Source organism: Ursus americanus, chromosome 12 (assembly GCF_024610735.1).
Source record: "Ursus americanus isolate L20-20 chromosome 12, mUrsAme1.1.p, whole genome shotgun sequence".
In the NCBI taxonomy this organism is placed as follows: Eukaryota; Metazoa; Chordata; class Mammalia; order Carnivora; family Ursidae; genus Ursus; species Ursus americanus.
This window is the reverse complement of record NC_142138.1, coordinates 69,352,587-69,422,812: the sequence shown is the minus strand read 5'-3', so window position 1 is coordinate 69,422,812 and position 70,226 is coordinate 69,352,587. Positions and strand designations below refer to the sequence as shown.

The window sequence follows — 70,226 nt, the reverse complement described above, 5'->3', positions numbered from 1 at the left end:
AAAATTGGGGCGGGGGAAATGGTATCAAGTTAAGATTTTATTTGCTAGATTTTATTTAAAGTATCCAACTGGAATGCGATCACTCATTTCATCTCCTTTCCTTTTGGATCTAAAAAGGCCCCCCGCTGATGTTTGAAATATCTCAACCAGAAAAATGGCTGTAGCCTCACCATTCATTTTTAGAAAGATCAATACGCGGTGGCACCTCCCTCACCTCCTTCAGCATTTCCAGTCGACTGTGGCTCAAGCGTGCACGGTGGGGTTTCCCCTTTCCTCAGCGCAGAGCTCGGGAGTCACGGGCACCGTGCTCTCCAGCCGCTCTGGCAAGGGGCGCAGCTCCTGCAGGTTTGTAACCCTCGCCACAGCCTGACGAGATACTGCTTTGAGGCGGATTGGAACCGAGGGCAACGCAGACTACTAAGCACTACCCAGCGACGGAGAGCCACGGACCGGCTGGCAACCGCTGTGCTCGACGTCCCTCTGACCAACAGCCTTCATAATAGTTTGCTGTCTTTTTTTTTTTTTTTTTTTTTTGAGAGCGAGCGCTATAGGTCTACGCGGTTGTCGTTCTTGCAGGTTCTCTTTCCTCTTCCTTCCTCCTCCTTCAGCAACGATACAAGAACCGTACTCCTCTCTCCAGGATCTGGCGCTTACCGCTGCGCACGGCGCGGGGAGGTCTTGTTGCCCCGGGACCCGCCTCCGCAGCTTCCCGGCCTCGCGGCGCCTCCCTCTGCTCCCGGTGCCTTCGCGCGGCCTGCGCCCCCGGCCGCCCCCACGGAGCGCGCGGAGCTCGCGCGTGCATGGCCCGCGGGAGGCCTTTCCTGTTGCCCCCGCTGGGGATGCTGCGCAGTGAATGCTTAGAAGTTTGAGAAGTTCGAAAACAGAAATTTCCATTTGAAAAGCTTTTCATTATTTCCATTGACGGGGCTCCTCAGTTCGTCAAGGGCCTAAAAGCTAAGACGGCCACGGAATTTAACAAGTCCCAGTAGAGCGTCCTGGTGAATATGTGACCCTGTGCTTGGCGTGGGGACACAAGAGCCACCATCACCACAACGACTGCCCTCGTAGAGCTTCCCTGCTCGGCAAGGGAAGCCAGGAAGGCAGCGGAAGTACCCCACCGGCCCCGAAGGCAACCCCAATCGGCGGACACATGCTCTCCTTCCGACCGCTTATCTCTTTCCCACCCCCTCCAGGCCGCACATTCGTCCTGGGCAGGAGAAGTGGCGACCAGCGGCGGTCCGGTGAAGGCGGGAAACGGGAAGGGCCCTCAGGCGAGCCCACCAACTTGCAGCTTCCCGTGCAGCCCGCGCGCCTCAGACCGCGAGGACCCAGCACTGAAGGCGGGTGGGGAGCAAACCCGGCGAGGCCGTGGGCTGCCCTTTTGTCTTCAGAATCGCCCAACACAGCGGTTTCACGTGATGAACGAGCTGCGTCGATTCCGGTCCCGGTCCCGGGTTTTCCAAGGCTTTAGAACTTCTGTCGTCTAGTGGGCGGCGCGTCCCCGAGGTGAGTAGGTCCTTCCTACTTGAGAAGGCCAGGGCGGGTAGGGGACCTGTGTCTCTGTGGCGCAATCGGTTAGCGCGTTCGGCTGTTAACCGAAAGGTTGGTGGTTCGAGCCCACCCAGGGACGGAGCCCCAGACTTTTAACTTAATTCCTCTTTCCTGCTGGGTGCTGGGTCCTGTCCACCTCACAGAAGCTAACTCATATGTAAGACCCGTCCCCCCATCCCCGACCTGGTTCTCTTACATAGCTGCTCGGCTATCAGCTTCGTACCTCTAAACGGGAACTCTTCAGACAGATATAAGGAACCAGGTATGGTCGAGTAAAATTTCTTTTTCTGCCCTTAAAGATGGGAAGAATAAGTTAAACTTTTGTGTCTCAATTTAAAAAAACGTCTAAATTTCTTTGCATTCATTGTTCAAAATTGCTTACTTTTGGAAGATTCTTCTTAAAGGTGCTTCCTTTTTTTTTTTTTTTTAATTAAGATTTATTTTTTGGAGCAGTTTTAGATTCACAGCAAATTGAGGGGAAGGTACAGAGATGTCCCACATACTTCCCGCCCTCCACCCCCACATGAATAGCCTCCCTCATTGTCAACATCCCCCACTGGAGTGCTGCATTTCTTACAACTGATGAACCTACATTAACACATCATCATCACCCAAAGGCCATAGTTTACCTTGGGGTTCACTCTTGGTATTCTCCTCTCTCTGGGTTTGGACAAATGTATCCTGAAAGTATCCGCCATTATAGGATCACACAAAGTATTTCCACTACCCTAAAAATCCTCTGTGCCCCCTATCTGGCAACCACGGATCCTTTTACTGTTTCCACAGTTTTGCCTTTTCCAGAATGTCATATAGTGGGAATCCTACTATGCAAGCCTTTTCAAATCGGCTTCTTTCACGTATAATAGGCATTTAAGATTCCTCGATGTCTTGTCAAGGATTGGCAGCTCATTTCTTTGAAGTGCTGAGTATTACTACCTTGTCTGTAAGTACCACAGTTCATTTATCCCTTCACCTACTAAAGGACGCCTTGGTTGCTTCTAAGTTTTGGCAGTTGTGACCAAAGCTGCTGTAGGCATCGTTTCCACTCCTCTGGCTAATAGCAGGGAGCCCGACTGCAGGCCTCTCCAGTAAGAAGATATTTTTAGTTTTGTAGGAAATGGCCAAACTGTCTTCCAAAGTGGCTGTATGTTTTTGCATTCCCATCAGCAATAAATGAGAGTTCCTGTTGCTCCGCGTGTTCGCCAGCGTTTGGTGTCGATGTGCCTCAGTGTTTTTCATCTGTGGCATGAGGCCAACAGTGGTAACCTGTCCCCAGGAAGTGCGTGGATTTGTAATTGCTCTATCAATAAGGTCCTGATCAGTAGAATCTTCGTCATAATTATCCTCTGCATTTTTTTTGGACAGAGGCATTTCTTCCATAGTATACGTGTAGTCTCTATTTAACCTCTTTCGTATTGCTTTTGCGATTAAGTCGGCTTTATGGTTTTATGATTATGAATAGGCTGCAACCATCATTCTTGTACACATGCCTTTGGCCCCCTGTGCAGGTATTTCTATAGTGCACAGAGCTGGAAGAGCAAGTACTATATTACAATATTCATAGGCTTCTAATTTTAGGAAATCCTGCAAATTTGTCTTCCACAGGAACAGTACCAAATATATTCCCATTTATTTCCCAACCTATCCATGTCCCTTTCTTCGTTTCCTTGTCAAGGGAACCATCTCTCTGAACCTCTCTCTATGATATTCTGATAAGGGAAATGGTGCCCTCCTGACTTAACTAAAGGGCAGGTACAACAGAGGGACATCGTGAACAGTACACAGAGACATTCTGCTGCATATGTTGGACAGCTAACCTTTCAGCATGCAGTCATTGAATACAGAGTCCTCCAATCACTGTCATTGTTTTCTGTAGTCAGCTGAGTCCGGGGCAGCCTGCTCAGAGTGATGGCTTTGCTTCCAGCCAAGTAGCTTACCCAAGGGGAGAAAAATCTCTCTGGCTCTAGATGGTTTTTCTCTTTTTGAAAAATAAATCTTGGGTGCACCTGGCTGGCTCAGTTGGAACAGCATGCGACTCTTGATCTCAGGATCATGAGTTTGAGCCCCATGTTGGCTGTAGAGACTGCTTAATGAAGTAAAATAAAAAAAAAAATAAAATAAACGTTGGTTTTGCTTTTATTTGATGAAAACAATCTGTAATGCTTATTCTCCTTGCCATGCAATGGTGAGTTGGCATGCAGATAACTGACCGTTTTGGTTTTTGCTATGTCCACACAAATTAGCCCTTCTGAGACCTCTCATTGGTGCCAATAGAATCCTGCCCTCTGCCGGCTCCTCCTGCACACCTGGACCGTTAATGCTATTGGCTCAGTTCTTCTTTTGAATCTCGTGAGCAGAAAGTGAACTCTTTGCCTTTTCCCCAGTAAGTAGGGTGATTGGAAAACTCTTTTCTCTCTCTCTCTCTCTCACTGTGCATCGCTATTTTCTCCTATCAGCAGGCATCGGTGTGTAATTGTGGTTTAATTTTATGAAGGAAATTCCTGGGGCTAATCTCTGATGAGTGGTAGTTGACAGGGACCTCTTCCCTGTTAGGTCATAGATGACAACGAATCTAGCGTGTGAGATTTTTTGATTGTCTGTTGTCCTGAGGACTCCGGTCGGTATTTTCAGGTTTTTACTTGGGGAATGCTATTGCTTGCTGGGTTCACGTATATATTCTGTATATTGTGGGTATGTGGGTGGTGCTGTGCATATTCTTACATGTTCTCTTGACTCTCTGCTAAAGTTCAACAGAGCAGTTTGTTGTTTTCCGTGTTCTGATATTTCAAAATCATATGTCTTCCTGTTGTGCACTGCATGGCTTCTCAGATCTTCTCACACTTCATTCCTAGTCACACATTGATTTGTTTTGTTTTGCGTGGTGCTCGCTTTTCATCACAGCAACCACCAACATCCAGCTTTGTGAAGAAACAATACCATGTAAAGAATGTAACATAATCTAATGTTCATGAATTTTACTGTATGTAAATTACATCTCTATAAACCTGACTTAAAAAAAAATTAAAAAGACTGACAACCCCAAATGCTGATGGGATGAGGAGCTCTGGAGATGCTTAATTCTGGAAAGAGTAAAAATAAATTCCAAAACTGTTGGAAAAAAATTTGGCAGTGTCAACTGAGGGTCATGCATTCATGGTTATATACTGTGGCCCAGAAATTCTACTTTTAGCTACGTACCTTAGTCCTGTGCTGTCCAAATGAGAATTCAAGCCCCATGCAACTCCTGAACACCTGAAATGTTGTTCGTATCACATGTTGCAATGATAATAGTTGTGATAAAGTAGGTCTAGTACAATATTAAAATAGATTTCATCTCTTTCATTTTACTTTTAAAAATGTATCTACTATGGGGAACCTGGGTGGCTCAGTGATTTGTCTGCCTTCAGCTCAGGTCACGATCCCAGAGTCCTGGGATGAAGCCCTACGTCAGAGCCTACTTCTCCTTCTCCCCCACTTGTGCTCTCTAGCTCTCTGTCTCTCAAATAAATAAATAAATAAATAAATAAAATCATTTAAAAAATGTATCTCCTAGAAAAATTAGAATTATATGTGACTGGCATTTATTTCCATTAAAACGGGCTGTCCTAGAGAAATGTGTATGTCCACTAAAAGACATATAAAAGAATGTTCCTATCCATTCAAAACATCCTAAGCTGGAACCAACTCAAATGCCCAAGAGCAGAATAAATATATTGAGACATAATTCATGCAAGGAATATGGAAACAAGAACGGCATGGAAAACATGGATAAATTTCACAGACATGATGTTGAGTGAAAGAAATCAGACGAATACCTCTCTCCCCACCCCAAAATACCAGTATATGCTTTATGATTCAACGTATGTGAAAGTAAAGGCCAAGAAAAATTAACATATATTGATAGAAGTGGGGGGGTTGCTGTGGGATGGAGATGACTCTGTGAGCTCTTGGGTGGGAAAAGTCATGGGGAAGATTTCTGTGGCAGGTAAAGTTCGGTACTTCAGTTGGTCCTGCATCAGGTCTTATTCAGGTTGGCTTACATTGGTAAAGGTTTTTAATGGTTCACATTTTGTACTTTATATTTAGTAGGCCTTGGTTTGAAAAAGTTTAAAGCCACTTGGCTATGGTTGAGTGGAGAAGTTGATACTTCTTCTGGTTTGGCCGAGGCAGGAAGGCAAAGTAAGTTGACGCTATTACTGTGATATTTTGCCGTCCTCGGATTTTTGGCTTTCCTCTGCTATGTAATTACTTCTGTGTTGCTCACAACCGGCACCTTAGGCTGATATCCAGCTGTTAAAGTGTGTCAAGGAGAGAGCAAAGTGCGCATTGTCAAGTCTGCTCGCTTCAGAATAATTATGACTCAACAGTGGTGGTGGTGAAGTTGAGAAATGCTGATGGAGAAAGTAGTTCAGTTAGGCTTAATTAAGAGATGCCAAAGGAAGGGCCTTGGCAGGTATCACACAAAGAAAGTTGGGGTGTGGGCGGGGAGTCACCACATTCATCCCACAACTAAACTTTCAAGAACTTTTGGGAGCATTCACAAATAGCCTAAACTATTGACCTGGTGAGGTAGGCAGCTTCACCAGAATGAAGTGTCCAGACTGGCTGTTTACTGGCTTCCAGCTCATCCGTTTACCAAGGAAAGGAAAAACAAAAACAAAAACAAAATATTCTCAAGCCTTCTGTGGGTTTTTTCTTTCTCCTGTCTTTTCTGTCTCTTTTATAAATCCTGTTTTTCTCTTTGTTTAATGACAACATTCTTATAACTGTTCCCATTTCTATAAGTCGACAGTGAGTGAGATACCTCATTCAGAATCTCTTTACTACTGATATTGAAATATGATTTTCATATTAACCTCTGTTTACACATCGTAGCTAGCTTGGAAATATGTTTGGGCGTGGAGGGGCCTCTGTGGAAAATGGAGCCCTTGGACCATCTGAAGACAGGTCCTTTCTAGTCCTTAAATAAAGCCAATTCCCAGTTAGTGTTCAGTCAGCCCACCCACCCGTTGTCCTTTGCTCTGTGTCACTCTCCACTCTGGTCCTTTGTGTCCCACCCTCAGCTTCTGGTGGATCTAGGCGAATTGTTGTGTTTTCCCTTTGTTCTAGGATGCTCTTTCACTCTGGACAGACTTGGGGAATGAAGGGTATTGGCATCCAGAGTCAAAGCCCCTAAGGGGCCAGGGTTTTGCTGGGCTTGGCCTTCTGGCTCCCATGAAAGGTCAAAGCCTCGCCATCACCATTTAAGTCCTACCTCAGAACTTTGTCTTTACTCTTGAATGACCAGAAAGGCCATTGCTTCTGTGACTTCTATTCTTGTTCCGCAGTCTTGTCTGTGCTATAGAAAAATTAGCTTTGCAAAATTCAGTAAAAACACTGCTCTTGGGAATCAAATGTAGTGTCCTGGGGGATGGGAAAAAAATCCTACCAGAGACCCACAGTGGCTGACACGACTCTCTCACTCCTGCATCACCTAATCCACACAGAGACTGTGGGGCTCTATGTGGCCTCCTGCCAGCCAGAGCCTGGAGTCATGCTCTTGTCCTAGGAAGTTCAAAAAGAAGGAAACTTCTACAATGTACAACATTGGGCCAACAGAGTGCTTCAGCAACTCTGGGGGAAAGACGTGAAGCCACCACCTGTGTAGAGCCCCATGACCAGCCAAGGGACTGAGATCCTTTCTGTGAGAGCAGGACTGGCTGAGGCTCCCATTCGTTCGCTTGGGGAAGGTGTGTGGATCCGAGGAGGAAGCAGAGGCAGCAGGAGAGATGGCCCCTGGGGTTGAACTGACACTCAGCAGTATCTAGGCAGCTGAAGAAAGCCATTCAGAATTGTTATTAGGGGCGCCTGGGTGGCACAGTGGGTTAAGCATCAGACTCTTGGTTTTGGCTCATAATCTCATAATCTCTTTTGGTCATAATCTCAGGGTCGTGAATTGTTGGGCTCTGCACTCAGCACAGTCCGCTTAAGATTCTCCTTCCCTCTCCCTCTGCCCCTCCCCCGCCACGCTCCTGTGTGTGCACTCTCTCTCTCTCAGATAAATCTTAGAAAAAAGAATTGTTATTAAAAGTGAGGTGTCATTAATCTGTTTACTGCTACAGAGAAATAAAGCAGACGATGAGTTAGTCAGCTTCACCAGACGTGGGGTGATGGTTGTTCTCTGCCCTGCGCTATCCTGTACTGGGGCCACTGGCCACGTGTAGCCGTTTGAACTTAATTATGGAGTACAAGAAACAAATGTGAAAATTCAGTTTCTCAGCACTAGCCACATTTCAAGCACTCAATTGCCATACATGCCCAGTGGCCTCTGCGTCTGAAACACATTTGGCTCATTCATCTGGCACATCAGTTACACATAAGATGTGTTTATTTCAAGGTTCTGATTCTTCAGCATTAGATTCGTTTTAGTCCTTCTAGTACATCCCTGGCACCAGTAGCTCCTGTGTCTGTACTGATCTCCCGGCTTTCCCTGAGCTTTAAAGGAGAGGAGGACGTTCCTGTTTTCCCTTGGTTGGTAAAGAGGAACCATTCCATGCCCTGGCTACTGCAGGGCAGTGGTAAACCGGGCATGACCAGGGTTTTCTTGCGCCGATCATTCTAGCCCCAGCCTTGCTCTAGGTTACTCTAAAGGCGGCTCCTGCCCACGCCTCACAGGATCGCTTGGGGAGGCTCCCCGCCCCTGCTTGTTGTTATTAACTATAACAACACAACTTTTTCCTTTTATGTAATTTTAGAGTTACATCCTGTTTGTGGCAGTTCCTACCGGTATTTCCGTTGGAATGCTGATATACAATCAATTTTTAAAATAAATTGACTGTGGAAAAGTTGTAAATCAAAGGATGGAAAATATTAGCTAATGGATGATAAAGGCACATGGATGTGGCCAAATATGGAAGTGCTGTGTTCATTAATGAACTTTGAGAAGCATGATTCTGTCTCATTTTTATGGGCTAGCCTCCCTTCCCCTTGTCACTCCAGGAGCACTCCCTTTTGCCCTAGGTCAGGTAGGCAAGAATACTCAGCTGTCTGTCTCCTCTGCACTTTGAACACAAAAGGCACAGTCAACCTTTTTTCTTTTCCTTTCTTTTTTCTCCTCTCTTCCCTTCCCTTTCCTTTCCATTTCTTTTCTTCTTTCATTCTCTCTTTCTAGCCTCTCTGGGGAACTTCCTTGTTCAGACCATTAAGAAGAATCAAAACTTCATAAATACTTCTGGTTGGGAGATGGGGCTGCATGATCCCTGAAGCCATGAAGACTGTTTCTGGGGAGACTAAATCGTTTCGTGTGCTCTTTCTCCTTTATTTCATCAGTTAGTTCTCAATGTTTTGTAGGCTTTACTTTGAATCTTCTCTCTCTCTCTCTTTTCAAATCATTGAGGTTGAGCAAGAAGGAGGAGACGGAAATTTTGGCGAAGTCTTCTCAGTTAGCACCGGCATGATGGCCAAGCGCAGGGGCTCGGGAGGCAGACGGCCTGGCTGAGTGCTGGCTCTCACCACCGCCGGGCTGGGGCCCTTGGCAAGTCAGCTCAGCCTTTCAGCGCCCGAGTGTTCTCATCTGCAACAAGGGTGGTCATAACCTACAGTATCTCGGGGTGGTTATGTGGACTAGAGGCGCTATACACGGTACAGCACCGAGGAACTGTGTGCCGGTCACACACCGAAGCTCTGAGAAAGCTGTTAGTAGTATGATAATTAAGACTTTGGTTTCCGCTTCTAGCTGTACCACTGCTGGCTTTCGACGTTCCTCAGAATAAAGGAGGAGTGTTAACTGGTTTGTTTGTCCTCTTCTCCGTATTAGTGACCAGCACCTGGAAAACTGGTTACTTGTTAATTTTTGTGGTGATTTCACTGAGTGGAGATAGCGCAGCAGGGGACTGGATCCAACTTCATTAAATCCTTGCACCTTGGACGGGCATGATGATTGTTCAGCTCATGGTAGACAGTCTTTTGCACATGCTTCTAGCAAGAGCTTTTAATATCCAGTCAGACTTACTCCAAGTATTGTAAGAAAACGCAAGTATGCACTAGTGATCCCCCCCCCCGTTTTTAAGGAAAGAAAAGTAAACATAATTTATCTGGAAGTTGTAGATTTCATCTTTCAGTGATGATGGAGTATTTGTAGTAAACCAGCATTCACCCTAAAAAGAAAATCTGAACTGAAGAATTCTGTTGGAAGTCTTTGGAGAGCTATCAGTTCAGCTGGAGAGAAGAGAAGAGGGAAGAGAATGAATGAATGGAATGAAACTAATTTTCTACCTTTTCCCCCTCGGGGCATTTGCCAGTTCTTGGCAGGAACAGGAGATTGAGAAGCTGGAGAGCAGACTCTGACAAGAGTCAGAGAAAACAGCAACACATTAAGACATGTCATAGGCCTGGACAGAGAAAGAGGAGGAGGAGGTACGACGTGTGGAGCTGTCCAAGGATTCAGACTTGAGGAGCCAGGATCCTGGAGTGGGGTAAGTGACCTGGTTGCTTGGGACAGAATTTCCCCTCGATACATTTGCAAATTAAGCTATGTGCACATAAGAGGCTATGAAGGCAAGCCGAGTGTGGCTGAAAGAGAGGGGACTTTTCAGCCCTACCATGGTGCTGAGGAGATACAAACTGAAGTTCAGGATTCACCGAAGAGGAGGGGCCCGAGGCAACATGCCAAGGTCTCAGGTGGGAGCCCAGCCCTCTACAGCGCAGCAGTGTGAGCAAACTAGCTGTGGACGGAGGCTTCCCATGAGCGCACACAAACTGCAAAGCAGCTTAGTCAGGGATTGGACGTGGTCTGTTCCTCTGCTGCCTGCTGGGGGAGAGGGTGAATAATCTTCAGAGAAACATCATCCAAACAGGCTGTCATTCTTCACACAACAGGTTCATCATTCAATCACAATATTCCAGGAATGTCAGGGAAGAGAGAAAAGAGATAGGGGAAAAAAAGCAAAGCATTGAAATTGATTCACGGGTGATTGAGATATTGAGTTATGAGATGGGAACTTAAAGTGCTAGGTCTTAGGAGCATCTGCCTGGCTCAGCCAGTAGAACATGTGACTCTTGATCTTGGGCTTGTGAGTTCAAGGCCCATGTTGGGTGTAGAGGTGACTTAAATTACTTAAAAGTTACTCACAATTACTTTAAGAAGATAAAGTGGTATGATTCAGCTGTCCAGAAAATAGATGAGAAGATAAAAGTTTTCATCAGAGAAATAGAATCAATTTTAAAAATCAGATGAAAATTGTAGAAATAAATTATATAATAGTTGGCATTTTAAAAAGCCAGCAGGAGAGTTTCATAGTAGTTTGGAAGAGAGAGTATTAACCTGGAAATATGTAAGTAGAAAGAAACTCTCCAGACTTAAGCATAGAGAGCTAAAACCAAGAGAAATTGAGAAAAGAGTGTAACAAAGATATGGGCTGTGTCCTGAAGGCCTAACACACGTGTAATTAAAGTCTCAGAGGTTGGAGGAGCCAGAGAGCGGGGCAGAAACTCTATTGAAAGATATTACAGTTAAGGAAAAATCGTGGTGATCTATCCAACCACATGTGCAAGAAGGTCAATGAACTTCAAGCCAGATAAGGACAAAAAAGGCACACCCCCAAACTGCTGAACACCAAAGACAAATGAAAACAATCATAGTGGCACCCAGATTGGGGGGGGGGGGCGAATTCCCATTACGTTGTCCAAAGATTGGGAGCTGAATTCTCAGCAAAAACAATGAAAAAGAAGACCTCAGGGAAGGACTAGAGCAAGATCATTTCCAACCTACTAGGTGCTGCTAATCCCTGGCCAAATATCTTTCAAGAGGAAGGGAAGACCTTACCATGTAAGCAGCTGACCCTAACTAAAGGAAATGCAAAAGGTAACTCTTCAGGCGGAAGTTAAATGGCCACAAGGGAAATGTGGAAAATGAAGGTAGGAATGAAGAGCAGTGATGTCTAGGTTAAATATGTGGCCAAGTCAAATAAATATCACTATCCAGACAATAATGTCTATGAATTCAAAATGTATGTTCAAATAAAATTAATGCCACACACTCGATGATAGAAGGCAGGTAAATGGGAGTGAGAGGTTCCAGACTTCTAGCATTGTCTAGGACATGTAAAAGGTTCTAATGTATCAGCTTTTTGCATAGGTTTTATAGAATACATGAAAGTAATTTATTTGTGTACATATGAAGCAAATATTGAACTAAATATTTAGTGTAATGTTTATTGAATTGAACAGAACTAAAATAAGTAATCTTTTTGAGAATTCTCAGGTTTTAAAAACTAACTTTACTTTTGCATGGAATATTCTGTATGTATGTGTTAGGTTCACCCGGTCTGATCTGTCATTCAAAGACACTGTTAATTTATGTTTGATGTTAAGGTCGTAGATCTAGAAAGCAGACAGCGAAAATGTGATAAAGGTATAAACCTTTGTGACTATCAGCCAGACCAATGTATTTCCATCAACCCAGGAAGTTTCCTGGCAAAAGATTTCTGAGAGGGAACCACTCTTCTCTGCTAGATACATTGAAATACATGTGTTTTAGGTGTTCAAAAAAGTCTTTATGGTGGGCATCTTTCCCTGAACACACTGCTTGAGGGGGTTATCCGTGTTATTGCCTTATCCGTCGTGTGGACGTTTTGACTAGAGTACCAATCCATTCTAAAAATATACAAGGGTTTGTGTAGCACCTCTGTTGATGGGCATGTGGGTTTTATCCAGCTTTGCCTGGAGAATGACATCGCACCTGGGTTTGTGCAGAAGCCTCTTTTGGATGTAGGCATTCATTTTCCTCAGCAAGTAAATAGCAATATTACCAGGTACCAATGTAGGTATACTTTTTACCTTTATGAGAAACTGCCAAATATCAGGAAAGTAGTTGTCCTTTAATAACGGAGCAGTCAATATCACACGGTAACGTCGTCCACACTCGAATGGGGGAGGGAGAGAGAAAACAACTTTAAAAATCTAGTTTTCTAGGCTTTTCGTCTTCACTTTGTTCCAAATACTTAAGGCCTCCGTGAAGGTGGCTGTGGCCACAGCAAATGTCACCACCAGCCTATTCAGGTCTGGCTGCGGAGCCACAGGGAGACTCCAAGGCAGCCCACCCAAGAATCATCCATAAACGCCAGGCAGGAATAGACCTTCCCTCCCAGTCATGGCTATGTCACTCGTGGGCTCTGCGCCACTAAAAACGGTTTCTTGCGCTTCCTTTTCAGCCCTCCGTCCCATGGCCGGGGTTTCACTGGACACTGTTGGATGGTCAAGGCCACAGGCTTCTTGTCAGTGGCTTTAAAGCAGCCCAGGCAGGAACCGGAGGGACCACTTTTGCCCAGAGAATACCAAAGAGACTCCCTTTTGGCGAGAGGACCCGGGAGGAGGGAGAAGCGCAGAGCCAAAGGGCCTGCGAGGGAAGAGCGCGCAGGGCAGGCGCCGCGGGGCAGCCGGGAGGCCGGGGAGAGCGCGTCCTCGGGGTCCTGGGAGGATTCCAGGCGCCGAGCGGCGGCCGCGAGCCGAAAGCCCTGACCGCCCCCGCAGCGAGAGGGGCCGCCGTGGGCCCAGGAGGGCGGGTGACCCCACGGCCGGGCGGCGGGGCGCCTGGGCTCAGACGCACCTGACCCGCCCCCTTCGGGAGCTGGGGAGTCGGCGGGGCGCCTTCCGCACCGGGGCCCGTCGCTCCGGATCTGCAAAGGCTGCGTTTGATGCGGATCCGAAGCCAGACCGCCCAGGATCCCCGGGGCCTTCGCTTCCCGGGATGGGGAGACGCGGAATCCTAAGCCGGCGCCGCTGGGGCCCCCTTGCCTGCAGGGTCGCGGGTGCTTCCAGGGGCCTTTCGCACTTAGGAAAGCAGTTGGCGGGCACCGCAGCAGCGGCAGGACGCAAGCTTTTCAGGGTTCCGGCAGGAAATCCCGCCGGCTGTCTCGTTTCCGTAGTGTAGTGGTTATCACGTTCGCCTCACACGCGAAAGGTCCCCGGTTCGAAACCGGGCGGAAACAGCTTCCCTTTTACTCCCAAGGGCTGCTGTTCTGAACCCACACAGGAGCGCGCTTTCTGTCAAGGCGGCCTCAGCGTGCGCAGCCCCAGTTTCCATTCAGAAAAGCGAACACAAAGCAAGGCTGGAGTCCCCTTGCTTCCTGAAAGCCTGCTCGGCGCTTAACAACGCGGCGGGGGTCGTCGGCTCCGAGTCTCGGTGGAGCGCAGGCCGCAGCCAGGTCGTCAGGCCAAGAGCGCACGCGGGACAAGGTCCCCTTCAGGTTTCCTCTGCATCCAGAAACCCCCTAACCTGCTCCTCTGGCGCCTCCATCGGCTCTGCTGGCTGACCGGGGCCCCACGGCTCTGAAAACCAACCAGTTCTTCCCTGGGGAGCACACTTGGCTTTCCCCGACCCCCGCACGCTTGCCCCGCACGTGGATTTGCCCGAGGGAACGAAAGAAAACGAAGCGCCCCTGGGACTCGTCGAGTAAGAGCTTCCGGCTCCACCTCCTGAGCCCGCGGGCACACCAGAGGAGCCCTTCCGGTGCCATCATCAGGAGAGCCCTTGAGCTAGTTGGGAGGTCACGAAGTCCAGGGACTCTCTGCTCCCCACCCGCTGAGAGCCAAGTCCGCACCTTAACTCGCCAGGAAACCGAGGCTCAGAAAGAGAGCGTGGCCTTGGCGCGGCCACACACCGGGCTAAAGCTAGACTGGAATGCAGCACAGGCCAGTTACCCGGTGGTGGGACCTCAGAACCCAAAGCACCGCTGAGGCTGGGAGAGGTGATGAGCAGCGGGGGGTGGGGGGGGTGGGGGGGGTGGGGGGGGTGGGGTGGGCAGGAGATGGGGGCTGGGAGCTTTGGGCGGCTGGGAATCGCCCCCACTTTTGCTCTCTCTGTCTGGGAAATCCAACCTTTACTTGTCGGGTGTTCATCTGCAAGGGCCAAAGCAGGGGTTCTGTGTGGATTCCTGGTGATCATGGGATAGGATTTAGAGTTTTCAACGCTATTGCTCAAATTCGATTCCCAATCAGGGAGACCTTTTGGCCCTGTGGCCTTACTTAGGATTTTCCTTTTCATTTCAGTAAGTGTGGTGTGCACCAACGGACATGTGCAGAAGGGCCTCTGCACTGAGTCCCTAAATACCAGAGGTCCAGACTCAGGGTCCTTGTCGTCTCCTGGGTAGGAGAGCAGAGCTGGGATGAGCAGCCAGGGCAGCGGCTCACCTCCATTTACCATAGAAACCCAACGCCTCGCTTCAAGGGTTTTCATCTAAAGAGAACCTGAGACTTGACTTTATCACTCCTTTAAGACAAACCAACAGGGGCGCCTGGGTGGCTCAGTCAGTTGGGCGTCTGCCTTTGGCTCATGTCGGGATCCCAGGATCCCGGGGTCAAGCCCCACATCAGGATCCCTGCTCAGTGGGGAGTCTGCTGCTCCCTCTGCCTCTCCCCCTGCCTGTGTCGTGCGCTCTCTCTGTGTCAAATATATAAATAGAATCTTGAAAAATAAATAAAAATAAAACAAACACACTTTGAAACGTACAAAACAAGTTGCAGGAGCGGTAACGTCCTGGATCCCTCACCTAAGTACACCAGTTAGCATTTTCCCACATTTACTTTCTCACTCTCTCTCTCTACCGATTGGACACCGTTTGAAAGTACCTTGCAGACATCTCAAGATAATTGGTTGGGCCACTGTTGCTCCTTTCCTTGGGCAATGTCCCTCAAAAGCAGCCTCTGCAGGACCTTTCCTCCAAGGCCACGGGAGGGCACTGTCCTCTGGAGGAGGCCCCTCCTGTCCCTTCAGGAACCAGACACCTGTTGCCTTCAGGCTGTAGAGAAGCTTCAGGCAGGCCCAGTGTTCTTTGTCTCTCCCAGATTTTGCGGGCTAGGTGGGCCCTGTGCTTGTAGGAATACGATTAGGTTGTCATGCCCCCAGCACCGACCGCCTGCCCTCTGGACTCCTTCTGGTGGCTTTGGTGGGCAGTGGGTCTAGGGTCAGCCTGAGCTCTAGAAGCCCCCACCCAAGGGAGAGACTCTTCAGGGAAGTGCAGCTGCCCCTTGGCTCCTGCCCTCCTGGCTCTCTGTGTCCTGCAGGGATCTTAAAGGGTCCTGGCCCAACAAAAAGGTGAAGAATCCTTTCCTGTGGTGGCAGGATGAGGGGCACCAGAAAAGAAACACTTCAAAGGCAAGGGGAAAGTTTTCAAGAGCTTTCCAGAATTGTCTGCCTTGGTGCCATCAGGGAGGTGGCTGCCCTGTGATGATGGTGCTTAGTCTTATCTTCTTCTGGCTTTGAGCTGGTCCTGGCTCCAGTCTGAGTCCAAGCAAACACAGGCAACTTAATTTGTGGCGTGTGTTCAATTGTGCTTCTTCCCCAAGTGGGGTAATGAGTGAGCTGCTATTTCCAGGACCCCGGTGGGGGTCCAAGGATGCTACTGATGGGGTTTTCTTCCTTCATCCTTTTTTGCCTTTTCCTTCTTGCCTCCCTCCCTCCTCCCTCCCTCCCTTTCTTCCTTTCTTTCCCTCTCTCTCTCTTTCTCTCTCTCTCTCACTCACTTTCTTTCTCTCTCTCTCTTGCTTTCTTTCTCTCTCTCTCTTTCCTTTTCTTTTCATCTTAGTTTTAGGTCATCACTACACCCAAGGTGTGTCAGCTGGAACTCAACAATCCTGAGATCAAGAGACACATGCTCTTCCAACTGAGCCAGCCAGGCTCCCATCCCACTTCCTTTCTTGCTGAATCTGTAACTCAGGGGAAACAATAAAAACAAACAAACAAAACAAAAACAAAAACAGTTTCGCTGTTTTTATAGATTAGTGGTCTCAGTGCTAGCTACAAGAAAAAAAATCAAGTGGAATCTCGAGTCCTTTTAAACACTTTAAAGGACTTAAATAATTTATATATAATGGCATAGAAGATGTTTATATCATGTCCTATTTCTAAAGAGGACTCCTTGTGTGCATCTGACTGGTTTCATAACGTTAATCTAAAAACTGCTTTATGTTGTCCTCTAGATTTTCTAATACTGTAGCAAATATTGGTAGGTAGCATTCCAGTTTACACAAGTCTTGGGTTTATTTTCTCTTCAAAATCCTAGTGACCCTTAGCTGCCTAAATTTCCTATACTGGTTTTGCTGGCCCAACGAACACCCTTTGATTGCAACACTTTTTAAGAATTTATACAAGATGAGGGGGGCGCCTGGGTGGCACAGCGGTTAATCGTCTGCCTTCAGCTCAGGGCGTGATCCCGGCGTTCCGGGATCGAGTCCCACATCAGGCTCTTTCGCTATGAGCCTGCTTCTTCCTCTCCCACTCCCCCTGCTAGTGTTCCCTCTCTTGCTGGCTGTCTCTCTCTGTCGAATAAATAAATAAAATCTTTAAAAAAAGAAAAAAGAATTTATACAAGATGAAATTATGTGTTTCAATAAGATAAATACATCATATAATTTTTTTAATGGAGATTAAGTCTTATAACTCTGGAAATCGTAGTGACTTAATTATTCTTACACTTTGGGGGGGGGGTAAACCTTTTTAGGTATCATGTCTGATCCCAACACGCATTTCTCCATTATGTGTCAGGTCAATTTGCAATTTTAATATCTATTGTGATCTTTAAGTTCCTCCGATGATATTCGACTTAATTAATGTATCATCTTCGCCTAGAGCATGTCTCATTAAGAGATAAATCACAAAACACTTTTACTATAGTGCTGCTGCACATTTTCAGGCATTAGGTAGAGTGGCCGAATGAACAGATGAAGAGGAGCTGTGTGAACCTTTAGGAGGTATCGGGGAGTGGAAAAAACACATGCGATGTCTGCGCCAGCAAGGAAAGGGCTGCCAGTGAATGGCAGGGCAACTTTAAAAGATATGAGTGATTGGGGAAGGAAAAAAAAAAAAGTATGAGTGATTGGAGTCCCTGAAAAGACTGGGGAGAACGAAGCATTTTTTGAGGAAACAACGACAGAAGAATTTTCAATCATAATAAAAATCATAAACCCACCAATCCGAGGAGCCAGACGAACACAATGGATGAGCACAAGCCACATGAGAAAACCGTATCTAGTCACGTCCTAATTATATTGCTCAAATCCATGGAAAAAGAAAACAAAATCTGCAAAGCGGCCAGAGGAGAAAGGCGTGGCAGGTATAGGACACAGAAATAAAGATGATGTCAGTTTTCTCGTGGGAAGCAGTGTGAGAAGGCACTGAGCTACCTCAAAGGCCACAAGGAAGTCTATGCCTCCCCTCCAAAACAGCCTTTCAAAAATGAAGGTGAGTGACATTGACAGACACAGAAATGCTGAAAGATTACATCACCAGCCGACCCACACTACAAGAAATGTTAAAGGAGTCCTCCAGGAAGAAGGACACCCACACCAGATGGGAATCTGCATGTAGCCAGCGGGATGAAGGACACAGAATGGTAACCGCATGGGAAACTAGACAAGATTTCTTTCTCATTATTTAAATCTCCTTAAAAACACGAGGCACATGAAACCAAAGTAGTGGGGATGGGACTTGGGGTTTCTAACATGCAAAGGAAAAAGCACCATAGCTAGCGCATAAAGGCGGGCAGGGAAGAAACGTGAAGACGTAGGAGATCCCTTGGAGGGAGGGAGGCTGGTAAGTTACAGATGTATGCAGCTATGAAGCCCAAAGCAGGCGCTGAAATAACAAGAGAGAGAGTTACAGCTAACAAGCCAACAAGGGAAAGAACTGGATCATATAAAAACCATGGAAACACTACGTCAGAGCAATTGCTCTTCCGGGACTCTCCCCTGTCGAAATATTTGTCAAGTACGAGAACAATGAAGACAGCAGTATCTGAAACCATAAGACCCTAGAATCAACTTAACCTAAAGAGTACGACGAAAGCGTTAAATAAATACTGGCGCAAACACACACACATTGGCAGAAGCTGCGTTGTTAAGAGGCATTCGGAGGGTTGTACTCTTTCGAGGACTTCGGATTCCCAGCGACCTGTTTTCCCAGAGCTCTCCCTCTCTAGGATCCGAGGTGGCTTTCTGATCTTGGCTACGGTCCTCCTGGTGTGCACATGCCAAAGGACACTTCCTACCTCCTAAAAATACCGCCGCGTCCCTGGGTGGGCTCGAACCACCAACCTTTCGGTTAACAGCCGAACGCGCTAACCGATTGCGCCACAGAGACCTTCGGGGAGCTCCCGCCCACATCCCGGTAGAGAGCAAGCACGCACTCAACGCTAGGGGGAGCCACCCGCCTCCTATCTGAGGCGAGTAGGGCCGGAGGGAAGCTGAAGGCCGGTGGGGTCCCGGGACCGTTCTTCGCGTTTGTTCCGCCGGCGCCCGTCCTTCGGCGCCGCTGGCGCTCCGCTCGCTCCACTAGGCTGCGGTCGGTGTGGGGGAAGCTGGAGAGAGGGTGGGGCGGGGGTGGTCAAAAGGGCGCAAACGCCAAGAGGCGGCAAGGAAAAGCCCGGGAGGCGTTCCCAGGGGCAAGGGACAAGGAGACTTCCCAGGACGCCTGTGCAGAGGCACCAGCCGGATTGTGGGACCGGAGCATGCTTTTTGTGGTTGGTTCGTCTTCATGGCGAAGGAGAGTCGAGAGGAAGGGAAGGAAAACCTGAGAGCGGCTAGGAAAGGGACCGCAGCGCCAGTACCTGCAGTTTGTCCGAAAAGAAGACGGCGCAGTAACTGGAATGACTTTGCGTCAAAAGTCCTAGAGCGACAGCAGAGCCTGCCGCCGGGAGGGTGGCGCGCCGTGATCGTATAGTGGTTAGTACTCTGCGTTGTGGCCGCAGCAACCTCGGTTCGAATCCGAGTCACGGCAGTCCTCCCAGCTGCTCGCTGCCCCTCCCTTTTACTTTGCGTTTAAACCCGCCCGGCCCGTCCCTTACCTGGGGGCCAGGGAGCCCTGCTTCCCGCCGGCCACCGGCCGCCGCGCCAGGAGGTCTTCTTCACCCGAAGGAAGGGAAAACTCCACTCGGCGCTAACCTCGGACCTTCTCCGCTCCGACTCTGAGCGCAAGGAAACTGAACTAAAGGGCTTATCTTCAGCGCGGCTCCAAATGAGGACAAGTCCCCGCGTCCCCAACTGTCCAGCCAGGAGCCCCGTGGGCTGTCGTTGCTGGGAAACGGCGTCTCTGTGTTCCTCAAAAAACCCTAAGGATCTTCAAAGACCAGAGACGACTTTCCATCTGATAAGTGTCACCTCCTCCGCAGACCTGTTGAGCGCCTCGAACCTTGGCTGCTGGGAATCTCTGCTTCAGGGGACTTTCTCAGCCCGTGGCTATTGTCCCCCTTGTGGTCATCACAGCAACCTCTCTAGTCAGTCGTGGCGTAGCCTCAAGGATTTGAAAATGCCTGTCGGCAGCCCCTTCCACGCCACATGGTATTCATCGGGATACCGCTGAGAGTGTGCTTGTTCCGCATCTTTGCCAAGATTGGGCGTTTCCCACCCTTATAATTTTAGTCGTGCTGCTGGGAGCAGTGCTATCTCAGTGCGATTTTAATATCCATTTCTCTGGCGGCTAAAAATATTGAGCACTCTTCCGTGCTTTGCAGGCCTCGTGTGTCTTCTTGCCCGAAGGCTCTGTTCCTGTCTCTTACCCATCTAAAAAACTTGACTTGTCGGATCTGTTTTAATGATCAGTTTGAAGGAGCTCATTTACCTTATAGTTACAGGTTTGCGGGCTTGCTTGCTTGCTTGTTTTGTCAGATATATTTTGTGAACGTTTTCTTCCTGTCCGCGCCTTGCTGTTTTCACTGTCTTGGTGGCGTCTTTGGATGAGAAGATGCTGTTAATGTTGATGAAGTCCAACTTGAAATGTCTTTTTTTTATATATACATTTCCCCCCCTGGTTCTTGTTTAGTAAATCTCTGCCTACCACCAAGTCACAAAGTATCCTCAAAAAATGCTTTATGCCTTTAACTATTATGTTTCGCGAGGCACCTCCCATTAATTTTTGTGTGTAGCATGAGGTAGAAATAAAGCTGTTTCCCGCCCCCGTTGATTGAACCTATTTCCTTTCCCCGTTGAACTCTCTATTGAAAACGAATTCACCAGGTCAGCTGTGGGTCAGTTTCCGGTCTCCCAGCTCAGCCCCTTTCCCTATTTGTGTCTCCTGGTGCCACTGGCACATTGCACGGTCTATAGGGGCTCCGAGGAAGTCTTCAGGTGCGGTAGCGTAAGCTGCGGGGGCAGCAGGTTGTAGGCGGGTGGGGGGCATAAATCCGGAATCCAGTTCCCGGCCGCCGAGCCCTCCTTGAAAGCGGTCCGTACGCGCGGCCTCGGTTGCTGCGTCCCCCGGAGTCCACCGGGTGATGTTGGGGAGGCCGGGGTCTCACGCCGGGCGCCTCCCCTCCCGCGCCCTCGCGGCTACCTCGTGTCCGCACGCGGCCTCGCGAAGGCGCGTCTCCAGGGCCGCTCTGAGGGGCGGCCGGGGCGGGCCGGGGCGACTCGCTGTGGGCCTTGCGGACCTGGCCGCCCTCGGGGCATCTCCTGCGGGCTCTTGTTTTGGCGAGAGCTGGGAGGGAACGTCCTTAGTGAAAGCGCGCTCCTGGGAGGACGGGTGACCTCCCTGAAGGCCCAAGGCCTTCCACAGCTCAGGGGGAAAATGTCACTCCCGTGGGCAGCCAGAGGAGCTGTCCCCCACCGGCTCCCTGGTGGTCTAGTGGCTAGGATTCGGCGCTTTCACCGCCGCGGCCCGGGTTCGATTCCCGGTCAGGGAATCACTTTTTACGCAGAAATCTGCCTTTCAGTCCAGCAGGTGAGGTGCGGTGTCCGCCCCGCACCACGCGGACTCTTCAACTCCCAGGCCGGGACGTGGGGATGGGGGTGGTGGACGGCCGGTCCTTCTTCGGGGCGCACCGGGCTTGCTGGTCCCCAGGTCCGTCGACCGCAGAAGTGACTTCCGGGGGCCACTAAGGAGCGGGCTCGTGTTTACGCTACGCGACAGAGGTTCCCAACCCTGTGGGGTCGCCCCAGGGGCGCAGATCAGGCTGAGCTCCGAAAAACCCATCTCTGGAGGCCAAGCCACGTCGCGGTGTTCGTGTGTACGCCCGACACCGCCCGGTGGGCCCAGCCTCGTCAGCTCAGTTCGCGCAGAAAAGGCTTACTCCGCGTTCGGAAGACGTGCCTGGACCCGATACCCGCGAGGACTGAGAGGCAGGGGAGCGCCGGGAGGCGAGCGGGTCCTCCTCGAAGGCTGTCCCATTCGCAGACGAAGCGGTGTAGGGAGGCGCTGTTAACTGACCCCACGAAGGTAGCAAGGGAAGTGTGCACCAAATGGGAAGCTCTTACTGCTTCCGTAAGCCGAAGCCCGCAGGAGTCAAACTCAACCCTAGGATGCCAGAACGACGGTGCCACAGTCAAAGCCCACTGTTTCTCCAGGGAGTGCCGCACTTAAACCCTGCACACTCTACCAGGCACGGGGCACATTTCCTTTTTTCCCTTCGACACTGGCTCCCAAGGCCTTTGGGGGTCAACGCGACGTCTACTGGAAGGCACGAAGAGAGCGAGCCGGGGCCGGGGGAGGCGCTGCGGCCCCAGAGCGCAGAGGCAGCAGGCGCGGTGTGGAGCTGAGGCCGCGCAGGGGCTGCCGGGCGCTGGGTGTGGAGCCGCTGCCGCAAGGCGGAAGGTCGAAGGGGCGAACTCGTGGGTTCCCGTGAGGCGCGTGATGTGGGGGGACGGGGCGTCGCTTGAACTCCTTTCGGGAGCGTTGGGAAGAATGGCGGCGGTCGGGTGGAGGGGAAGGTGGTGACCCTGAGTGTACCGTGGAGGGATGGAAGGCTGCAGGTGGGGGCGCGAGCCCGCTGGGCAAGGTTTCTATGGTTCTGTTGGTGGTTGTCTCACAGGGAGTTTTGTCCGTTTCGGCCTGGGTGCTCTTGACCCCCTGGTTGTCTTTTTTAGTCCCCACGTGTGTTTTTCCTCCTAGGGTTGTCGATAAATGCAGAGTTTTCGAAGTCGGAGAATACAGTCTATTTCATTTCCGATTACGAGCGTTTTTTGGTGTTCGTTTGTTTCTTTTTCCTTGAGCTTGATCGGTACCGTGCTTTAAAAAAAAGAGTCTAAAGGTAGATGGCAAGCTTGCCACGTAACATTTGCAGGTGCTCGTGCAAAAAGTAAAAACAGAGGCATCAAAGCTTCTGCTCCTAGGTGGATTGCCAGACTAGCTTATTTTGTCTTCTGTTCGGGGACCTTGAGGGCTAGGAACACAGAAATCGACATTTTCAGTCCCAAGCTCACTTGAGAAGGAGATCCTCACTACATTAAGGTGGGACCCTAAAGTCTTAAGCCCTTGGGGGGAAGAGTGACCCTAGTCCTTCCCCTTCAAATCCCAGGGCTCTTTGGACAAGGCAGCCTTGGCACAGAAATCGACACTTTCAGTCCCAGGCTCACTTGAGAAGGAGATCCTCACTACATTAAGGTGGGACCCTAAAGTCTTAAGCCCTTGGGGGGAAGGGTGACCCTAGTCCTTCCCCTTCAAATCCCAGGGCTCTTTGGACAAGGCAGCCTTGGCACAGAAATCGACACTTTCAGTCCCAGGCTCACTTGAGAAGGAGATCCTCACTACATTAAGGTGGGACCCTAAAGTCTTAAGCCCTTGGGGGGAAGGGTGACCCTAGTCCTTCCCCTTCAAATCTCAGGGCTCTTTGGACAAGGCAGCCTTGGCACTACAAGCAGTATAAGGTAAAGGAAAGTTTAAAAAGCCCATGAGAATAAACAGATTGAGTAAGCAGGCACACAAGCAAGCAGGTGCCTGGCTGGCTCACTCCGGTAGAGCGTGCCACACTGGATCCCCCTCCGCGTTGTAAATTCCAGCCCCAGGTTGGATGTAGAGATTACTTGACAGTAAAATCTTTAAACATTAAGTAAAAAGGCCCCTGAGGAAATTGTGGCCACGGGCTTGACCTCTAGTGGATGTAGCCTTGAGGGTACATAGCCTGGGTAGTCCGGGAGACCCCAGGCCATCAACTTGGTGTGGTATGTTTCCCAGCGGGTAACAAACTCTAAGAGCCTGCCAGAGGAGAGCGTATTCAAAGGAGAACACACTCATCGTAGGGCTGTAGAAGTGCCCTCCAATAACATTTCCAGAGACTCAGCTAGCATCTAGAATTCAGTCATAAGACATAAGATGAAACCTCAGGTATCTGGAATTTCAGAGATACTTCCCTCAATGCTTGTATCAGAGTAGACATGCAGATGGAAATTAGGGAATAATTCTGAAGCAAACAAAACTGAAAAGACTGCAGCTACTGCACAAGGTGTGGTGAAACCAGTCTTCAGAGGATCATACACGGCTTTAAATGTAATTCATGACAATTAGGGCTGATCACTAACCAGCTAAACCTCCATCTCAGAGAGTAACCAAAAAAAATAACAAGAACAACCAAAGCAGTTAGGACCAGAAACTAAATATAAAAGCAGGAATTTGAAAATTAGAAATTAAAGAAGAAAGGAAAGTAAGAGAGAAAATTAGAAATAGATATACAAAAGAGAAAAGTCAATGGTTGGATCTTTGAAAAGACCGCTCAGATAAAACTGGGAAGAGGGAAGCAGGAAGTCACTGCTACTGAATGGGCAGACGTAAGGAAACAATAAATGAGTATCACAAACACGCATACGTCAACCAATTAAAAGTTTTAGAGGGCATGTAGGTATATGGCAATAGTGAATTGGGCAGGGGTGGGGAGGAGGACTAGTCCTACAAGCATTAATTTTTTTTTTTTAATTAGAACTCAAAGTCTTCCTGCAAAGAAAGCTCAAGGACCAAAAAAGTTCATTAGAAGAAATGACTCCAAAAACAAAGAAATTCTAAAAGCATCAAAAGATGGCAGAATTCCCCAACTTATGTTTATGAGTTTGGGTTGAAACCAAAAACCAAAAAGGCAATGTGAAAAACAGAAATCACAGGCCTCACTTATTGCTGAGTATACATAGCTGCAAAAATTCTTTAAAAGACTGGATCAAAATATCCATTGCAAGATATGTCATGACAAAATTGGTCCTACGCTGGGGAAACATTTGATTATCATTAGAAGATACATGAATTCATCACACTAACAACTTATGGGAGGAAAATCAGAATCACTAAAGCACAGAAAAGGTGTTTGAAAAAATTCATTATCAGTTTATGATTGTTCAAAACCTCTTAGCATAAGAGGAAGAGAAGAGAACAGTCCTAATCTGCTAAAGGGTAGCTTCCAAACCAAACACAAACAAATAAAAACCTTCAGCACACATGACAGTTGATGATAAAATACTGACAGTTTCCCCCTACCCTTACCAGTTAGGAACCAGCAAGAAGCAGACACAGAGGCCCACCGCAACCACTTCTCTTCACCACTGTGATGGAGAACTTAGCCGGTGAGAAAAGGCAAGAAAAAGTATGAGAAGTGAAAATGGAAAAAAGAGTACTATAATTATTTATACATATGAAATAACTTACTAGAACTATTAAGAGAATCGAGTTTCTTTGGTATATACACAAATAGAGAAAGCAGGCTAAATTGAAGATTCAAAAACCGGAGGTATTAAAAACATTATAAATGTTCAATGATTATAGCATATAAGAATTCAATCCCATGTACTGGGGGGGGGGGCAGGGGAAGGATGACATATGATCCCTACCTCCACCACGACCAAAGTCACTTCCATGTGGATTAGGCACCAAAATGTGAAATGAAGCCGCAAATTATTTTGGTTGGTATTAATGAGCAGGGTATTCCCATGATCTCAAGGGTAAGCAAGGATTTTAAAAATAAGACAAAAAGACTAATTCTTAATGAAGAGGCTGATTAAGCCAACTACTTCAAGGATCTCTGTTCATCACAGCACAGAATCAAGGGTAAAAAGTCAAGGCACAGTTTGGGCCAACGTATCTGCAGTCAGCATAATCAACTGGTACGGAAAAAAGACAGACCTATAGGAAAATCACCAAGGTTGGGGGGGAAAACATAGGAGAAAATTCAAGCGGCTAACAAACAGGTAATGGTGCTCAAATTCACCACCAAGAAGGGCTTTCCAAACGGGACCCTAATGAGAGAACATTACAGATAGGCAAAATAACAACAGCACCGCTAACAATTAAATGGGAGTAGGGGGTGAGGCAGAAGGTTATGACCGGGTAAAGCACGGGCATGGTGCAGGAAAGGGCCGATACTAGCTTACGCCGTCATCTGTGTGTAGCTTACACAGCTGCGTGCATTACAGTCACTTGTTGTACGATACATACAGGTTCCGTGCATTCTACCTTATGTATGTCACAATTTTTCAACAACCACCCCCTCCCCCCACCACCACCCCCAGTCCTCCCCACACACCCCCCCGCCACCCCAATGAATCTATGACAGAGAGAATGCTGTAGAGATTCCAAGATTTTGTTTCAAAAGAAAGGTGTGGACATTACTCTTTATTATACACCTCCAAAGACAATCCTATGCAGACCAGGCCCATGAAGTTGAGTTTTGGGTTGATGTGAGCCCAAAGACTATTTATTCTCCAAGAACCAACCCTAACTGAAGATACCTGTAGGGGCGCCTGGGTGGCTCAGTCAGCTGGGCCCTTGCCTTAGGCTGGGATCATGATCCCGGGCTCCTGGGATGGAGCCCTGCCTCGTGGGATCCAGCCCCACCTCGGGCTCCCTGTTCCCCGGGGAGCCCGCTTCCCCCTCTTCCGCTCCCCCTGCTTGTGCTCTCTCTCTGTCAGATAAATAAATAAAATCTTTATTTAAGAAAAGAAGAGAAAATACCTGTAAAGGCTAAACTCCTTTAGTCCTATTATTTGAATACCCTGAAAAGGCTGTAGGCGGGAGCCATAACCGTTCAGATCTCTTCTTTGCTTTCTCATTGCTTGTTTCACAAGCCACAGCTCCTTTTTCCTCCTCTCCTCTAAGCTCTCCAAAAATTCTCCTGCAGTCCTGTCCTTGTGGTCTCCTCCCTCTCCTGCAACTTTCCTCCTGCTTCCTTACTGAAGATGAGGAAGGAAGAGGGGGAGGAAGGGGAGACCGCCTGAATATAGAGCAAGCTTCTCACAGGCCAGGAGAGGGTAAGGAAGGGAGGCAAAGACAATTCTCCCCCCCGCCCAGCAACCAGGAAAGGGGAAATTGGGGGGATGTTATGGTCCTTAAAACCTGTACTCCATCGAGTGAGTAATCCATGACGTAAATCAGAACTCCTCCTCCCTCCCCGGACGGACCGCCACGGCCTAAATCCTGATTCCTGTTTACGGAGAAAATTGTATATCACAGTTCAGAATTTATTCATTAAAATTTCAGATTTCCAAAAAAAAAAATTTTAATCCCCCCCCCCAGATTTCCAAGAGTTTAAAAATAAGTTCATGACTAAAACAACTTCGGTGGTTCCAAGATAGTATCGCATCGTTTACGCTCAAAAGTAGAAAGACAGTCTCCGAATAACAAAACTCTTGGGATTGAATAAATCAAGTTAATTTTTTAAGATTTTAGAAGATTTTGCCTATTTTTTTTTCTTTTTTTATTCGACAGGATAGAGACAGCCAGCGAGAGAGGGAACACAAGCAGGGGGAGTGGGAGAGGAAGAAGCAGGCTCATAATGGAGGAACCTGATGTGGGGCTCGATCCCATAACGCCGGGATCACGCCCTGAGCCGAAAGCAGAGGCTTAACCGCTGTGCCACCCAGGTGCCTCTTACCTATTTATTAAAGAGAGAGCGAGCGAGCGAGCAAGCCGGCGAGCGTGAGCTGGGGGAGGGGCAGAAGGAAAGGGAGAAGCAGGCTCCCCGCTGAGCAAGGAGCCCAGCCCAGGGCTCCATTCCAGGACCCCGAGATCACGACCTGAGCAGAAGGCAGAGACTTTAGGCGACTGAGCCACCCAGGGGCCCCTAAATCAAGTTTCTTTGGGCGTCAATGTCACTAACCTTCGATTTTAAGCTACTGTTAGGTAGGCGGATCTTCCAAAGACTTTCGGGTGAGAATTAATCACCGGTAGTGTCTAACGTAGTCACGCCCCTACTACCCTCAAATCGGAATCCCTCCCAAGGAGCGCCCAGGAGCTAGAAAACAAATCCGGGTCAACAGTTCCCAGAGTCTTTAGCTCCTTCTCCCTTTTTACAAATACACTTTTCGGGCCAACACCTGTTGAGGCGCATCGCCGGGCACGCGGCATCCTTCCCCGGAACCGCGAGGCGCGGGCGGGAGGAGCGCAGGCCGCGCCGCTGACGACGTGAACGGACCCGGTCGCTGGTGTTGCGGTGCAGCGGCGCGAGCGAGGGGCCTCTGGCCGTAGCTCCCCTCGCGTCCACGCGGGTCCCTCTCCACCAGCTCCTCCGCCTTCCTTGGGCCGCCGACGCCGCCGCGGCCACTGGGGTGTCCGCCAGCCCCGCGGCCGCTCCCCTCCGGGGACCTTCCTGTCTCTGCCCTCGCTCCGTGGTGAGACGTGGCCCAGCGGCCGACCCAAGGTCCAGCACGGGCATCGGTGACCTACCTGGTGGCTCTTTGGGTTCCGTGGGTCCTGCAGGGGAAAGGCTGAAAGTAACTGTGGTCTTAGGTCCAAATAGTCTCAACCGCAAACCCCGCGGAGACACTTGCAGGTGGACGGGTAAGAACTCGCGAGTGCGGTGGTTGCTGCGCTGCACGCCCACGGCTACTCCACTTAGGCCCGGCCCCGGTGTGGATCGACTCCTTATTGCTTTCTGCTCAGAAATACCCTACGGATTTTGGCGGCCAGAATCACGAAACCACAGGACTTGGCCTGTGCCATGGGGAATGCGAGGATGGGGCGCCTCGTGGGAGGTCTGAGGTCTGCGGGTGAGCAGAGGGGGAGAGGCACCCACCCGGGTCGCCGGTGGGGCGGGAAAAAAGGAGAGGCAGGATGCATTGGCCGGGAATCGAACCCGGGTCTCCCGCGTGGGAGGCGAGAATTCTACCACTGAACCACCAATGCTTCACACGAACGAGGGCGCGTGGTGCTTCTCTTCAAAGAATTTCCGGAGTGACCGTCGGATGGGGCACGGGGAAACGAAAGCGCTCCAGAATAGGTTTACACGGATGTCTTCCGAGGACAGACTAACGAACCCACAGGCATCAAAAGCAAAGGCTTCAGAAGGACACTTTCATTCAGGCAACAGCGTGAAGTGGGGACTCCCGAACAAAATAGCAAAATAAACCGTTACGTCGGATCACAACACAACTCTGAGAAAGGCTCTGCCCAACTGTACGAACAGACCCTGGCAGGAAAACGTCCGAAATTCATCCAGACCCCTCGAAGATGACCCTGAACCTTCGACCGTCAAATTCGAACCCTCACTTTAGACAGTCTGAGAACGTTATCTAACTTGCCAGCTTAGGCCAGTAAAATTCTAGCCGGTGGGAAAGAAAGAGTAGCCGACACAGACTGGAATTAGAAGAAGGAATCAGAAGAAACACATTTCGGTCAATGGAGTTAGGTCTTCGTAACTGGGTGGTTTTTCTTTCTTTCTTTCTTTCTTTCTTTCTTTGTTCAAGATTTAGGAGTCGGTCTGGTGATCATTATAACAATAGTATGTGTCTGCCCCTTAAGGTGTTCAATAACATTTCGATGGGTATGTGATGTACCATAATTATGACGAGATTACTAGTAAGCTTGTGACGGATGATTAACAGTTTTGGAGAATCTAATCTCCTAAATTGGACTCCCTGCTGCACTGAGTTGTAGCATTTGCTGGCTCTGAGATGCCCGTGAGCACAGGCCTCGGTGTATTGGCCATGTAAGGAGCAGGCTAATTTTTAGAAAAATATGCTGGGTTGAAATGTCCTTTGATGACATTGAAATAGGGAGAGAGTTCTTTCCCCAATTTTCCCTGGGGAAATGAAACTGAAGAAGGGAACCTGGAGAGCTCCCCCACATGCTGGGACTCAGAATCATTATGACTTTTTGAAGGACAGGAGCCACAGAGGTGCAGTGATGCCTCTCTTGCTAGAAGGCAAGCATTAAAGAGTGAAAATATAAATATCAGAATACCAGAGAAAGGCAAAGGACAAAAACAGTTTACATTGGATAGAAAAGTATCATTCTAGCTTCTGTCCAGAGTCTAATCCAAATGTTTTGCCATGGCATGGCCTCCTTGAGTGGCCAAAGAAGGTCTTAAAGGGAAGATATTGGAATGTTATATTCACATATTTACCCTTTTGTAGATCTCTCTCAAATACAGGAAAAAAGCAGGACCATTTAATCCTTGGTCTTTCAAGGACTCAAAATACAGGTAGGATGAGAGAAGCTCAATTATCACCCAGATCTTCTGGATTAACTCAGGTACATCCCCAAATGTCCAGCCTCCCAAACTGTTACTGGGTTCTGAATGTCTATTGGGGGAAAAAACATGTTTGTATCAAGGTTGGGAGGAAAGGGGTTTGGGAGGCACTAAGCAATGGGCCAGCAAAGGGAGTGTATCTGAAGTGAGAAAATGATTCTTATTTGAATACCTCAACTTTATAGTGCTGCGTGATTTAAGTTTCCTATGCAAGCCTTTGCTCTGGGTGTCTACCAAAGACGTCTATACAAATTTATGTTAAGAATTCTTTTCAAAGTCCTTTGAATACTTCATGATTAGACCTAGGATCAGCTGTGGAATGAAGCTTTGGTGGTTCAGTGGCAGAATCTTTGCCTCCCATATGGGAGACCCACGTTCAAACCCCAGCTATTGCATATTGGTTTATCCGTTAGGTTTTCCTTTTTGCACAGACAAAACCGGTTGAATCTGGGTTCTGGTTTCCAGATGTGGCATTGTCTGTGCAGGGAAAAAAATAGCAATAATTCTTCTTTAGTTAATTCCAGAGCAGAAGACCTTAAGGAATTTCTCTAAACAAGGATTTTGCAGGGCTGCTGAAGGGATCGCACGTGTTTATTGACCTGCAGTGCAGTCGTCACCTGGCAAGAGTATGTCTTTGAAGCCTCAAATGTGCCTGGTGGGTCTCTGCGATTTGAAATAATACTTAAAACCTAAACCACTGTTACCATTATTCTTTGTCCTATCCTATCCTTTGTCCACATAGCACATATAGTGGGATCAAAAAGTGAAGTTCACTGAGGGATAGAAGTGGCTATGGGAGAGTCATTAGGGGCCCAAGGGAGGGGGACACTTGGGTGCAGGGAGTTGGATAGTGAGGCTTCTGACCTTTCTAAGGAGTTAGGCCCTCGTTTGCTGTTCTTGGTAATATTAAAGACAAGAATGAGCCCCAAATGGAGATCCACACTCACAAGAAAATAATTTTTATTGTGCCTTTTTGTTTTACACTCCACCAGTCAAATCTGATCAAAAGATCTTTGGGTTTGTATTAATTGATACCCTTTAGTTTTAAAACTGTTTTAGGATTACAAAAAAATTGAGCAGATAGCAGAGTTCTCTTATTCAGTCCCCCCAGTCCTATTATTAATATATTGCATTTATATGATACATATGTTACAAATAATGAACCAATATTGATACATTATTAACTAAAGCGCATAGTTTACATTAAAGTTCACTCTTTTTTAAAGTTCTGTGAGTTTTGACAAGTTGATAATGTCATGTATCTATCATTACTATGTCATACAAAATACTTTCGATACCCTAAATATTCCCTGTACTCCACATAATCAGCCTTCTCCCCTCCAAGTCCTGGCAACCACTGATCTTTTTTAGTCTCTATAGCTTTGCCTTTTTCCAGAATGTCGTATGTGGTCTTTTCAGACAGGCTTCTTTCACTTAGCAATATGAATTTAAGGTTCTTTTATACCTTTTTTATGGTAGCCCATTTCTTTTTATTCCTTAACACTATTCCACAGTTTGTTCAATCCATTCAACCTATCGAAGGGCATTTTAGTTGCTTCCAGTTTCTATGAACATTCATGTGTGAGTTTCTGTTGTGGACATAAATTTTCAACATATTTTGGTACATACCTTGAATACTGATGCAGTACATCTGGTAAGATTATGTTTAGCTTTGCAGGACACTGCCAAACACTGTCCCCAAGAGGCTGTATCATTTTGCATTCCCCAAAGTAATGAATGATGGTTCCCACTACTCCACATCTTCACTGCATTTGGTAGTGTTACTATTTAGACTTAACCATCCTAACAGGTGTGTACTGGTATCCGATTTTTGTTTTAATTTGCAATTCCCTAATGACAAATAATGTTGAAAAAATTTTCATGTCCTGAGTTGTCACCTATATATTTTTGACTGTTCGAATATTTTGCCCATTATTTAATTGGGTTTTGAAATTCTTATTGTTGAGTAATAGAGTTCTTGGTATATTTTGAATACAAGTCCTTTATCAGATAGGCACTTTGCAAATATTTACTCCCAGATTTTGGCTTGTCTTTTGACTCCCAAAACAGTGTCTTTTGCAGAGAGGAAGGACTTTATTTTAATGAAGTCAAGCTTAATCCATTTTTTCATACATGGATGATGCTTTTAAATTCATACCCAAAAAGAGTTACATGAGAATGAATTTGAAGAACAAAGGGGGCATTTGTAGAGACCATCCCCTGTAGAGAGAAGCAAGAGATCCTGAGATCCTTCCCAACCTATCCAGCACTTCACTGTTGCCAGACCTGAGAATTGGCAAGAGATAGATAATGGGGATGGTAGTGGGGGGGGGGCAGAGTACACATCACAGAGGTATCACAACATTGTAGTGAAGGAATATGAGGACACCAGGTGGTTTTAGGTTACAGGTATGTCAGATTTAGGCTGTGGAAGGGTCCCTCAGGATGTAGTGAGGCAAATGGATTAGAGTAGACCCACCGGCTGTGAGGATCCTGGCTTCTTACCTGGTTGTATTAAAGGAGGAAAGAGTTGATGGATGGAAGGGTGCAGTCAAAGTGGCAGTAAGCCAGCGGTGCACCCAGTCAAGTTAGGCAGTATCTTCTGAGAATACTGGGCATATGTGTCTGTGCCGGAAGGATGAGAGAGCATATCCTAAGAGGGCAGCAAGATCTGGTTTGGGCAACAAGATGGTTGTTGGTGAAGATACATATACTAGGTAGGGGTAGGAACAGATTTCGGTGTTGTTTTGGTGACTGACTGAAACACTCGCACTGTGCACTACCTACTACTTTTTGGGAGAGGCTGTGCCTGGGTCTGATCTGAGTGTCGAGGTACAGAAGTTGGTGGTGTGTGATGCTGACAGAGAAGTCACTGGTGCATCAAGTTGCAGCTTGTGTGACCCTGAGATGAATCAGGAGTTGTTAGCTGGAAGTGCAGGTTTGTAGTTTCAAAAGAGACGTGGGAATAAATGTATGCCTGGTCCAAGTAGGTGGTAACTGAAAGCCTGTTGGCCAGAGCCAGTGTGCATCTTGGGTGTTGGACAGAGGCCAAATGGAACCGAAGTTCTTCAAGGTTGAGGAGAAGGTACTTTTCCTTACTGAGCTCAAGTTTATGACTCAGCCTCCACATAGCTTGCCTTCTAGCAAGAGAGGCATCACTGCGCCTTTCTCAGAGTTGTGTTGTGATCCGACGTAACGGTTTATTTTGCTATTTTGTTCGGGAGTCCCCACTTCACGCTGTTGCCTGAATGAAAGTGTCCTTCTGAAGCCTTTGCTTTTGATGCCTGTGGGTTCGTTAGTCTGTCCTCGGAAGACATCCGTGTAAACCTATTCTGGAGCGCTTTCGTTTCCCCGTGCCCCATCCGACGGTCACTCCGGAAATTCTTTGAAGAGAAGCACCACGCGCCCTCGTTCGTGTGAAGCATTGGTGGTTCAGTGGTAGAATTCTCGCCTCCCACGCGGGAGACCCGGGTTCGATTCCCGGCCAATGCATCCTGCCTCTCCTTTTTTCCCGCCCCACCGGCGACCCGGGTGGGTGCCTCTCCCCCTCTGCTCACCCGCAGACCTCAGACCTCCCACGAGGCGCCCCATCCTCGCATTCCCCATGGCACAGGCCAAGTCCTGTGGTTTCGTGATTCTGGCCGCCAAAATCCGTAGGGTATTTCTGAGCAGAAAGCAATAAGGAGTCGATCCACACCGGGGCCGGGCCTAAGTGGAGTAGCCGTGGGCGTGCAGCGCAGCAACCACCGCACTCGCGAGTTCTTACCCGTCCACCTGCAAGTGTCTCCGCGGGGTTTGCGGTTGAGACTATTTGGACCTAAGACCACAGTTACTTTCAGCCTTTCCCCTGCAGGACCCACGGAACCCAAAGAGCCACCAGGTAGGTCACCGATGCCCGTGCTGGACCTTGGGTCGGCCGCTGGGCCACGTCTCACCACGGAGCGAGGGCAGAGACAGGAAGGTCCCCGGAGGGGAGCGGCCGCGGGGCTGGCGGACACCCCAGTGGCCGCGGCGGCGTCGGCGGCCCAAGGAAGGCGGAGGAGCTGGTGGAGAGGGACCCGCGTGGACGCGAGGGGAGCTACGGCCAGAGGCCCCTCGCTCGCGCCGCTGCACCGCAACACCAGCGACCGGGTCCGTTCACGTCGTCAGCGGCGCGGCCTGCGCTCCTCCCGCCCGCGCCTCGCGGTTCCGGGGAAGGATGCCGCGTGCCCGGCGATGCGCCTCAACAGGTGTTGGCCCGAAAAGTGTATTTGTAAAAAGGGAGAAGGAGCTAAAGACTCTGGGAACTGTTGACCCGGATTTGTTTTCTAGCTCCTGGGCGCTCCTTGGGAGGGATTCCGATTTGAGGGTAGTAGGGGCGTGACTACGTTAGACACTACCGGTGATTCATTCTCACCCGAAAGTCTTTGGAAGATCCGCCTACCTAACAGTAGCTTAAAATCGAAGGTTAGTGACATTGACGCCCAAAGAAACTTGATTTAGGGGCCCCTGGGTGGCTCAGTCGCCTAAAGTCTCTGCCTTCTGCTCAGGTCGTGATCTCGGGGTCCTGGAATGGAGCCCTGGGCTGGGCTCCTTGCTCAGCGGGGAGCCTGCTTCTCCCTTTCCTTCTGCCCCTCCCCCAGCTCACGCTCGCCGGCTTGCTCGCTCGCTCGCTCTCTCTTTAATAAATAGGTAAGAGGCACCTGGGTGGCACAGCGGTTAAGCCTCTGCTTTCGGCTCAGGGCGTGATCCCGGCGTTATGGGATCGAGCCCCACATCAGGTTCCTCCATTATGAGCCTGCTTCTTCCTCTCCCACTCCCCCTGCTTGTGTTCCCTCTCTCGCTGGCTGTCTCTATCCTGTCGAATAAAAAAAGAAAAAAAAATAGGCAAAATCTTCTAAAATCTTAAAAAATTAACTTGATTTATTCAATCCCAAGAGTTTTGTTATTCGGAGACTGTCTTTCTACTTTTGAGCGTAAACGATGCGATACTATCTTGGAACCACCGAAGTTGTTTTAGTCATGAACTTATTTTTAAACTCTTGGAAATCTGGGGGGGGGGATTAAAATTTTTTTTTTTGGAAATCTGAAATTTTAATGAATAAATTCTGAACTGTGATATACAATTTTCTCCGTAAACAGGAATCAGGATTTAGGCCGTGGCGGTCCGTCCGGGGAGGGAGGAGGAGTTCTGATTTACGTCATGGATTACTCACTCGATGGAGTACAGGTTTTAAGGACCATAACATCCCCCCAATTTCCCCTTTCCTGGTTGCTGGGCGGGGGGGAGAATTGTCTTTGCCTCCCTTCCTTACCCTCTCCTGGCCTGTGAGAAGCTTGCTCTATATTCAGGCGGTCTCCCCTTCCTCCCCCTCTTCCTTCCTCATCTTCAGTAAGGAAGCAGGAGGAAAGTTGCAGGAGAGGGAGGAGACCACAAGGACAGGACTGCAGGAGAATTTTTGGAGAGCTTAGAGGAGAGGAGGAAAAAGGAGCTGTGGCTTGTGAAACAAGCAATGAGAAAGCAAAGAAGAGATCTGAACGGTTATGGCTCCCGCCTACAGCCTTTTCAGGGTATTCAAATAATAGGACTAAAGGAGTTTAGCCTTTACAGGTATTTTCTCTTCTTTTCTTAAATAAAGATTTTATTTATTTATCTGACAGAGAGAGAGCACAAGCAGGGGGAGCGGAAGAGGGGGAAGCGGGCTCCCCGGGGAACAGGGAGCCCGAGGTGGGGCTGGATCCCACGAGGCAGGGCTCCATCCCAGGAGCCCGGGATCATGATCCCAGCCTAAGGCAAGGGCCCAGCTGACTGAGCCACCCAGGCGCCCCTACAGGTATCTTCAGTTAGGGTTGGTTCTTGGAGAATAAATAGTCTTTGGGCTCACATCAACCCAAAACTCAACTTCATGGGCCTGGTCTGCATAGGATTGTCTTTGGAGGTGTATAATAAAGAGTAATGTCCACACCTTTCTTTTGAAACAAAATCTTGGAATCTCTACAGCATTCTCTCTGTCATAGATTCATTGGGGTGGCGGGGGGGTGTGTGGGGAGGACTGGGGGTGGTGGTGGGGGGAGGGGGTGGTTGTTGAAAAATTGTGACATACATAAGGTAGAATGCACGGAACCTGTATGTATCGTACAACAAGTGACTGTAATGCACGCAGCTGTGTAAGCTACACACAGATGACGGCGTAAGCTAGTATCGGCCCTTTCCTGCACCATGCCCGTGCTTTACCCGGTCATAACCTTCTGCCTCACCCCCTACTCCCATTTAATTGTTAGCGGTGCTGTTGTTATTTTGCCTATCTGTAATGTTCTCTCATTAGGGTCCCGTTTGGAAAGCCCTTCTTGGTGGTGAATTTGAGCACCATTACCTGTTTGTTAGCCGCTTGAATTTTCTCCTATGTTTTCCCCCCCAACCTTGGTGATTTTCCTATAGGTCTGTCTTTTTTCCGTACCAGTTGATTATGCTGACTGCAGATACGTTGGCCCAAACTGTGCCTTGACTTTTTACCCTTGATTCTGTGCTGTGATGAACAGAGATCCTTGAAGTAGTTGGCTTAATCAGCCTCTTCATTAAGAATTAGTCTTTTTGTCTTATTTTTAAAATCCTTGCTTACCCTTGAGATCATGGGAATACCCTGCTCATTAATACCAACCAAAATAATTTGCGGCTTCATTTCACATTTTGGTGCCTAATCCACATGGAAGTGACTTTGGTCGTGGTGGAGGTAGGGATCATATGTCATCCTTCCCCTGCCCCCCCCCCAGTACATGGGATTGAATTCTTATATGCTATAATCATTGAACATTTATAATGTTTTTAATACCTCCGGTTTTTGAATCTTCAATTTAGCCTGCTTTCTCTATTTGTGTATATACCAAAGAAACTCGATTCTCTTAATAGTTCTAGTAAGTTATTTCATATGTATAAATAATTATAGTACTCTTTTTTCCATTTTCACTTCTCATACTTTTTCTTGCCTTTTCTCACCGGCTAAGTTCTCCATCACAGTGGTGAAGAGAAGTGGTTGCGGTGGGCCTCTGTGTCTGCTTCTTGCTGGTTCCTAACTGGTAAGGGTAGGGGGAAACTGTCAGTATTTTATCATCAACTGTCATGTGTGCTGAAGGTTTTTATTTGTTTGTGTTTGGTTTGGAAGCTACCCTTTAGCAGATTAGGACTGTTCTCTTCTCTTCCTCTTATGCTAAGAGGTTTTGAACAATCATAAACTGATAATGAATTTTTTCAAACACCTTTTCTGTGCTTTAGTGATTCTGATTTTCCTCCCATAAGTTGTTAGTGTGATGAATTCATGTATCTTCTAATGATAATCAAATGTTTCCCCAGCGTAGGACCAATTTTGTCATGACATATCTTGCAATGGATATTTTGATCCAGTCTTTTAAAGAATTTTTGCAGCTATGTATACTCAGCAATAAGTGAGGCCTGTGATTTCTGTTTTTCACATTGCCTTTTTGGTTTTTGGTTTCAACCCAAACTCATAAACATAAGTTGGGGAATTCTGCCATCTTTTGATGCTTTTAGAATTTCTTTGTTTTTGGAGTCATTTCTTCTAATGAACTTTTTTGGTCCTTGAGCTTTCTTTGCAGGAAGACTTTGAGTTCTAATTAAAAAAAAAAAATTAATGCTTGTAGGACTAGTCCTCCTCCCCACCCCTGCCCAATTCACTATTGCCATATACCTACATGCCCTCTAAAACTTTTAATTGGTTGACGTATGCGTGTTTGTGATACTCATTTATTGTTTCCTTACGTCTGCCCATTCAGTAGCAGTGACTTCCTGCTTCCCTCTTCCCAGTTTTATCTGAGCGGTCTTTTCAAAGATCCAACCATTGACTTTTCTCTTTTGTATATCTATTTCTAATTTTCTCTCTTACTTTCCTTTCTTCTTTAATTTCTAATTTTCAAATTCCTGCTTTTATATTTAGTTTCTGGTCCTAACTGCTTTGGTTGTTCTTGTTATTTTTTTTGGTTACTCTCTGAGATGGAGGTTTAGCTGGTTAGTGATCAGCCCTAATTGTCATGAATTACATTTAAAGCCGTGTATGATCCTCTGAAGACTGGTTTCACCACACCTTGTGCAGTAGCTGCAGTCTTTTCAGTTTTGTTTGCTTCAGAATTATTCCCTAATTTCCATCTGCATGTCTACTCTGATACAAGCATTGAGGGAAGTATCTCTGAAATTCCAGATACCTGAGGTTTCATCTTATGTCTTATGACTGAATTCTAGATGCTAGCTGAGTCTCTGGAAATGTTATTGGAGGGCACTTCTACAGCCCTACGATGAGTGTGTTCTCCTTTGAATACGCTCTCCTCTGGCAGGCTCTTAGAGTTTGTTACCCGCTGGGAAACATACCACACCAAGTTGATGGCCTGGGGTCTCCCGGACTACCCAGGCTATGTACCCTCAAGGCTACATCCACTAGAGGTCAAGCCCGTGGCCACAATTTCCTCAGGGGCCTTTTTACTTAATGTTTAAAGATTTTACTGTCAAGTAATCTCTACATCCAACCTGGGGCTGGAATTTACAACGCGGAGGGGGATCCAGTGTGGCACGCTCTACCGGAGTGAGCCAGCCAGGCACCTGCTTGCTTGTGTGCCTGCTTACTCAATCTGTTTATTCTCATGGGCTTTTTAAACTTTCCTTTACCTTATACTGCTTGTAGTGCCAAGGCTGCCTTGTCCAAAGAGCCCTGAGATTTGAAGGGGAAGGACTAGGGTCACCCTTCCCCCCAAGGGCTTAAGACTTTAGGGTCCCACCTTAATGTAGTGAGGATCTCCTTCTCAAGTGAGCCTGGGACTGAAAGTGTCGATTTCTGTGCCAAGGCTGCCTTGTCCAAAGAGCCCTGGGATTTGAAGGGGAAGGACTAGGGTCACCCTTCCCCCCAAGGGCTTAAGACTTTAGGGTCCCACCTTAATGTAGTGAGGATCTCCTTCTCAAGTGAGCCTGGGACTGAAAGTGTCGATTTCTGTGCCAAGGCTGCCTTGTCCAAAGAGCCCTGGGATTTGAAGGGGAAGGACTAGGGTCACTCTTCCCCCCAAGGGCTTAAGACTTTAGGGTCCCACCTTAATGTAGTGAGGATCTCCTTCTCAAGTGAGCTTGGGACTGAAAATGTCGATTTCTGTGTTCCTAGCCCTCAAGGTCCCCGAACAGAAGACAAAATAAGCTAGTCTGGCAATCCACCTAGGAGCAGAAGCTTTGATGCCTCTGTTTTTACTTTTTGCACGAGCACCTGCAAATGTTACGTGGCAAGCTTGCCATCTACCTTTAGACTCTTTTTTTTAAAGCACGGTACCGATCAAGCTCAAGGAAAAAGAAACAAACGAACACCAAAAAACGCTCGTAATCGGAAATGAAATAGACTGTATTCTCCGACTTCGAAAACTCTGCATTTATCGACAACCCTAGGAGGAAAAACACACGTGGGGACTAAAAAAGACAACCAGGGGGTCAAGAGCACCCAGGCCGAAACGGACAAAACTCCCTGTGAGACAACCACCAACAGAACCATAGAAACCTTGCCCAGCGGGCTCGCGCCCCCACCTGCAGCCTTCCATCCCTCCACGGTACACTCAGGGTCACCACCTTCCCCTCCACCCGACCGCCGCCATTCTTCCCAACGCTCCCGAAAGGAGTTCAAGCGACGCCCCGTCCCCCCACATCACGCGCCTCACGGGAACCCACGAGTTCGCCCCTTCGACCTTCCGCCTTGCGGCAGCGGCTCCACACCCAGCGCCCGGCAGCCCCTGCGCGGCCTCAGCTCCACACCGCGCCTGCTGCCTCTGCGCTCTGGGGCCGCAGCGCCTCCCCCGGCCCCGGCTCGCTCTCTTCGTGCCTTCCAGTAGACGTCGCGTTGACCCCCAAAGGCCTTGGGAGCCAGTGTCGAAGGGAAAAAAGGAAATGTGCCCCGTGCCTGGTAGAGTGTGCAGGGTTTAAGTGCGGCACTCCCTGGAGAAACAGTGGGCTTTGACTGTGGCACCGTCGTTCTGGCATCCTAGGGTTGAGTTTGACTCCTGCGGGCTTCGGCTTACGGAAGCAGTAAGAGCTTCCCATTTGGTGCACACTTCCCTTGCTACCTTCGTGGGGTCAGTTAACAGCGCCTCCCTACACCGCTTCGTCTGCGAATGGGACAGCCTTCGAGGAGGACCCGCTCGCCTCCCGGCGCTCCCCTGCCTCTCAGTCCTCGCGGGTATCGGGTCCAGGCACGTCTTCCGAACGCGGAGTAAGCCTTTTCTGCGCGAACTGAGCTGACGAGGCTGGGCCCACCGGGCGGTGTCGGGCGTACACACGAACACCGCGACGTGGCTTGGCCTCCAGAGATGGGTTTTTCGGAGCTCAGCCTGATCTGCGCCCCTGGGGCGACCCCACAGGGTTGGGAACCTCTGTCGCGTAGCGTAAACACGAGCCCGCTCCTTAGTGGCCCCCGGAAGTCACTTCTGCGGTCGACGGACCTGGGGACCAGCAAGCCCGGTGCGCCCCGAAGAAGGACCGGCCGTCCACCACCCCCATCCCCACGTCCCGGCCTGGGAGTTGAAGAGTCCGCGTGGTGCGGGGCGGACACCGCACCTCACCTGCTGGACTGAAAGGCAGATTTCTGCGTAAAAAGTGATTCCCTGACCGGGAATCGAACCCGGGCCGCGGCGGTGAAAGCGCCGAATCCTAGCCACTAGACCACCAGGGAGCCGGTGGGGGACAGCTCCTCTGGCTGCCCACGGGAGTGACATTTTCCCCCTGAGCTGTGGAAGGCCTTGGGCCTTCAGGGAGGTCACCCGTCCTCCCAGGAGCGCGCTTTCAGTAAGGACGTTCCCTCCCAGCTCTCGCCAAAACAAGAGCCCGCAGGAGATGCCCCGAGGGCGGCCAGGTCGGCAAGGCCCACAGCGAGTCGCCCCGGCCCGCCCCGGCCGCCCCTCAGAGCGGCCCTGGAGACGCGCCTTCGCGAGGCCGCGTGCGGACACGAGGTAGCCGCGAGGGCGCGGGAGGGGAGGCGCCCGGCGTGAGACCCCGGCCTCCCCAACATCACCCGGTGGACTCCGGGGGACGCAGCAACCGAGGCCGCGCGTACGGACCGCTTTCAAGGAGGGCTCGGCGGCCGGGAACTGGATTCCGGATTTATGCCCCCCACCCGCCTACAACCTGCTGCCCCCGCAGCTTACGCTACCGCACCTGAAGACTTCCTCGGAGCCCCTATAGACCGTGCAATGTGCCAGTGGCACCAGGAGACACAAATAGGGAAAGGGGCTGAGCTGGGAGACCGGAAACTGACCCACAGCTGACCTGGTGAATTCGTTTTCAATAGAGAGTTCAACGGGGAAAGGAAATAGGTTCAATCAACGGGGGCGGGAAACAGCTTTATTTCTACCTCATGCTACACACAAAAATTAATGGGAGGTGCCTCGCGAAACATAATAGTTAAAGGCATAAAGCATTTTTTGAGGATACTTTGTGACTTGGTGGTAGGCAGAGATTTACTAAACAAGAACCAGGGGGGGAAATGTATATATAAAAAAAAGACATTTCAAGTTGGACTTCATCAACATTAACAGCATCTTCTCATCCAAAGACGCCACCAAGACAGTGAAAACAGCAAGGCACAGACAGGAAGAAAACGTTCACAAAATATATCTGACAAAACAAGCAAGCAAGCAAGCCCGCAAACCTGTAACTATAAGGTAAATGAGCTCCTTCAAACTGATCATTAAAACAGATCCGACAAGTCAAGTTTTTTAGATGGGTAAGAGACAGGAACAGAGCCTTCGGGCAAGAAGACACACGAGGCCTGCAAAGCACGGAAGAGTGCTCAATATTTTTAGCCGCCAGAGAAATGGATATTAAAATCGCACTGAGATAGCACTGCTCCCAGCAGCACGACTAAAATTATAAGGGTGGGAAACGCCCAATCTTGGCAAAGATGCGGAACAAGCACACTCTCAGCGGCATCCCGATGAATACCATGTGGCGTGGAAGGGGCTGCCGACAGGCATTTTCAAATCCTTGAGGCTACGCCACGACTGACTAGAGAGGTTGCTGTGATGACCACAAGGGGGACAATAGCCACGGGCTGAGAAAGTCCCCTGAAGCAGAGATTCCCAGCAGCCAAGGTTCGAGGCGCTCAACAGGTCTGCGGAGGAGGTGACACTTATCAGATGGAAAGTCGTCTCTGGTCTTTGAAGATCCTTAGGGTTTTTTGAGGAACACAGAGACGCCGTTTCCCAGCAACGACAGCCCACGGGGCTCCTGGCTGGACAGTTGGGGACGCGGGGACTTGTCCTCATTTGGAGCCGCGCTGAAGATAAGCCCTTTAGTTCAGTTTCCTTGCGCTCAGAGTCGGAGCGGAGAAGGTCCGAGGTTAGCGCCGAGTGGAGTTTTCCCTTCCTTCGGGTGAAGAAGACCTCCTGGCGCGGCGGCCGGTGGCCGGCGGGAAGCAGGGCTCCCTGGCCCCCAGGTAAGGGACGGGCCGGGCGGGTTTAAACGCAAAGTAAAAGGGAGGGGCAGCGAGCAGCTGGGAGGACTGCCGTGACTCGGATTCGAACCGAGGTTGCTGCGGCCACAACGCAGAGTACTAACCACTATACGATCACGGCGCGCCACCCTCCCGGCGGCAGGCTCTGCTGTCGCTCTAGGACTTTTGACGCAAAGTCATTCCAGTTACTGCGCCGTCTTCTTTTCGGACAAACTGCAGGTACTGGCGCTGCGGTCCCTTTCCTAGCCGCTCTCAGGTTTTCCTTCCCTTCCTCTCGACTCTCCTTCGCCATGAAGACGAACCAACCACAAAAAGCATGCTCCGGTCCCACAATCCGGCTGGTGCCTCTGCACAGGCGTCCTGGGAAGTCTCCTTGTCCCTTGCCCCTGGGAACGCCTCCCGGGCTTTTCCTTGCCGCCTCTTGGCGTTTGCGCCCTTTTGACCACCCCCGCCCCACCCTCTCTCCAGCTTCCCCCACACCGACCGCAGCCTAGTGGAGCGAGCGGAGCGCCAGCGGCGCCGAAGGACGGGCGCCGGCGGAACAAACGCGAAGAACGGTCCCGGGACCCCACCGGCCTTCAGCTTCCCTCCGGCCCTACTCGCCTCAGATAGGAGGCGGGTGGCTCCCCCTAGCGTTGAGTGCGTGCTTGCTCTCTACCGGGATGTGGGCGGGAGCTCCCCGAAGGTCTCTGTGGCGCAATCGGTTAGCGCGTTCGGCTGTTAACCGAAAGGTTGGTGGTTCGAGCCCACCCAGGGACGCGGCGGTATTTTTAGGAGGTAGGAAGTGTCCTTTGGCATGTGCACACCAGGAGGACCGTAGCCAAGATCAGAAAGCCACCTCGGATCCTAGAGAGGGAGAGCTCTGGGAAAACAGGTCGCTGGGAATCCGAAGTCCTCGAAAGAGTACAACCCTCCGAATGCCTCTTAACAACGCAGCTTCTGCCAATGTGTGTGTGTTTGCGCCAGTATTTATTTAACGCTTTCGTCGTACTCTTTAGGTTAAGTTGATTCTAGGGTCTTATGGTTTCAGATACTGCTGTCTTCATTGTTCTCGTACTTGACAAATATTTCGACAGGGGAGAGTCCCGGAAGAGCAATTGCTCTGACGTAGTGTTTCCATGGTTTTTATATGATCCAGTTCTTTCCCTTGTTGGCTTGTTAGCTGTAACTCTCTCTCTTGTTATTTCAGCGCCTGCTTTGGGCTTCATAGCTGCATACATCTGTAACTTACCAGCCTCCCTCCCTCCAAGGGATCTCCTACGTCTTCACGTTTCTTCCCTGCCCGCCTTTATGCGCTAGCTATGGTGCTTTTTCCTTTGCATGTTAGAAACCCCAAGTCCCATCCCCACTACTTTGGTTTCATGTGCCTCGTGTTTTTAAGGAGATTTAAATAATGAGAAAGAAATCTTGTCTAGTTTCCCATGCGGTTACCATTCTGTGTCCTTCATCCCGCTGGCTACATGCAGATTCCCATCTGGTGTGGGTGTCCTTCTTCCTGGAGGACTCCTTTAACATTTCTTGTAGTGTGGGTCGGCTGGTGATGTAATCTTTCAGCATTTCTGTGTCTGTCAATGTCACTCACCTTCATTTTTGAAAGGCTGTTTTGGAGGGGAGGCATAGACTTCCTTGTGGCCTTTGAGGTAGCTCAGTGCCTTCTCACACTGCTTCCCACGAGAAAACTGACATCATCTTTATTTCTGTGTCCTATACCTGCCACGCCTTTCTCCTCTGGCCGCTTTGCAGATTTTGTTTTCTTTTTCCATGGATTTGAGCAATATAATTAGGACGTGACTAGATACGGTTTTCTCATGTGGCTTGTGCTCATCCATTGTGTTCGTCTGGCTCCTCGGATTGGTGGGTTTATGATTTTTATTATGATTGAAAATTCTTCTGTCGTTGTTTCCTCAAAAAATGCTTCGTTCTCCCCAGTCTTTTCAGGGACTCCAATCACTCATACTTTTTTTTTTTTCCTTCCCCAATCACTCATATCTTTTAAAGTTGCCCTGCCATTCACTGGCAGCCCTTTCCTTGCTGGCGCAGACATCGCATGTGTTTTTTCCACTCCCCGATACCTCCTAAAGGTTCACACAGCTCCTCTTCATCTGTTCATTCGGCCACTCTACCTAATGCCTGAAAATGTGCAGCAGCACTATAGTAAAAGTGTTTTGTGATTTATCTCTTAATGAGACATGCTCTAGGCGAAGATGATACATTAATTAAGTCGAATATCATCGGAGGAACTTAAAGATCACAATAGATATTAAAATTGCAAATTGACCTGACACATAATGGAGAAATGCGTGTTGGGATCAGACATGATACCTAAAAAGGTTTACCCCCCCCCAAAGTGTAAGAATAATTAAGTCACTACGATTTCCAGAGTTATAAGACTTAATCTCCATTAAAAAAATTATATGATGTATTTATCTTATTGAAACACATAATTTCATCTTGTATAAATTCTTTTTTTTTTTTAAAGATTTTATTTATTTATTCGACAGAGAGAGACAGCCAGCAAGAGAGGGAACACTAGCAGGGGGAGTGGGAGAGGAAGAAGCAGGCTCATAGCGAAAGAGCCTGATGTGGGACTCGATCCCGGAACGCCGGGATCACGCCCTGAGCTGAAGGCAGACGATTAACTGCTGTGCCACCCAGGCGCCCCCCTCATCTTGTATAAATTCTTAAAAAGTGTTGCAATCAAAGGGTGTTCGTTGGGCCAGCAAAACCAGTATAGGAAATTTAGGCAGCTAAGGGTCACTAGGATTTTGAAGAGAAAATAAACCCAAGACTTGTGTAAACTGGAATGCTACCTACCAATATTTGCTACAGTATTAGAAAATCTAGAGGACAACATAAAGCAGTTTTTAGATTAACGTTATGAAACCAGTCAGATGCACACAAGGAGTCCTCTTTAGAAATAGGACATGATATAAACATCTTCTATGCCATTATATATAAATTATTTAAGTCCTTTAAAGTGTTTAAAAGGACTCGAGATTCCACTTGATTTTTTTTCTTGTAGCTAGCACTGAGACCACTAATCTATAAAAACAGCGAAACTGTTTTTGTTTTTGTTTTTGTTTTGTTTGTTTGTTTTTATTGTTTCCCCTGAGTTACAGATTCAGCAAGAAAGGAAGTGGGATGGGAGCCTGGCTGGCTCAGTTGGAAGAGCATGTGTCTCTTGATCTCAGGATTGTTGAGTTCCAGCTGACACACCTTGGGTGTAGTGATGACCTAAAACTAAGATGAAAAGAAAAGGAAAGAGAGAGAGAGAAAGAAAGCAAGAGAGAGAGAGAAAGAAAGTGAGTGAGAGAGAGAGAGAAAGAGAGAGAGAGGGAAAGAAAGGAAGAAAGGGAGGGAGGGAGGAGGGAGGGAGGCAAGAAGGAAAAGGCAAAAAAGGATGAAGGAAGAAAACCCCATCAGTAGCATCCTTGGACCCCCACCGGGGTCCTGGAAATAGCAGCTCACTCATTACCCCACTTGGGGAAGAAGCACAATTGAACACACGCCACAAATTAAGTTGCCTGTGTTTGCTTGGACTCAGACTGGAGCCAGGACCAGCTCAAAGCCAGAAGAAGATAAGACTAAGCACCATCATCACAGGGCAGCCACCTCCCTGATGGCACCAAGGCAGACAATTCTGGAAAGCTCTTGAAAACTTTCCCCTTGCCTTTGAAGTGTTTCTTTTCTGGTGCCCCTCATCCTGCCACCACAGGAAAGGATTCTTCACCTTTTGTTGGGCCAGGACCCTTTAAGATCCCTGCAGGACACAGAGAGCCAGGAGGGCAGGAGCCAAGGGGCAGCTGCACTTCCCTGAAGAGTCTCTCCCTTGGGTGGGGGCTTCTAGAGCTCAGGCTGACCCTAGACCCACTGCCCACCAAAGCCACCAGAAGGAGTCCAGAGGGCAGGCGGTCGGTGCTGGGGGCATGACAACCTAATCGTATTCCTACAAGCACAGGGCCCACCTAGCCCGCAAAATCTGGGAGAGACAAAGAACACTGGGCCTGCCTGAAGCTTCTCTACAGCCTGAAGGCAACAGGTGTCTGGTTCCTGAAGGGACAGGAGGGGCCTCCTCCAGAGGACAGTGCCCTCCCGTGGCCTTGGAGGAAAGGTCCTGCAGAGGCTGCTTTTGAGGGACATTGCCCAAGGAAAGGAGCAACAGTGGCCCAACCAATTATCTTGAGATGTCTGCAAGGTACTTTCAAACGGTGTCCAATCGGTAGAGAGAGAGAGTGAGAAAGTAAATGTGGGAAAATGCTAACTGGTGTACTTAGGTGAGGGATCCAGGACGTTACCGCTCCTGCAACTTGTTTTGTACGTTTCAAAGTGTGTTTGTTTTATTTTTATTTATTTTTCAAGATTCTATTTATATATTTGACACAGAGAGAGCGCACGACACAGGCAGGGGGAGAGGCAGAGGGAGCAGCAGACTCCCCACTGAGCAGGGATCCTGATGTGGGGCTTGACCCCGGGATCCTGGGATCCCGACATGAGCCAAAGGCAGACGCCCAACTGACTGAGCCACCCAGGCGCCCCTGTTGGTTTGTCTTAAAGGAGTGATAAAGTCAAGTCTCAGGTTCTCTTTAGATGAAAACCCTTGAAGCGAGGCGTTGGGTTTCTATGGTAAATGGAGGTGAGCCGCTGCCCTGGCTGCTCATCCCAGCTCTGCTCTCCTACCCAGGAGACGACAAGGACCCTGAGTCTGGACCTCTGGTATTTAGGGACTCAGTGCAGAGGCCCTTCTGCACATGTCCGTTGGTGCACACCACACTTACTGAAATGAAAAGGAAAATCCTAAGTAAGGCCACAGGGCCAAAAGGTCTCCCTGATTGGGAATCGAATTTGAGCAATAGCGTTGAAAACTCTAAATCCTATCCCATGATCACCAGGAATCCACACAGAACCCCTGCTTTGGCCCTTGCAGATGAACACCCGACAAGTAAAGGTTGGATTTCCCAGACAGAGAGAGCAAAAGTGGGGGCGATTCCCAGCCGCCCAAAGCTCCCAGCCCCCATCTCCTGCCCACCCCACCCCCCCCCACCCCCCCCACCCCCCCCCACCCCCCCCCCACCCCCCGCTGCTCATCACCTCTCCCAGCCTCAGCGGTGCTTTGGGTTCTGAGGTCCCACCACCGGGTAACTGGCCTGTGCTGCATTCCAGTCTAGCTTTAGCCCGGTGTGTGGCCGCGCCAAGGCCACGCTCTCTTTCTGAGCCTCGGTTTCCTGGCGAGTTAAGGTGCGGACTTGGCTCTCAGCGGGTGGGGAGCAGAGAGTCCCTCGACTTCGTGGCCTCCCAACTAGCTCAAGGGCTCTCCTGATGATGGCACCGGAAGGGCTCCTCTGGTGTGCCCGCGGGCTCAGGAGGTGGAGCCGGAAGCTCTTACTCGACGAGTCCCAGGGGCGCTTCGTTTTCTTTCGTTCCCTCGGGCAAATCCACGTGCGGGGCAAGCGTGCGGGGGTCGGGGAAAGCCAAGTGTGCTCCCCAGGGAAGAACTGGTTGGTTTTCAGAGCCGTGGGGCCCCGGTCAGCCAGCAGAGCCGATGGAGGCGCCAGAGGAGCAGGTTAGGGGGTTTCTGGATGCAGAGGAAACCTGAAGGGGACCTTGTCCCGCGTGCGCTCTTGGCCTGACGACCTGGCTGCGGCCTGCGCTCCACCGAGACTCGGAGCCGACGACCCCCGCCGCGTTGTTAAGCGCCGAGCAGGCTTTCAGGAAGCAAGGGGACTCCAGCCTTGCTTTGTGTTCGCTTTTCTGAATGGAAACTGGGGCTGCGCACGCTGAGGCCGCCTTGACAGAAAGCGCGCTCCTGTGTGGGTTCAGAACAGCAGCCCTTGGGAGTAAAAGGGAAGCTGTTTCCGCCCGGTTTCGAACCGGGGACCTTTCGCGTGTGAGGCGAACGTGATAACCACTACACTACGGAAACGAGACAGCCGGCGGGATTTCCTGCCGGAACCCTGAAAAGCTTGCGTCCTGCCGCTGCTGCGGTGCCCGCCAACTGCTTTCCTAAGTGCGAAAGGCCCCTGGAAGCACCCGCGACCCTGCAGGCAAGGGGGCCCCAGCGGCGCCGGCTTAGGATTCCGCGTCTCCCCATCCCGGGAAGCGAAGGCCCCGGGGATCCTGGGCGGTCTGGCTTCGGATCCGCATCAAACGCAGCCTTTGCAGATCCGGAGCGACGGGCCCCGGTGCGGAAGGCGCCCCGCCGACTCCCCAGCTCCCGAAGGGGGCGGGTCAGGTGCGTCTGAGCCCAGGCGCCCCGCCGCCCGGCCGTGGGGTCACCCGCCCTCCTGGGCCCACGGCGGCCCCTCTCGCTGCGGGGGCGGTCAGGGCTTTCGGCTCGCGGCCGCCGCTCGGCGCCTGGAATCCTCCCAGGACCCCGAGGACGCGCTCTCCCCGGCCTCCCGGCTGCACAGCGCCGCCTGCCCTGCGCGCTCTTCCCTCGCCGGCCCTTTGGCTCTGCGCTTCTCCCTCCTCCCGGGTCCTCTCGCCAAAAGGGAGTCTCTTTGGTATTCTCTGGGCAAAAGTGGTCCCTCCGGTTCCTGCCTGGGCTGCTTTAAAGCCACTGACAAGAAGCCTGTGGCCTTGACCATCCAACAGTGTCCAGTGAAACCCCGGCCATGGGACGGAGGGCTGAAAAGGAAGCGCAAGAAACCGTTTTTAGTGGCGCAGAGCCCACGAGTGACATAGCCATGACTGGGAGGGAAGGTCTATTCCTGCCTGGCGTTTATGGATGATTCTTGGGTGGGCTGCCTTGGAGTCTCCCTGTGGCTCCGCAGCCAGACCTGAATAGGCTGGTGGTGACATTTGCTGTGGCCACAGCCACCTTCACGGAGGCCTTAAGTATTTGGAACAAAGTGAAGACGAAAAGCCTAGAAAACTAGATTTTTAAAGTTGTTTTCTCTCTCCCTCCCCCATTCGAGTGTGGACGACGTTACCGTGTGATATTGACTGCTCCGTTATTAAAGGACAGCTACTTTCCTGATATTTGGCAGTTTCTCATAAAGGTAAAAAGTATACCTACATTGGTACCTGGTAATATTGCTATTTACTTGCTGAGGAAAATGAATGCCTACATCCAAAAGAGGCTTCTGCACAAACCCAGGTGCGATGTCATTCTCCAGGCAAAGCTGGATAAAACCCACATGCCCATCAACAGAGGTGCTACACAAACCCTTGTATATTTTTAGAATGGATTGGTACTCTAGTCAAAACGTCCACACGACGGATAAGGCAATAACACGGATAACCCCCTCAAGCAGTGTGTTCAGGGAAAGATGCCCACCATAAACACTTTTTTGAACACCTAAAACACATGTATTTCAATGTATCTAGCAGAGAAGAGTGGTTCCCTCTCAGAAATCTTTTGCCAGGAAACTTCCTGGGTTGATGGAAATACATTGGTCTGGCTGATAGTCACAAAGGTTTATACCTTTATCACATTTTCGCTGTCTGCTTTCTAGATCTACGACCTTAACATCAAACATAAATTAACAGTGTCTTTGAATGACAGATCAGACCGGGTGAACCTAACACATACATACAGAATATTCCATGCAAAAGTAAAGTTAGTTTTTAAAACCTGAGAATTCTCAAAAAGATTACTTATTTTAGTTCTGTTCAATTCAATAAACATTACACTAAATATTTAGTTCAATATTTGCTTCATATGTACACAAATAAATTAATTTCATGTATTCTATAAAACCTATGCAAAAAGCTGATACATTAGAACCTTTTACATGTCCTAGACAATGCTAGAAGTCTGGAACCTCTCACTCCCATTTACCCGCCTTCTCATCATCGAGTGTGTGGCATTAATTTTATTTGAACATACATTTTGAATTCATAGACATTATTGTTTGGATAGTGATATTTATTTGACTTGGCCACATATTTAACCTAGCCATCACTGCTCTTCATTCCTACCTTCATTTTCCACATTTCCCTTGTGGCCATTTAACTTCCGCCTGAAGAGTTACCTTTTGCATTTCCTTTAGTTAGGGTCAGCTGCTTACATGGTAAGGTCTTCCCTTCCTCTTGAAAGATATTTGGCCAGGGATTAGCAGCACCTAGTAGGTTGGAAATGATCTTGCTCTAGTCCTTCCCTGAGGTCTTCTTTTTCATTGTTTTTGCTGAGAATTCAGCTCCCAATCTTTGGACAACGTAATGGGAATTCGCCGCCCCCCCCCAATCTGGGTGCCGCTATGATTGTTTTCATTTGTCTTTGGTGTTCAGCAGTTTGGGGGTGTGCCTTTTTTGTCCTTATCTGGCTTGAAGTTCATTGACCTTCTTGCACATGTGGTTGGATAGATCACCACGATTTTTCCTTAACTGTAATATCTTTCAATAGAGTTTCTGCCCCGCTCTCTGGCTCCTCCAACGTCTGAGACTTTAATTACACGTGTGTTAGGCCTTCAGGACACAGCCCATATCTTTGTTACAGTCTTTTCTCAATTTCTCTTGCTTTTAGCTCTCTATGCTTAAGTCTGGAGAGTTTCTTTCTACTTACGTATTTCCAGGTTAATACTCTCTCTTCCAAACTACTATGAAACTCTCCTGCTGGCTTTTTAAAATGCCAACTATTATATAATTTATTTCGACAATTTTCATCTGATTTTTAAAATTGATTCTATTTCTCTGATGAAAACTTTTATCTTCTCATCTATTTTCTGGACAGCTGAATCATACCACTTTATCTTCTTAAAGTAATTGTGAGTAACTTTTAAGTAATTTAAGTCACCTCTACACCCAACATGGGCCTTGAACTCACAAGCCCAAGATCAAGAGTCACATGTTCTACTGGCTGAGCCAGGCAGATGCCCCTAAACCTAGCACTTTAAGTTCCCATCTCATAACTCAATATCTCAATCACCCGTGAATCAATTTCAATGCTTTGCCTCTTTTCCCCTCTCTCTTTTCTCTCTTCCCTGACATTCCTAGAATATTGTGATTGAATGATGAACCTGTTGTGTGAAGAATGACAGCCTGTTTGGATGATGTTTCTCTGAAGATTATTCACCCTCTCCCCCAGCAGGCAGCAGAGGAACAGACCACGTCCAATCCCTGACTAAGCTGCTTTGCAGTTTGTGTGTGCTCATGGGAAGCCTCCGTCCACAGCTAGTTTGCTCACACTGCTGCGCTGTAGAGGGCTGGGCTCCCACCTGAGACCTTGGCATGTTGCCTCGGGCCCCTCCTCTTCGGTGAATCCTGAACTTCAGTTTGTATCTCCTCAGCACCATGGTAGGGCTGAAAAGTCCCCTCTCTTTCAGCCACACTCGGCTTGCCTTCATAGCCTCTTATGTGCACATAGCTTAATTTGCAAATGTATCGAGGGGAAATTCTGTCCCAAGCAACCAGGTCACTTACCCCACTCCAGGATCCTGGCTCCTCAAGTCTGAATCCTTGGACAGCTCCACACGTCGTACCTCCTCCTCCTCTTTCTCTGTCCAGGCCTATGACATTTCTTAATGTGTTGCTGTTTTCTCTGACTCTTGTAGCTGCCTTCTCTCCAGCTTCTCAATCTCCTGTTCCTGCCAAGAACTGGCAAATGCCCCGAGGGGGAAAAGGTAGAAAATTAGTTTCATTCCATTCATTCATTCTCTTCCCTCTTCTCTTCTCTCCAGCTGAACTGATAGCTCTCCAAAGACTTCCAACAGAATTCTTCAGTTCAGATTTTCTTTTTAGGGTGAATGCTGGTTTACTACAAATACTCCATCATCACTGAAAGATGAAATCTACAACTTCCAGATAAATTATATTTACTTTTCTTTCCTTAAAAACGGGGGGGGGGATCACTAGTGCATACTTGACGTTTTCTTACAATACTTGGAGTAAGTCTGACTGGATATTAAAAGCTCTTGCTAGAAGCATGTGCAAAAGACTGTCTACCATGAGCTGAACAATCATCATGCCCGTCCAAGGTGCAAGGATTTAATGAAGTTGGATCCAGTCCCCTGCTGCGCTATCTCCACTCAGTGAAATCACCACAAAAATTAACAAGTAACCAGTTTTCCAGGTGCTGGTCACTAATACGGAGAAGAGGACAAACAAACCAGTTAACACTCCTCCTTTATTCTGAGGAACGTCGAAAGCCAGCAGTGGTACAGTTAGAAGCGGAAACCAAAGTCTTAATTATCATACTACTAACAGCTTTCTCAGAGCTTCGGTGTGTGACCGGCACACAGTTCCTCGGTGCTGTACCGTGTATAGCGCCTCTAGTCCACATAACCACCCCGAGATACTGTAGGTTATGACCACCCTTGTTGCAGATGAGAACACTCGGGCGCTGAAAGGCTGAGCTGACTTGCCAAGGGCCCCAGCCCGGCGGTGGTGAGAGCCAGCGCTCAGCCAGGCCGTCTGCCTCCCGAGCCCCTGCGCTTGGCCATCATGCCGGTGCTAACTGAGAAGACTTCGCCAAAATTTCCGTCTCCTCCTTCTTGCTCAACCTCAATGATTTGAAAAGAGAGAGAGAGAGAAGATTCAAAGTAAAGCCTACAAAACATTGAGAACTAACTGATGAAATAAAGGAGAAAGAGCACACGAAACGATTTAGTCTCCCCAGAAACAGTCTTCATGGCTTCAGGGATCATGCAGCCCCATCTCCCAACCAGAAGTATTTATGAAGTTTTGATTCTTCTTAATGGTCTGAACAAGGAAGTTCCCCAGAGAGGCTAGAAAGAGAGAATGAAAGAAGAAAAGGAATGGAAAGGAAAGGGAAGGGAAGAGAAGAGAAAAAAGAAAGGAAAAGAAAAAAGGTTGACTGTGCCTTTTGTGTTCAAAGTGCAGAGGAGACAGACAGCTGAGTATTCTTGCCTACCTGACCTAGGGCAAAAGGGAGTGCTCCTGGAGTGACAAGGGGAAGGGAGGCTAGCCCATAAAAATGAGACAGAATCATGCTTCTCAAAGTTCATTAATGAACACAGCACTTCCATATTTGGCCACATCCATGTGCCTTTATCATCCATTAGCTAATATTTTCCATCCTTTGATTTATAACTTTTCCACAGTCAATTTATTTTAAAAATTGATTGTATATCAGCATTCCAATGGAAATACCGGTAGGAACTGCCACAAACAGGATGTAACTCTAAAATTACATAAAAGGAAAAAGTTGTGTTGTTATGGTTAATAACAACAAGCAGGGGCGGGGAGCCTCCCCAAGCGATCCTGTGAGGCGTGGGCAGGAGCCGCCTTTAGAGTAACCTAGAGCAAGGCTGGGGCTAGAATGATCGGCGCAAGAAAACCCTGGTCATGCCCGGTTTACCACTGCCCTGCAGTAGCCAGGGCATGGAATGGTTCCTCTTTACCAACCAAGGGAAAACAGGAACGTCCTCCTCTCCTTTAAAGCTCAGGGAAAGCCGGGAGATCAGTACAGACACAGGAGCTACTGGTGCCAGGGATGTACTAGAAGGACTAAAACGAATCTAATGCTGAAGAATCAGAACCTTGAAATAAACACATCTTATGTGTAACTGATGTGCCAGATGAATGAGCCAAATGTGTTTCAGACGCAGAGGCCACTGGGCATGTATGGCAATTGAGTGCTTGAAATGTGGCTAGTGCTGAGAAACTGAATTTTCACATTTGTTTCTTGTACTCCATAATTAAGTTCAAACGGCTACACGTGGCCAGTGGCCCCAGTACAGGATAGCGCAGGGTAGAGAACAACCATCACCCCACGTCTGGTGAAGCTGACTAACTCATCGTCTGCTTTATTTCTCTGTAGCAGTAAACAGATTAATGACACCTCACTTTTAATAACAATTCTTTTTTCTAAGATTTATCTGAGAGAGAGAGAGTGCACACACAGGAGCGTGGCGGGGGAGGGGCAGAGGGAGAGGGAAGGAGAATCTTAAGCGGACTGTGCTGAGTGCAGAGCCCAACAATTCACGACCCTGAGATTATGACCAAAAGAGATTATGAGATTATGAGCCAAAACCAAGAGTCTGATGCTTAACCCACTGTGCCACCCAGGCGCCCCTAATAACAATTCTGAATGGCTTTCTTCAGCTGCCTAGATACTGCTGAGTGTCAGTTCAACCCCAGGGGCCATCTCTCCTGCTGCCTCTGCTTCCTCCTCGGATCCACACACCTTCCCCAAGCGAACGAATGGGAGCCTCAGCCAGTCCTGCTCTCACAGAAAGGATCTCAGTCCCTTGGCTGGTCATGGGGCTCTACACAGGTGGTGGCTTCACGTCTTTCCCCCAGAGTTGCTGAAGCACTCTGTTGGCCCAATGTTGTACATTGTAGAAGTTTCCTTCTTTTTGAACTTCCTAGGACAAGAGCATGACTCCAGGCTCTGGCTGGCAGGAGGCCACATAGAGCCCCACAGTCTCTGTGTGGATTAGGTGATGCAGGAGTGAGAGAGTCGTGTCAGCCACTGTGGGTCTCTGGTAGGATTTTTTTCCCATCCCCCAGGACACTACATTTGATTCCCAAGAGCAGTGTTTTTACTGAATTTTGCAAAGCTAATTTTTCTATAGCACAGACAAGACTGCGGAACAAGAATAGAAGTCACAGAAGCAATGGCCTTTCTGGTCATTCAAGAGTAAAGACAAAGTTCTGAGGTAGGACTTAAATGGTGATGGCGAGGCTTTGACCTTTCATGGGAGCCAGAAGGCCAAGCCCAGCAAAACCCTGGCCCCTTAGGGGCTTTGACTCTGGATGCCAATACCCTTCATTCCCCAAGTCTGTCCAGAGTGAAAGAGCATCCTAGAACAAAGGGAAAACACAACATTTCGCCTAGATCCACCAGAAGCTGAGGGTGGGACACAAAGGACCAGAGTGGAGAGTGACACAGAGCAAAGGACAACGGGTGTGCTGACTGAACACTAACTGGGAATTGGCTTTATTTAAGGACTAGAAAGGACCTGTCTTCAGATGGTCCAAGGGCTCCATTTTCCACAGAGGCCCCTCCACGCCCGAACATATTTCCAAGCTAGCTACGATGTGTAAACAGAGGTTAATATGAAAATCATATTTCAATATCAGTAGTAAAGAGATTCTGAATGAGGTATCTCACTCACTGTCGACTTATAGAAATGGGAACAGTTATAAGAATGTTGTCATTAAACAAAGAGAAAAACAGGATTTATAAAAGAGACAGAAAAGACAGGAGAAAGAAAAAACCCACAGAAGGCTTGAGAATATTTTGTTTTTGTTTTTGTTTTTCCTTTCCTTGGTAAACGGATGAGCTGGAAGCCAGTAAACAGCCAGTCTGGACACTTCATTCTGGTGAAGCTGCCTACCTCACCAGGTCAATAGTTTAGGCTATTTGTGAATGCTCCCAAAAGTTCTTGAAAGTTTAGTTGTGGGATGAATGTGGTGACTCCCCGCCCACACCCCAACTTTCTTTGTGTGATACCTGCCAAGGCCCTTCCTTTGGCATCTCTTAATTAAGCCTAACTGAACTACTTTCTCCATCAGCATTTCTCAACTTCACCACCACCACTGTTGAGTCATAATTATTCTGAAGCGAGCAGACTTGACAATGCGCACTTTGCTCTCTCCTTGACACACTTTAACAGCTGGATATCAGCCTAAGGTGCCGGTTGTGAGCAACACAGAAGTAATTACATAGCAGAGGAAAGCCAAAAATCCGAGGACGGCAAAATATCACAGTAATAGCGTCAACTTACTTTGCCTTCCTGCCTCGGCCAAACCAGAAGAAGTATCAACTTCTCCACTCAACCATAGCCAAGTGGCTTTAAACTTTTTCAAACCAAGGCCTACTAAATATAAAGTACAAAATGTGAACCATTAAAAACCTTTACCAATGTAAGCCAACCTGAATAAGACCTGATGCAGGACCAACTGAAGTACCGAACTTTACCTGCCACAGAAATCTTCCCCATGACTTTTCCCACCCAAGAGCTCACAGAGTCATCTCCATCCCACAGCAACCCCCCCACTTCTATCAATATATGTTAATTTTTCTTGGCCTTTACTTTCACATACGTTGAATCATAAAGCATATACTGGTATTTTGGGGTGGGGAGAGAGGTATTCGTCTGATTTCTTTCACTCAACATCATGTCTGTGAAATTTATCCATGTTTTCCATGCCGTTCTTGTTTCCATATTCCTTGCATGAATTATGTCTCAATATATTTATTCTGCTCTTGGGCATTTGAGTTGGTTCCAGCTTAGGATGTTTTGAATGGATAGGAACATTCTTTTATATGTCTTTTAGTGGACATACACATTTCTCTAGGACAGCCCGTTTTAATGGAAATAAATGCCAGTCACATATAATTCTAATTTTTCTAGGAGATACATTTTTTAAATGATTTTATTTATTTATTTATTTATTTATTTGAGAGACAGAGAGCTAGAGAGCACAAGTGGGGGAGAAGGAGAAGTAGGCTCTGACGTAGGGCTTCATCCCAGGACTCTGGGATCGTGACCTGAGCTGAAGGCAGACAAATCACTGAGCCACCCAGGTTCCCCATAGTAGATACATTTTTAAAAGTAAAATGAAAGAGATGAAATCTATTTTAATATTGTACTAGACCTACTTTATCACAACTATTATCATTGCAACATGTGATACGAACAACATTTCAGGTGTTCAGGGGTTGCATGGGGCTTGAATTCTCATTTGGACAGCACAGGACTAAGGTACGTAGCTAAAAGTAGAATTTCTGGGCCACAGTATATAACCATGAATGCATGACCCTCAGTTGACACTGCCAAATTTTTTTCCAACAGTTTTGGAATTTATTTTTACTCTTTCCAGAATTAAGCATCTCCAGAGCTCCTCATCCCATCAGCATTTGGGGTTGTCAGTCTTTTTAATTTTTTTTTAAGTCAGGTTTATAGAGATGTAATTTACATACAGTAAAATTCATGAACATTAGATTATGTTACATTCTTTACATGGTATTGTTTCTTCACAAAGCTGGATGTTGGTGGTTGCTGTGATGAAAAGCGAGCACCACGCAAAACAAAACAAATCAATGTGTGACTAGGAATGAAGTGTGAGAAGATCTGAGAAGCCATGCAGTGCACAACAGGAAGACATATGATTTTGAAATATCAGAACACGGAAAACAACAAACTGCTCTGTTGAACTTTAGCAGAGAGTCAAGAGAACATGTAAGAATATGCACAGCACCACCCACATACCCACAATATACAGAATATTACGTGAACCCAGCAAGCAATAGCATTCCCCAAGTAAAAACCTGAAAATACCGACCGGAGTCCTCAGGACAACAGACAATCAAAAAATCTCACACGCTAGATTCGTTGTCATCTATGACCTAACAGGGAAGAGGTCCCTGTCAACTACCACTCATCAGAGATTAGCCCCAGGAATTTCCTTCATAAAATTAAACCACAATTACACACCGATGCCTGCTGATAGGAGAAAATAGCGATGCACAGTGAGAGAGAGAGAGAGAGAAAAGAGTTTTCCAATCACCCTACTTACTGGGGAAAAGGCAAAGAGTTCACTTTCTGCTCACGAGATTCAAAAGAAGAACTGAGCCAATAGCATTAACGGTCCAGGTGTGCAGGAGGAGCCGGCAGAGGGCAGGATTCTATTGGCACCAGTGAGAGGTCTCAGAAGGGCTAATTTGTGTGGACATAGCAAAAACCAAAACGGTCAGTTATCTGCATGCCAACTCACCATTGCATGGCAAGGAGAATAAGCATTACAGATTGTTTTCATCAAATAAAAGCAAAACCAACGTTTATTTTATTTTTTTTTATTTTACTTCATTAAGCAGTCTCTACAGCCAACATGGGGCTCAAACTCATGATCCTGAGATCAAGAGTCGCATGCTGTTCCAACTGAGCCAGCCAGGTGCACCCAAGATTTATTTTTCAAAAAGAGAAAAACCATCTAGAGCCAGAGAGATTTTTCTCCCCTTGGGTAAGCTACTTGGCTGGAAGCAAAGCCATCACTCTGAGCAGGCTGCCCCGGACTCAGCTGACTACAGAAAACAATGACAGTGATTGGAGGACTCTGTATTCAATGACTGCATGCTGAAAGGTTAGCTGTCCAACATATGCAGCAGAATGTCTCTGTGTACTGTTCACGATGTCCCTCTGTTGTACCTGCCCTTTAGTTAAGTCAGGAGGGCACCATTTCCCTTATCAGAATATCATAGAGAGAGGTTCAGAGAGATGGTTCCCTTGACAAGGAAATGAAGAAAGGGACATGGATAGGTTGGGAAATAAATGGGAATATATTTGGTACTGTTCCTGTGGAAGACAAATTTGCAGGATTTCCTAAAATTAGAAGCCTATGAATATTGTAATATAGTACTTGCTCTTCCAGCTCTGTGCACTATAGAAATACCTGCACAGGGGGCCAAAGGCATGTGTACAAGAATGATGGTTGCAGCCTATTCATAATCATAAAACCATAAAGCCGACTTAATCGCAAAAGCAATACGAAAGAGGTTAAATAGAGACTACACGTATACTATGGAAGAAATGCCTCTGTCCAAAAAAAATGCAGAGGATAATTATGACGAAGATTCTACTGATCAGGACCTTATTGATAGAGCAATTACAAATCCACGCACTTCCTGGGGACAGGTTACCACTGTTGGCCTCATGCCACAGATGAAAAACACTGAGGCACATCGACACCAAACGCTGGCGAACACGCGGAGCAACAGGAACTCTCATTTATTGCTGATGGGAATGCAAAAACATACAGCCACTTTGGAAGACAGTTTGGCCATTTCCTACAAAACTAAAAATATTTTCTTACTGGAGAGGCCTGCAGTCGGGCTCCCTGCTATTAGCCAGAGGAGTGGAAACGTTACGCCACAAAAAACCTGCCCAACGATGCCTACAGCAGCTTTGGTCACAACTGCCAAAACTTAGAAGCAACCAAGGCGTCCTTTAGTAGGTGAAGGGATAAATGAACTGTGGTACTTACAGACAAGGTAGTAATACTCAGCACTTCAAAGAAATGAGCTGCCAATCCTTGACAAGACATCGAGGAATCTTAAATGCCTATTATACGTGAAAGAAGCCGATTTGAAAAGGCTTGCATAGTAGGATTCCCACTATATGACATTCTGGAAAAGGCAAAACTGTGGAAACAGTAAAAGGATCCGTGGTTGCCAGATAGGGGGCACAGAGGATTTTTAGGGTAGTGGAAATACTTTGTGTGATCCTATAATGGTGGATACTTTCAGGATACATTTGTCCAAACCCAGAGAGAGGAGAATACCAAGAGTGAACCCCAAGGTAAACTATGGCCTTTGGGTGATGATGATGTGTTAATGTAGGTTCATCAGTTGTAAGAAATGCAGCACTCCAGTGGGGGATGTTGACAATGAGGGAGGCTATTCATGTGGGGGTGGAGGGCAGGAAGTATGTGGGACATCTCTGTACCTTCCCCTCAATTTGCTGTGAATCTAAAACTGCTCTAAAAAATAAGTCTTAATTAAAAAAAAAAAAAAGGAAGCACCTTTAAGAAGAATCTTCCAAAAGTAAGCAATTTTGAACAATGAATGCAAAGAAATTTAGAATTTTTTTTAAATTGAGACACAAAAGTTTAACTTATTCTTCCCATCTTTAAGGGCAGAAAAAGAAATTTTACCCAACTGTACCTGGTTTCTCATATCTGTCTGAAGAGTTCCCGTTTAGAGGTACGAAGCTGATAGCCGAGCAGCTATGTAAGAGAACCAGGTCGGGGATGGGGAGATGGGTCTTACATATGAGTTAGCTTCTGTGAGGTGGACAGGACCCAGCAGGAAAGGGGAATTGAGTTAAAAGTCTGGGGCTCCGTCCCTGGGTGGGCTCGAACCACCAACCTTTCGGTTAACAGCCGAACGCGCTAACCGATTGCGCCACAGAGACACAGGTCCCCTGCCCGCCCTGGCCTTCTCAAGTAGGAAGGACCTACTCACCTCGGGGACGCGCCGCCCACTAGACGACAGAAGTTCTAAAGCCTTGGAAAACCCGGGACCGGGACCGGAATCGACGCAGCTCGTTCATCACGTGAAACCGCTGTGTTGGGCGATTCTGAAGACAAAAGGGCAGCCCACGGCCTCGCCGGGTTTGCTCCCCACCCGCCTTCAGTGCTGGGTCCTCGCGGTCTGAGGCGCGCGGGCTGCACGGGAAGCTGCAAGTTGGTGGGCTCGCCTGAGGGCCCTTCCCGTTTCCCGCCTTCACCGGACCGCCGCTGGTCGCCACTTCTGCCCAGGACGAATGTGCGGCCTGGAGGGGGTGGGAAAGAGATAAGCGGTCGGAAGGAGAGCATGTGTCCGCCGTTTGGGGTTGCCTTCGGGGCCGGTGGGGTACTTCCGCTGCCTTCCTGGCTTCCCTTGCCGAGCAGGGAAGCTCTACGAGGGCAGTCGTTGTGGTGATGGTGGCTCTTGTGTCCCCACGCCAAGCACAGGGTCACATATTCACCAGGACGCTCTACTGGGACGTGTTAAATTCCGTGGCCGTCTTAGCTTTTAGGCCCTTGACGAACTGAGGAGCCCCGTGAATGGAAATAATGAAAAGCTTTTCAAATGGAAATTTCTGTTTTCGAACTTCTCAAACTTCTAAGCATTCACTGCGCAGCATCCCCAGCGGGGGCAACAGGAAAGGCCTCCCGCGGGCCATGCACGCGCGAGCTCCGCGCGCTCCGTGGGGGCGGCCGGGGGCGCAGGCCGCGCGAAGGCACGGGGAGCAGAGGGAGGCGCCGCGAGGCCGGGAAGCTGCGGAGGCGGGTCCCGGGGCAACAAGACCTCCCCCGCGCCGTGCGCAGCGGTAAGCGCCAGATCCTGGAGAGAGGAGTACGGTTCTTGTATCGTTGCTGAAGGAGGAGGAAGGAAGAGGAAAGAGAACCTGCAAGAACGACAACCGCGTAGACATATAGCGCTCGCTCGCTCTCAAAAAAAAAAAAAAAAAAAAAAGGCAGCAAACTATTATGAGGGCTGTTGGTCAGGGAGACTTGGAGCACAGCGGTTGCCAGCCGGTCCGTGGCTCTCCGTCGCTGGGTAGTGCTTAGTAGTCTGCGTTGCCCTCGGTTCCAATCCGCCTCAAAGCAGTATCTCGTCAGGCTGTGGCGAGGGTTACAAACCTGCAGGAGCTGCGCCCCTTGCCAGAGCGGCTGGAGAGCACGGTGCCCGTGACTCCCGAGCTCTGCGCTGAGGAAAGGGGAAACCCCACCGTGCACGCTTGAGCCACAGTCGACTGGAAATGCTGAAGGAGGTGAGGGAGGTGCCACCGCGTATTGATCTTTCTAAAAATGAATGGTGAGGCTACAGCCATTTTTCTGGTTGAGATATTTCAAACATCAGCGGGGGGCCTTTTTAGATCCAAAAGGAAAGGAGATGAAATGAGTGATCGCATTCCAGTTGGATACTTTAAATAAAATCTAGCAAATAAAATCTTAACTTGATACCATTTCCCCCGCCCCAATTTTTTCGAACAGTAAATGATTGAACATAGAGTGCACCAATCTTAAGTGCACAGTCCAGCAAATTTTGCTAAAAGTAACTGGTATCTAGATCAAATTAGGGAAATTTTATATTAGTCTAAAAATTTAGACTTCCTTTCCAGTTGTTAAAAAAAGAATCTGAAAGATGCAATGAAATGGGGTCACTTGCGTGAAGGGGTTTTAAAATGGAACCAGGAAGCCATTAAGGAGATGGGCTTTAATGCTCATCTCCACTGGATAGAACCGGGAATTTTGAAATGCGCCAAACCCCAAATATTACAAGGACTAAGCCCGAAAACCTTGTAATTTGCCACAAGAAGAGACTTTGTTTAGAAATAGCCTTAGCAATCATAGTCAAGATTAGCTTTCTGCCCTGAACCCCAATGGCAAGTTCTTGCTAGGGGTTCTGCAGTGGCTCTGAGGGTTAATTATCAGATCTGGCATCTGAAAGTCGTGAGTACAAGCCCCCACAACCGCGGGGAGGGGAGGAACTCTCGCTAGCAACTACCTAGGTGGTTGTTCAAGTATGTTTGTGCCAAACTGCAGTTCTTTGATCCCAAATAAACACTCCGGCTTAATTATTTCCTCTTGACAGTTTTAGGTTGACATGCTTGCTGTCAGGAGCAGGACCTGAGGTGACTTCAGCACAGCAGGGCCGGTGTCTCCTGGAATCCCGTGCGATACCCATAGGAGATTTCTGTGCTCACCGATTGTATAGGGAGAGCCTTCTACTTGCACTGTGAGTCCTCTTAGGTACTGACGTCCGTCCTTTTGGTCGAGGTCCTTGCCTTTCTTAGAGATCAGGTGGGTGACTGTCCAGAAAGAGAGAGAGATACCTTTTATACCACTGGAGGGATTTCACTATTGAGGAGTACCCTTTTGTTTCAAAAGGTGGGAAACCTTGTGATTCCGGTGTTTCACAACAAGTGTTGGATAGTTTTAAATTGCAGTGACCATTCCAGGAAACCTTTGGGGCATCCTTAAAAAAGAGGATCCCAAACCTCTCTGAGGCAATGGAATGTGTTCCTTGAATAGTACAAAGGACAAAATAAGTCCAAAACAGCTCTAAAAGGTTCCTTATGCTTGCAACTACTACTACTACTACTACTACTACTACTCATAATAATAATAATAACATTTTAATAAAAGACTTCGGTCATCTGAGCGGGTAACCTTAAATTAGTCTGTCTGCTAGAAACATAATTTGGATCCAACTATTCTTTTGAGTTTCCTACCCGAGACATAGCTAAAATTAAAAATAAAGAGCTCCCTATTCGCATGTGTATATGTATGTTGTAGATATGGTATTTTGCTACCTTAGGATGGTATTGCCAAAATTAATTTTTGAAGCAGTTCTACTTAATTGGCTTAAGGAAAATCAAGTGCTTATAAATTAAGTATTCCTAAAGTTCTCAGAAATAGAATAAAAGCTAAGCCAAATTTTTTTCAAGTTCATATAATCTTGGATAATCTTTGATAAATAAAAGCTAATTCAAGTTTGTTGGTTTAATAAAAACAAGTATATCTTCAGAGTTATCAGCATTAAATATAATGCAGATAAACAACAACTTTTACCTGGGTTTACTAATCAAATAAGCTCATGTTATCTCTGTGTTACAAAATTTGTCAATGAAAGAAATAACTTAAAATGATTATTAGTTGGGGCACCTGGGTGGCTCAGTCAGTTAAACTTCCGACTGACTCTTGATCTCAGCTCAGGTCTCGATCTCAGGGTCATGAGTTCAAGCCACACATTGGGCTCCAACCTGGGCGTGGAGTCTACATAAAAAAAAAAGTATGATTCGCTGTTTAATGTCTAATCCAAGTATAATTGTTAAAAACAAATAATTTAAATAAATATGAATAAGATCAAAGGTTGTACTGTGACACTAAATAATGGATATTCATTGAATACGTAAATCATTTCCAAAAAAGATAAACATTAAATGCTAAACATAGTTTATCTAGCTTTGGCTTTTTAATTTTTACCAAAAAATTATGAGAAAGAATATATCTCTAAAAATTTTGAAATGTGTCTATAAGTTTGCTAATATACTACAGGACGCTAATTTATGATAGGCAGTTCACAATTACCTGCTTTCTAATAGTCACTGAAAAGCAAAGATTACAAATGGTTAAGAAAGTTGGAAAAGGAGCTAAAAATACAAATGAATCAAGGAGAAAATGTCAAAACACTTAGAATAATAAGCATACATTAACTCTGCATATACCATGTGCATTGATGCTGAGAGAAAGCAGACGAGGGAGCAGGTGCACCTTTGGAAGAGAACAATCCATGAACTTTCACAAGAGCTTTCTCCTACTGTGGAAGGATGTGTTGTAAATTCTGGGTTTTCAAACTGTGGTCACAGACCATTGATGAGTATCATAAATGAGGAACATTTATTTAAGTAGAAAATAGAATGGATGATATATGTATCTTCAATTTTATCTGTAATTTATTAATTAGAAAGAAGGGGCGCCTGGGTGGCTCAGTCGTTAAGCGTCTGTCTTCAGCTCAGGGCGTGATCCCGGTGTTGTGGGATGAGCCCCACATCAGGCTCCTCTGCAGGGAGACTGCTTCTTCCTCTCCCACTCCCCCTGCTTGTGTTCCCTCTCTCGCTGGCTGTCTCTTTCTCCGTCAAAAAAGAAATAAAATCTTAAAAGAAAAAAGAAAAGTAGAAAGAAGGGTACATACAGGGGCGCCTGGGTGGCACAGCGGTTAAGCGTCTGCCTTCGGCTCAGGGCGTGATCCCGGGCCTTCGGCTCAGGGCGTGATCCCGGCGTTCCGGGATCGAGCCCCACATCAGGCTCCTCCGCTATGAGCCTGCTTCTTCCTCTCCCACTCCCCCTGCTTGTGTTCCCTCTCTCGCTGGCTGTCTCTATCTCTGTCAAATAAATAAATAAAATCTTTAAAAAAAAAAAAAAGAAGAAAGAAGGGTACATACATGGCATATACTGAAAACAGGCCATACATGGCAGTTTATTACACTTTTACTTCAGTTACTTATTTGGTTTTATATGTGTCAGTATGTGCTGAGACATAATACACAGAATATTTCTTTCTGTGAAATGATCCAACATGTTTGAAAGCCACTGCTTTTATACCACAGTAAATTGAGCAACAAAGGGTCTCTGTGGCCAGCAGGAAAGGCCAATACAAGAACAGTCATCCTTTCTGTCCTATACACGCACAGTGGTCACTCCTCGTGGCCAGGCTGCAATCGCTCTTTGATGGGCTCATACTCTGCTGCCTTGTCTTTTAAGATTTATAGCCAGGCAGCAATCTTTGTTTAAAAGAACTTCCCCCTTTTCGATCTTAAGCATGAGTGCTGCTTGTGTGATAGAGGCCCGCTTCTCTTCTTGAGAGCTTTATGCTTAGCCTGGCCTCTGCACCAGTCACATGTTCTGGCCCTCACAGGCCTCCCTCCTGGGTTTTCCGCTGGGTGCAAACGCCCTGCTGCGCTACCAGGCTTTGCTCAATTTAGCTCCTGCACAGATCCTGGGGCTGCTTTCAAGTGTTGTTGCCCCAGTACCGTGAAAGGGATTCTAAATGGTTTGTTGCCTGTCTAGATCCAGGCTCACCCATTTCTCTCCAATAAATAGCATATAAATGAATTTCTACCAGCGACTACGGTCTTAGAAAAAGTACTGGTGAGTCTGCCTTTAGTTCTCCTTCACCTCTAACCCTTTCTTACCTCCCAAAAGCTGGAACAATTGTCAGTTCTGAATTTGTTCAATCCCCTAATCTTTACTGATGGTTTCTTATCCCACCCTAGGAGCCAAGCACAGACTCCAGGACCCCTTTCATGTGATACCATCAATGCTGACACACATACGCCACACACACGTGCACATACACACTTTTACACATAGTTACATACAATTGCATTAAAGTCAAGAACATGGTAAGCATATGTTATCACAGTTAATTATCATTGTTCTGGAAAGTCAATGCAGTTAGGTGGGAAAACAAGGCCAGAAGTATAAATATTTGCAAAAATTAGGTCAAAATATTTTATGTAATAGGTCTACGAATGCAAGAAAATCAATGTTAAAACTATAGGAACTGATAAGAATTAATTAAAATCACAATTTATTGCTGAGTAGAACACGTTTAAAAAGCTGGATGAGGGGCGCCTGGGTGGCACAGCGGTTAAGTGTCTGCCTTCTGCTCAGGGTGTGATCCGGGTGTTATGGGATCGAGCCCCACATCAGGCTCCTCCGCTATGAGCCTGCTTCTTCCTCTCCCACTCCCCCTGGCTCTCTCTATCTTTGTCAAATAAATAAAATCTTTAACGAAAAAAAAAAAGCTGGATGAATATTTTGACTTTCTTTAAATTATTTGGAATGATGTCTGTGTGTGTGTGCATGTACGTGTGTATGTGAGTATGTGTGTAAGGATGAGAATATTAAAATGTCAACAGTGGTTATCTCTTTGGGTGATAAGATTACTAATGCTTGCTTTGCCTTATCTGCATTTTCCAAATTTTCTATACTGAACATACATTCTTTTTATAATGAAAAGGTAAGTTTTATTTTATTTTATTTTATTTTTTTTAAAGATTTTATTTATTTATTTGACAGAGATAGAGACAGCCAGCGAGAGAGGGAACATAAGCAGGGGGAGTGGGAGAGAAGGAGAAGCAGGCTCACAGCAGAGGAGCCTGACGTGGGGCTCGATCCCACAATGCCGGGATCACGCCCTGAGCCGAAGGCCGGCGCTTAACCGCTGTGCCACCCAGGCGCCCCGAAAAGGTAAGTTTTAAAATGAAAAAAAAAAAAAAAAGAACCTCTCCCATTTTTTAAAACTATTTGCAAACCTGGGATTCTGGTGATGGCTTCTTTGGTATTTACGCCCTCCGCCATCTGTTTAGAACTTGTCCCATCTTTTAAATGTTTATTCTGCCTACTCAGCTTAGAGCAGCCCTTGTCAGCAATATGGGAATCCTGTTGCCCTGCCTGTTCTGTCATTCCCAGTCTAGCAGAACAATGTCAGGATGAACCTATAAAAAGGAATGGATTTTGCACGGTAATTTACTTCTATAAAACCAAAACTTAATATTCTTTCATTTGCTAAAAGGGCAAAGTTTTCCTGTACTATTGCTCTACAACCTGAGTGGAGATTAAAAAAGGAAAGCAAAGATTTGTGTTTTATCAAAATAATTTTCTCTGCTTTATTGGTCTTTTATTGGGTTTTGCTCAACTATGTAACCTCCTGGTATTTGCCATTAAAATCTTTTATTGTCATTGTGGTCAAATACATAATTAAGTATTGATTCATAATCTGTAATCCTATTTGGTCAGGTGTCTAAAACCTTTTGATATTTTTGACAAACCTGCATCCACCTTGGCCATGATCAAGTTTCCTAGGCATTCAAAATTAGACTCAGAAGAAGCAAAGACAAATTTTTGGCTGATCAAGCGGCAAGGACCACTGCCTTAAAATCTATCAAAACCAAGGCCCTCATAGGCAATCACTTACCTCCTGAAAGAAAACCCAAAACTCCTTTGCAAGGATGTTCAGTCTAGAACATCCCACAAAGAAAAACCATATTGGGCTGACAACGGTTGTAGTTTCAGTCCGCTGACTGATTTATGGTATGGTCCAGACGAGAAACCTGTCCTGCCACAGTCCATGAAAAGACCCCTGATGGAAATGACTCATCAGCTGACCCACTGGGCAGCTGATAAACTTAGAAATCTCATGAAACGATACGGGAGGGACTATATTTCTAGGGCCACCAAAGAGGCACAATTGATGGGTACAGTGCCTTTTTTTTTTTAACCAATAACTTGTTATTTTCTTCATAACACTTTTCATAATCGTTTTATTGGGGAATCTCCTTTATCTATTTCTCTCTGAAGTGATAAGACAGTATTTGTAACGTGTGTCCTTATACTCCTTCTTGTGGACCTCTTTGCATGAAATGAAGAATTCCGCGAATGGGCTTATACTTGGCATTTTCACTTGCAGAACAGCCTTTAGACTCTTTGGGGAATTAATCATTAAGGACTGTCGGATTGAGGTATTGGGGCTGTTACTTGTCCTACTATATTAGTATGCTAACGCTTGTTGCTATATTACACACAGTAAGTAAGACTCCTTAGTTGGTGGTAAAACCCTCTAATATCGAAAAACTCACTGCTTTCATAGGTTATTTGCTGTATGGACTGAATCTCTTACTTGTTAATTCCTCTGTCTTGCCTGAAACCCATATACTAGCCAAAACACCTAACTGTCTTTACCTAAGTTCTTCTTACAATGGCCTGTTATTAGGAATAAATCGTAGCCCCTGGGTTAACATATTATTATTTTTTTTTGTGACCCTCGTTGCTGATGGTCAAGACTTATCCTATCTTTTTGCCCCCACCCTGCAAAAAACCATCTGACTCTACAAACCTGACTGACTGTTGATTTCTGCCAGAACAAACCATACCCGTGAGATACCTGAATTAATAGCTTGGCCTCTATTCCTAGAGAGATAGAAAAAATTTTACTGGTAAAAATGTGTAGTATTCTCTGGGTCCTTAAAAATACCCCACAACTTTCTTTTCTTTAGCTAATAACTTCCTTGCCCTACCCTCCTTCGTGTAAGAACCTTCCATTTTGTACAACTCTTTGGAGCATCTCTGTGCTTGCTACGTGGCATGCTGCCTGGTTCATGAACGGCTCAATAAAGCCAATTAGGTCTTCAAATTTACTCGGTTGAATTCTGTTTTTTAACACAGTCAATCCTCACCCCGCCCCCACTGAAGCAATCACCATTCCGATTTCTATACCCATAGATTAATTTTGCCTCTTCTTGAAATACTCATACGCGAATATACTTTTTGTGTCTGGCTTTTTTATTTTCTTGCAACATAATATTTTTGAGATGCATCCATTTTGTCATGTGTATCAGTAGATCACTTTGGTATTATCAATGAGTGTTTTCCCAATGTGTGAATTGGGCTATTTTTGGTTTTGGACATTACGAATCACGCTGCTATGAATATTCTTGTAGGAATCTTTTTGTGCACTGTATGTTCTTTTTGTTGGAGTGTAAACCTGGTAGTAGAATTGCTAGGTCATGAGATATTTATATATTTTTTAAAAGATTTATTTATTAGGGAGAGAGAGTGTGCATTGGGGAGGGGCAGAGGGAGAGGGAGAGAGAATCCCAGGCAGACTCCGAGCACAGCACAGAGTTGCCCTGGGGCTCCATGTGGGGCTTGATCTCATGACCCCGAGATCATGACCTGGAGATCACAACCTGAGCCAAAACCGAGTCAGTTGCTTAACTGACTGTGCCACCCAGGTGCCCCTGGATATTTATATTTTTAACTTTATTAGGATCTATCAGTTTCCCAGAAAGGTTGTACTGTTTTACTCTCTTACCAGCAACATTTTTGTCAGCATGAGTGTTCTCCGTCACTTAAATTTTGGCCATTTTGATAGGTATGTATTGGTATATCACGGTATTTTAAATTTGTGTTTCTAATGAGTCATGATTGAGGATTCTTTCTTATGCCTTTTGGCCATAAAGAAATCTTGTTTTGTGAAGAGATTTCAAGTGTTTTGTCCACTTTTATAATTAGCTTGACTTTTTTTTTTTACTTTTTACATAAACTTTTTTATATGAGAGTAGATTCAGATTTATAGAAAAGTTGAGAAGATAGTACAGAAGATTCCCATATACCCTGCATTCAGTTTCCCCTACCATTAGCATCTTGCATTAGATTGGTATGTTTGTCATAATTGAACGAATACATTATTATTAACTAAAGTTCATATTTCATTCATATTTCCTTAGTTTGTACGTAATGACCTTTTCTTATTCCAGGATTCCACCCAGAATATCCCATTACATTCTCCTTATGTTCCCATTGACTGTCACAGTTTCTCAGATTTCCTTTGTCATTGATGACTTTGAAAATCTCAGGAGTACAGGTCATGTACTTTGTAGAATGTCTCTCAACTGGGATCTGTCTGATGTTTCCCCCGATCAGACTGGGGTTATGGGTTCGGGGAGGTAAAGTACCATTCTCATCACTTTGATTTCTGAGTCGTGTTAAAAAGAAAACCACAGGCCCAAAGTGGCATCACTTACATTAAGGGCCCAGTAAGTAAACCAAAACTTAATACCTGACCCAACTGCAGTTTCAACCCCCCAGCAATGTAACCTTCAACCAGTCAACATGGGATTTCTTGGTCAATACTAGGAGCTTTACTGCTAAACCCCTTCCTCTCACTTAAGGAGGGCCATCTTGCCTAAATAATACATTCCTTGCTGGTAAGTTCCTTGTTCTTGTCTTTCTTTCTTTCTTTCTTCTTCTGTTTTTAATGCCTTCTCTTTGCCTTTAAAAACCTCCTTTTGGGGGTGCCTCGGTGGTGCAGTTGGTTAAGCATCCGACTTTTGGTTTCGGCTCAGGTCCTGATCTCACGGTCGTGGGATCCAGCGGCACGTGGGGCTCTGCGCTGAGGGTGGAGTCTGCTTAGGATTCTGTCTCCCTCTCCCTCTGCCCCTCTGCCCCTCGCAAACCCTGTTCACTCTCACTCTCTCAAAAAAATAAATTAATTAAAAAAAAATCTCCTTTTAGTGGAGCTCCCCTGCACTTGTTGGTTGGGATGCTGTCAGATTCAGGGATCTTTTAA

At 47.4% G+C, this 70,226-nt stretch overlaps 12 non-coding genes across 12 annotated transcripts; 6 read left to right on the top strand and 6 right to left on the bottom strand.

The window, feature by feature from the left end:
- Nucleotides 1-1,556: 1,556 nt before the first annotated feature.
- TRNAN-GUU (transfer RNA asparagine (anticodon GUU)) lies at nucleotides 1,557-1,630 on the top strand. Its single transcript has one exon. It is a non-coding gene; the product is annotated as a tRNA-Asn (tRNA).
- Nucleotides 1,631-13,444: 11,814 nt separating this feature from the next.
- Nucleotides 13,445-13,517, top strand: TRNAV-CAC (transfer RNA valine (anticodon CAC)). The gene has a single exon. It is a non-coding gene; the product is annotated as a tRNA-Val (tRNA).
- Nucleotides 13,518-18,590: 5,073 nt separating this feature from the next.
- On the bottom strand, nucleotides 18,591-18,664 carry TRNAN-GUU (transfer RNA asparagine (anticodon GUU)). The gene has a single exon. It is a non-coding gene; the product is annotated as a tRNA-Asn (tRNA).
- A 564-nt stretch (nucleotides 18,665-19,228) lies between these two features.
- Nucleotides 19,229-19,300, top strand: TRNAH-GUG (transfer RNA histidin (anticodon GUG)). Its single transcript has one exon. It is a non-coding gene; the product is annotated as a tRNA-His (tRNA).
- A 1,828-nt stretch (nucleotides 19,301-21,128) lies between these two features.
- TRNAE-UUC (transfer RNA glutamic acid (anticodon UUC)) lies at nucleotides 21,129-21,200 on the top strand. The gene has a single exon. It is a non-coding gene; the product is annotated as a tRNA-Glu (tRNA).
- A 7,119-nt stretch (nucleotides 21,201-28,319) lies between these two features.
- TRNAG-CCC (transfer RNA glycine (anticodon CCC)) lies at nucleotides 28,320-28,390 on the bottom strand. Its single transcript has one exon. It is a non-coding gene; the product is annotated as a tRNA-Gly (tRNA).
- A 4,766-nt stretch (nucleotides 28,391-33,156) lies between these two features.
- TRNAG-CCC (transfer RNA glycine (anticodon CCC)) lies at nucleotides 33,157-33,227 on the top strand. The gene has a single exon. It is a non-coding gene; the product is annotated as a tRNA-Gly (tRNA).
- A 7,118-nt stretch (nucleotides 33,228-40,345) lies between these two features.
- Nucleotides 40,346-40,417, bottom strand: TRNAE-UUC (transfer RNA glutamic acid (anticodon UUC)). The gene has a single exon. It is a non-coding gene; the product is annotated as a tRNA-Glu (tRNA).
- Nucleotides 40,418-42,245: 1,828 nt separating this feature from the next.
- On the bottom strand, nucleotides 42,246-42,317 carry TRNAH-GUG (transfer RNA histidin (anticodon GUG)). The gene has a single exon. It is a non-coding gene; the product is annotated as a tRNA-His (tRNA).
- Nucleotides 42,318-42,881: 564 nt separating this feature from the next.
- TRNAN-GUU (transfer RNA asparagine (anticodon GUU)) lies at nucleotides 42,882-42,955 on the top strand. Its single transcript has one exon. It is a non-coding gene; the product is annotated as a tRNA-Asn (tRNA).
- Nucleotides 42,956-48,043: 5,088 nt separating this feature from the next.
- TRNAV-CAC (transfer RNA valine (anticodon CAC)) lies at nucleotides 48,044-48,116 on the bottom strand. The gene has a single exon. It is a non-coding gene; the product is annotated as a tRNA-Val (tRNA).
- An 11,825-nt stretch (nucleotides 48,117-59,941) lies between these two features.
- TRNAN-GUU (transfer RNA asparagine (anticodon GUU)) lies at nucleotides 59,942-60,015 on the bottom strand. The gene has a single exon. It is a non-coding gene; the product is annotated as a tRNA-Asn (tRNA).
- Between the last annotated feature and the right edge of the window lie 10,211 nt (nucleotides 60,016-70,226).